Source organism: Jatropha curcas, chromosome 3, assembly GCF_041381405.1.
Source record: "Jatropha curcas cultivar XTBG-Jc1 chromosome 3, XTBG_Jcur_1.0, whole genome shotgun sequence".
NCBI lineage: Eukaryota > Viridiplantae > Streptophyta > Magnoliopsida > Malpighiales > Euphorbiaceae > Jatropha > Jatropha curcas.
This window is the reverse complement of record NC_143153.1, coordinates 7,496,986-7,562,053: the sequence shown is the minus strand read 5'-3', so window position 1 is coordinate 7,562,053 and position 65,068 is coordinate 7,496,986. Positions and strand designations below refer to the sequence as shown.

Here is a 65,068-nt window from a genome sequence, read left to right as displayed (position 1 = left end):
TTTGTAACCAACCAAGAAAACACCAAGCAAAAACCAAGTAAGTAATCCTCTCCTTAAGCTTTGTGAATGTTTCCTTCTTATTAATACAAATATATTTGTTGTTTTGTGTTAGTATTATTTTGGTTGCCTTTCCCGTGATTATTCTCGGTGTTATAAATTATTAATCAATCTTGGAGTTTATCACTACACTTATATCCAACAAGTGGTATCAGAGCATTAATCTCAACAGCTATCACTAATTAAACTGCCAGCAAAACCACAACCACTCAAAGTCGGAACGGAAGCAACAATTTCAATTTCAAACTGTCAAGGGGCCACCAGGACACCTACTAATTAGTCTTAGGAGCAACTGTAAGCTCAAGGCGATATTTCATAAAATTATAATCCTTAGCAAAATTTTTTGCAGCATGAAGTAACTCCATAATAAAAACTATGGTTTTGAAAAACCAGAGAATTCATATTCTTCTAAATGAACCAACAGACAGCGCCGAAAAGAGTAAGCTAATCCATGTCATCTATTCTGATCTTATTATATTTATAGTTCCAGCTGATCCACTCAACTGTAGACACAAAACCAAAGAAGGTAGGCCAATCATTCTTCGGAATAAGACAGCACCAGATGCTCTTAGCAAAAACACAGTCCCGAATCACATGAAAATTAGATTCATGAGGATTATAGCAAATTGGACAGGAATCATCTTCCAAGAGGTGCCATCGCTTTCTTTCAGCATTAGGGAGGAGTCTATTATGAGCGAAAAGGCGAACCCGTTAAGGAGAAGGCCATTTCCAGATGAGCTTCCAACTAGTTCCTGTATTAAGAGAAGCCTCAGATCCCAAAAAACCATAGGCTGATTTAATTGTGAAAGTACCAGAAGGAGAGAGTCCCCAATACACACTATCCTTTCCAAGCTCGTTAGAAGGCACTGAAATTGCAAGAATTCTATGAACTATTCTGCGAGGCAAATAAGGCGGAAAAGCCTCGGTATCCCACATCACATTGCTCGTAACATAACTGAACACCAGATTATTTCTCATAGTGTGAGGAATGTCCACAGAAAGGAAGTCAATTAAAATAGTATTCACATCCACCCAAGCATCAAGACAGAATCGAATCCTTCTGCCATTACCAACAGCCCAAAGTAAACCGTTATTCAATTTAGGCATAACCTTCCTAATACCCTTAGCTACGCTAGAAATAGCTGCTTCAGAAAAGTTAGAAGGCACAATATCATTGCCCAACCTGTATTTAGAGTGCATGACCTAAACCCATAACGCATTAGGATTATTCATAAGACCCCAACCTAACTTTTAGCATGAACGCATCATTCAACATGGCAAGACTTCGAATACCGAAGCCCCCTGCAGCCTTAGATAACTTATCCTCCTTCCAAGGTAACGACCCCATTTTGCGAGTCGAATCGGTGGAACCCCAGACAAACTGGCGATAGGATTTTTCAATCGAAAGACACACCTGGTTTGGTAATAAGGCATCTTGCATTGAATAAACCGGAAGAGCTGCTAAAACAGATTGAGTAAGCATGATTCTCCAACTAAAGACAACTGCATAGCATTCCAATTAGACAACCTTCTAGCCACCATATCCAGAAAATAATTATAGGTGCGTTTGGAAATCTTTTCATGAATCAAAGGCATGCTTAAAAATTTGCCAAAGTTTGTGGTCTCACGAAAACCTAAAGCTTGGCATAAAGACCGTTTCTGGGAGCTTAACACATTTTTGGAGAAGAAGACCGTAGTTTTCTCCACATTAACCTTTTGCCCTGAGTTATGGCAAAAATCATTCAGGACCTCTCTAATGATGCCAGCCTGATTCCCTGATGCTTCCGCAAAAGGAAATAGATCGTCCGCAAAAAAATAAATGTGTAAGCGGAGAACCATCCCGATTAAGCGTAACAGGCTTCCATGAACCATTACAAGCTGCCCTTGTGATACAATGAGCTAATCTTTCTATGTAGATCATAAAAAAGTAAGGAGACAGTGGGTCTCTTTGTCGGAGACCACCTGAAGGGTGAAAAACGTCAGAAAATTCTCCATTCCACAAAACCTGCATCGAAGTCGTAGTTACACAATTCATAATAACATTAATTAAAGAAATTGGTAGCCCCATTTCCCATAAGGATTCCTGCAGAAGATCCCAATGCACCCTATGGTAAGCTTGCTCAAGATGGACTTTAATGGCCATGAAACCTTTTTTTCCATATTTCCTACGCATATTGTGAATAACTTCTTGCGCAATAATAATATTATCAGTAATTTTCCTGCTTGGGATAAAGCTCATTTGCATAGGACCAACAACCAAAGGCATGATGGGCTTAATCCAATTCACAACAATTTTGGTAATAATCTTATAAATCACTGAACATAACCTAATAGGTCTGAATTGAGAGATTCGAATGGGATTATCAATCTTAGGAATTAAAACCAGTATAGTCAAATTAAGCCTGGGATCCATACCTTTTCCTTCAAACACTTCCCAAACTGTACGATAAATATCCATATGAACCACCGACCAGAATTTTTGGAAAAAGCTAGCACGTAGACCATCAGGGCCTGGAGCCTTCTATGGTTTCATGCTAAATAAAGCTTCTTTAATGTCTCCTATAGACACAGGAACCGGCAACGGCGCAGTATAATCAGCGAGAATAACAGGGAACATTCCATGAAAATGAGAGTTTAAAGGATCATAACTCTCCTCTGAATAAATCTTAGAAAAGAATCTTACAGCTATAGCTTTGAGGTCGGAAATATCATCCACCCAATCGCTAGAATTCTCATCCTGTAAGCTCTCGATACGATTCTGTTTCCGTCGTCTCAAAATTTTGAGATGAAAATAAGTGGTTTTGCGGTCACCCCATTGCATCTAATTAGCTCTGGATTTCTGAAACCAAATGAGTTCTTCTTGAGTAAGAACCTAATCAAGTTCAGCTTTTAAATCTGCTTACAACTCATACAGACGTTGAGAAAAGGCTTGATCAAGAGAACATTGAATGTCTCGTTCTTATATTTATTTACTAAAAGAGATTATATCGACGGTATAAACAAAACAAGTAAATTTATTATAAAATATATAATAAAAGTTATATGATGATTTTTATAAATCAATTTGATTTTTTCTTAAAAAGAAAATGAAAGCAAGTAACATATAATAACAAATGGTATGAAACAGTACGTTGAAGAAAATATAAATGATATATTTCATATTTAAATTACTATTTAAAAAGGGAAACAAATATATCATTTTTCTTTTCAGTGAAATATTACAATCCAAGATATGTAACAAAAAAAAAAAGTATTTACTATATATATAAAAGTGTAAGATAATTTAATCATTGTATTTATTGTAATCTAAATAAGAATTTATATTTTAATATTATATAAATAAAAAATATCAAAAGGGAGCATATAACGAGCATAGACAATAATGCACGTCATAAAAAAATAGTAATTAATTAAATAAATGTAGAGAATGAGTTCTGAAGTTTGACTCTTCTTGATTAAAGGGAGTATAAAGTTAGATAATCATAGTTAATTACATAGCATGTTTCAGAAAGGAATAAATCTCAATTTGCCCCCTGAATCTGAGAGCAATATTCAATTATGTTTTTAAATAATTTTTCTTTCCTAATTTTAAACTTGTTAAATAATTTTTGTTATTTAAAATATTCAAATTATTTTAAAGAAACCAAAAATTTAGTGAAAAACATATTTCTTTCTGAAATGCAAGGAGGAGCGTTAAATTCGCGCTCTATAGAAAAAGTTGCACACACGTTGTCTATTTCAAAAAAGTTAGTTCATAGAGTTTGGCATATTACAAAGATCGGTGCACTAATTACAAATGGGATGAATGGTCCTTGCGAAGATATTTACCATGGCATAAATGGTAATTGAAGTTGATGCAGAAATATTGAAGGAAGTAGCAACAATAATAACATCCTATTGTGAAAATATTTGCCATGTGATAATAGTTTCATATGCTTTAAAGGATTTAATGACATTTAGTAGTTCAAAAAAAAATGGTCTTTTTGTTTAAAAAGTGCACTAGTTGTCTTCGTAAAACGTTGCTTCAAATCATCTTTTGGATAATAAAAATATGTGCTCAAATATTGCAAATGTAGGTGTTTTTACGTCAAAGTAATGTACATATATTATTATGACACGCATTTTTTATTTCACTACAAAAAAAACGCGTTTTGACAAATCATTCTATTAACAAACTAATCTTCTAAAAATGAAAAAAAAAAAAACAACAAACTAATTCATTATTAGTTCAAAGTCAGAATTTTTACATACAAAAGTTAAACAACAAAACATGAAAAACACTATAAACAACTAACCAAAATAAACAAACAACAAACAAATTATAAACAAGAACAAAACCAAAATAATGAATGGTAGCTGCCGATTCATTAACAAAATAAAATAAACAAACAATCAACTAATCAAAAAAACAACAAACAAATTCGACATAAAAATAAAATGCAAACAAAAAACAAAACAGTTGCTGCTATTAATTAACGAAAATAAAAAAATAAAAAACAAATCACTTACCTGTGGTGTTGTTGGACGGCAGCGGCGACTCTATTGACTGGTGACAGAGTGAGACAAAGGGAGACTGACTATAGAGAGGGAGAGAGGCGTGAGATTGATTTTGAAATCAGTCTCGCGCGAGAGAGAAAGGAGACTAAAGCACCCTAAAATTTAACGGCGGACCAGATCGGTCGCTATTTTAATTAACATGGCAAATAACCTTCGTTGTTATGGTGTAAAATTAATTGCTAATAAATATAGAATTTTGGTCATTGGAACTGTCGCACTCTAATTGCTAATCGGTCAGTATTAATTCCCGTCAAATATAGCGACATAATATATATGGGTCGATATTCCATCGTTCGCCGGATCGGCCGCTGAGTAGTCACTAGTCTATAGCTCTGGTTGGCGTCGATACTAGGCGCAAAAAAGAGCGATGATGTCAAGTCGGTTGTTAATTCTGTCGGTAAGTCTATCACTAGTAGTAGTCAAATCGGTCATTAATATTGCAAAGGTTTCACAATAAGAGTCCGTCATGGGCGGTTGTCGAGCCGCATTGCGTCAATCGCTAAAAACCAATTTTTTTTTTTTAGTGTTTCTAACTGTATATATAAAAAAATAAGCAGTAGTTTTTGTTAAGTAAATGTGTGCAAAATTTCTAAATGCATGCAATTTTGCTTAAAACGAAGAGAGAAAGATAATACGGCTATGAATTGGTTAGTCAACCATATTTAATTTCAATATTTCAATTTTGTATGTCACTTTCTTGTTTTTCTAAAAATTGGTACTTTAGATAAAGCAAATCAAGGTAAATTATAGTTTTTACTTTGGTCATAGTTAAAATTAAGTAAATTTATCTATATAAATAGAAGGGAAAAATAAAAATTTTGTCTATATAAATAAACTGAAAAGGCATTACTTCTAAGTTTAAGTGACAAATTGAACTTTGTTCCCTTCAAAAAATTGCATAAATGCAAAGTAAGATTTATCAATACTCTTTAGTAATTTATTATTGCGATTTCACACCTACTAACTGCAAGCTTGACGGTCCTAAGCCATCCACGTGGGCAGGGGAGAGGACTTTTGAATTGGCAACATCAGCCGCTTTTATGATGCGGAATTTTTAATTTAATAGAAAAGGTTGTTCCGACTTCTCCGAGAAATAGAAAATTTTTTAAATGTACGTTTTAATTTTTACTAGCACAAAAGTTAAAAATTTTAAAAATACATCAAATTAATTAATTTTTACTGGTTCGGTTTGATTTGGATCCATCCATCGAATGCTCACCCTCCGACTCGGTACCCCAAAAGCCCCAAACCACAACTACGCGTCCACGCCCTTGAGGAAGGTATAGTAAGTCCATGTCTGTAACTACTCTGCACCCTGTTTTTCTGTATATCAAATTCAAAACTGCCATTCTCATTCATTTCATCTCTCTCTTGTAGAAAAAGAAGAATCATAGAAGATGATACAGCTTCTCTACACCGTAATCTTTGCCGAAATGGCTCTGATTTTGACGCTCTTATTCAAAACCCCTTTGAGAAAGCTTGTGATCTTGACTTTGGATCGGGTCAAGCAAGGCAGGGGACCTGTTATGGTTAAGACCGTTGGCGGGACTGTTTTCATTGTGCTGTTGTCTAGTCTATACAGTATGTTTGAGATCCAGAACCGTAGTATCGAAGCTGCTCCTAATCCCACCGACCAGGTTCTCATGGCTAGACACATGCTTGAAGCCTCTCTCATGGGTAATTCTTTTGACCTATATTTTGCTTTATAAAATTTTGCTATACCATATGTTGTGATATGTGTTTGATTTGTTATTTTTTGTTCGGTTTCTTGCAAATATATTGAGCTGGCTTTTTAAGGGTGTTAATTTTGTGGTTTCGAATGTTGTGAAAATTTGTCTGAACTGGGCTATGCACACAAATGTCTGACTTTTATTTTATTTTTCTTTAATTTGAAACCTGAGAAGAAGATAGATGCTTTTTCTTAAATATTTCATGTAATTTGGTTGAATATGAGTTTTTTTTTTTGTCAGTCTAGTTGGAGAATTGAGCTGTATGGGGCTTTGGCATGCCGTTTGGGAAACAGTGTTTTATCTCATTGCAAAAACTGTTTGATGGAGTCCTATCTTAATAATGGGCCTATGTTGTGTTTGTCACTGGTAGCTTAGCTTGTATTTGTCATGGCGTCATTGTTGAATCATATTTCCATCTGTTAGTGCCTGTGTTTGTAACAATGTACTTTGCTGGAATTTATCTTGAGGTGTTGGGTGTGTTAGGTTTGCAGATGTAATCCTGTCGTGATAATGTAGGTACTGCTTCAGTGTTTGATGTAAATAGGTCAGATTCATTTCATGGGTTGAAGTGTACATTACAGTAAGTGTGATAAAGCAACTACTCTTTTTAGATTCTTCTTAATTCATTTTTCATACTTAACTTTTTTTTTTTTTTTTTTTTGGCTGGTTGCTAAATTGAGGAGAAAAGGTGGATGATATTTTGATTGCAATTTTAGTGTTGGTAACTTATGCGTGGATATGCAATTGAAGTCATTGCCCACGCTAGAAATATACATGTACTATTTCTCAAATTACCTGTTGTGTAACCATAGAAAATAAAATTATTTCTTTTTTTTTTTCTTTTTGTTTTTGTTTTTAGGAGGGAGGTGTTGATTAGGTTGTGGGGAGGGCAGATTGGGCCACTAGGAAGTTCAAATCCTAATCATGCGGGAGGTCTAGGACTGGGCACAAAACCCTTGCAATGCTTAGATCTTTTATGGTTCAGGTTGGGAGGGTGCTTGACTTTTTGAGCATGTTTAACTTCAAACTACTTTTTTCAAGGTCAAATGTTAGATCCAATTACCATAACATCGCGGAAGATGCTGTTGCTAAGATGTTTAGTGCTTTTTCAGCATTTACCATGGGACCTATAATCTTTCAGAGTTGAGATTTATATCAAGAATTATGAAGAGCGCAACTTTGAGGCAGAGTTCACAGCAAAACATGTGAGGTTTCTGCCTTTAGTGTACCCGATTCATTTTCTTAGCTAGCTTAAGACTAGTAATATGACAATCTCTCTCTGAGACACCCTCACTCTCTTTGTAACAAAGGGCTTAGAGCTTTCCTTTAAAAAGGGAGGTCACGGGTAAATTTTTCAGATATTAGAAAAGTTGGTAAGATCTGATAGCTAGTAAAACTAACAAAAATTCACCTTCTATTTGTTATTGTACTGGAGAAGATTGCTTTCATGAGATCTATGCAGACTGTTATTACAGATTTATTTTGTTTTTCTTGGAGAAGCTTTGGATAGGGAGACAACAAAAGCAAAATATGATCTGAGCTTTCTGTATGTTAAGATGGATGAAGAATTCACCAGTCTGCATGGTTTTCTTTCTACGGTTGATCAAAGAATCCCCTGAAGTCGTGAAATCAGAGTAGAAAATCATCCAAGTGCTTCATGAAAAGATTAAAAAAAGAGTACATATAAGAAAGAACAGAATATCTAAAGGATAAGAACACTCCATCCGTATTCACAATGAATCCTGCAACCTATTCAGATTATGGACTAATACTTCCAAATAAATTTGGTGATTAGAAGAAAAGGATAGATTTCATAGATTGAATTTATGTTGTTCCTTGGTGCCTCTTGCTGCAGCAAGATCTGATTTACTACTACAATGTCATTGATCTGGTCATTAGTTCAACTGAATTTAACGCATGCCGATGGATTCAGCATCTTGTTAACGGTTTCAACTCACTAATTCATGCTGAAGTGTTGTTGTTACATTTTGATGCTGTTGTTTTTATACAAACAGGGAATCTGCAGTATGGCAACTCTTTAATGACTTTGTTTGAGAGAATTGGTATTCTTGGATATTCTTTGTTATGCATGCTTGTAACAACACTTGACATATTGATTTACTGAATTTTTATTCTGGGCACTTGCATTATTATTGGAATTTCATAAAAGAAATTTCTATAACAAATTTTCTGTTGTCCAGAGATGGTTGGCACTCAACATTTTCTAAACTGCTCAATTAATTGCGGAAGAGCACCTTACAAATTACTTGAAATACTTTTCTGCTAAAGTTTACCTTCTTCAAAAGATGGTTTCTCAGTCTAGTATAGTATTATATATTTTATTTTAATATGTACAAACTCTTGTTGCCAAAATGGAAAGAAAAAGAGTTGGAGTCTTGCATTTGTGCACCAGTTTCAGAAAGCGGCATTGTATGTAAAATTTTATATTTGGTTGGATTTTATATGTTGATACAGTATGGTCTTTTACAGTTTGAAGGTTTGATTGGAATTGGTAATTCTCATCATCATAAGGGATATATTGGTATATTGCTAAAAGCTCCGTATTGATTTAAACACAAATAATTTTTCTGCAGGATTCTTGCTATTCCTGTCATTGATGATAGATAGATTGCACCATTACATTAGGGAACTACGTTTACTGAGGAAGGCAATGGAGGCTGCTAAGAAACAAAGCCGGGGATTTGAGGATGTGAAAAATGGGAACTCAGAGTAGATGAAAGCCCTGGAGAAGAGACTGGTAACCTGAAAGTATAGTTAAACTTTTTACCTCCTTACAGCAAGTCTGAGGATTGGATATTGTTGTCTGGTTTACTTATTAGTGTGCTTCAGCTATCTAATGAGCTTTTGAAGTCTATGTTGTGTTTTTGTATGAGCTGTCTATAATTTTGTTTAGTAAATCAATTAGTGGGATGGTTGGACTAAATACTCATTCCAAATAAAAATAAAAATAGTCACACTTTCCATAATGGCTGTCCCAAAATAATAAGTCTCATATCTATTTCTAGAAATGGTCGTTTTGTTAACTTTTCTATGGTATATTGTGCCAATAATTAATATACATAGAATTACTAAAAATTTAGTCAAATATAAATATAATGTAATATAAAGTAATTGAAACATGTGTTGAGATTAATTTTTTATTGAAAAACTCTATAATCATTAATCAAAAAGTTAGTAATATAGGGATACATATGGAAAAGAAGGATGAATATTATGGTTGAATTAATTTAACTACTTATTTTTAATTTGTGTGAAAAAAAAAAATGGGACTATTTGTTTGAGACGGAGGTGGTATTTGTTTTAGGTTAATGATTTCAAATATTTTGAATTTTGCTTCTTTTATCAAATTTTACCCAATTTCATAAATCGTTCCAATTTATTTAATGGAAGGACATTATTTCTAACCCCTGAATTCTTCTTTAAAGCCGGAATAGAAGTTACAGCAGTGTGATTGAGTACCAATTTGGTTCAATGCTTGCAATTAGTCATTCAAGATTAATGATTAATGGTTCTTGTTGGTGGTTAAAAGGCTACTATTAAATGTGGAATTTTAAAAATGATGCTTAAAAATTGGTTTTACCCCAAACCTCAACGGTGATTTAGAGTTTTTTTTTTTTTTTTTTGGTAAATTGATTGCAAAATTAAGTTTTATTCCTAAATTGATGCAAAAATTATTTGGATCAAATTAGACATTATTGGGTTAGGTTGAGTTATCGATTTAAAGTATCTAAATCATGTGCAGATCAATGATTTTTTTTTTAATCTAATCCAACTCATTAAATGTGTGAACGCATTTTTATTAAGATAAATCTTATAAAAAAGGAACATTGTAGAATTAAAAACATAACATACAATTACATGTTCATAAAATTTGTTTTTCGTTTTAAAAACTGATTTTTCTAAAATCTAAAGAAAAAATAAATAATGTTAAACAAATAAGATGTATTTATTTTTTAAGGAAAAAAAATGAAAAGCACAAAATTTAAATGAAAAGAAGTGGCATCTTAATAAACGACAGTACCTTTAAGGTTGGTTATTGTTGTAATCTATCTATTTTAACTATAAGTGCAATTAATTTAAAATTTCATTTTCGGAGATAATTGTAAAATAAATAAAAAACTAAATTGGATATGTTTACCAGAAAAAATAAGACAAAAAAAATAAGAATAGCAAGTCAGTGACCCAATTAGTCATGGCTGGTTTATTGAACCACCGGATTAAAATTTTTAAAATATTAAATCTGAATTGATCCTTAAACTGTCGATTCTAGTGTAGTTTTGATGAACCTATGGTTCTGATCACGGTTTTCAACGATAGATATTTTTTTTAAAAAAAATCTGTTCTAATGTTAAGTCTTTTTTTTTGAAAATATTAATATGAGTTTAAATAATATTGTAAATTTTATTTAAAATAAAATTTAAAACGCTTATACTCGTATAAGAATAAAATTAATTAATTTCACAAAATAATTAAATAAATTATCATTTTATTTTGTCTAAATGTTATTAATTAAATAAATTATTAGAAAATTTTGAAAAATACTTCAAAGAATATAATTTTGAACTTAGTAAACAATTTAAAAGAAAAAAAAAAGTTAAAAACAATAAAAGATTAGACTAAATACTTCTTTTTTTGTTCACTGTTTTATTGTTTAGATTTTTAACTTTTAAAGTAAAGTGGATTGTCAAAAAAAAAAAATAAAATTAAAGTATACTATGTAGTAAAAAATTATTAAGACTTTTAAAGATATATAGAATAACCTACGTGATTATCATTTTAAAAATAAAAATAGAAAAATTTTTGGTTTGAAACAGACCAAAACCGCCTATTCCTATTTAAAACTTTAAACTCACAATTCTAGTGCAATTTAAATTCATCTACCGTACAATTTCAATTCACAATCAGCCGATGGCATGCGTAGACCCAATAAATATAGCATGTGAAGTAGTAAAGCCATAAAAATGCGATACTTGGGATCTGGCTTGGCTGGATTACTAAAGTTTCAATGCTATCTTATTATCATTGCCCGTGACCATATCTCCCTCTCTATATATACATACACATGTACATATATATAGATATATATTTAAATATATACAGAACAATCTCTCATCAAGAAAAATTAGAAGATGTCATTACTATATCTATATATTTATTGCCACGTGATTCATTCTTCTCAAGAAAATAAATCGGTTTCTCCTATTTCGTCTTGAACTTTTCAGTTTGGAAAACTACATCATAGGAATACATTTCCTGTGGTTTATGAAATATAATTATTTTGTCTTTATTTTTTAAAAAATATATTAATTTATTTTTATATTTTGCTTCTCTTATATTATTAGGTTATTCTGTTCATTTTTTATATTTTTCTGTTAAGTCAATAAGAAAACATAAAGGTCAAATGAGAGATACTAAAATATTATATCAAAAAAATTACAGTACGATCCCTATGGTTTGAAAAATATAACTAGTTTATCTTTATACTTTTAAAAATAAAAAGAGTATTTTTGTCATTTCATAAGGTACTTAACAGAAAAAATGTAAAAATTGGACGAAATACCTTATAGTCTGACGGAGGTAAACTATAAAGATATTTTAATTCATTTTAAAAAGACATGTATGACTAATTGGATTTCGCAATCCACGGGGATCCTACTGTACTTTTCCCAACATTCTCAATAATTAAATTCATATATATATTAATAGCTCAATAATATATATTAGTAAATTCATATATAAATTACTTCCTCAACTCTCTCTCTCTCTCTCTCTCTCTCTCTCTCTCTCTCTCTCTCTCTCTCTCTCTCTCTCTCTCTCTCTCTCTCTCTCTCTCTCTCTCTCTCTCTCTCTCTCCCCCATTATAAATAGAACTCAATATGGAAGGAAATTGTCTATAAACACCAACTAGCTAAAAGTAACGAATTTTACATAAAACCCTCTATTCTATAATTCACCATAACTCATATATGGCTACGAGAAAAAGACCTGTCAACTTTTCCTCCACAAAACTTATATTCATAACCATCTTACTGTTGGCAATTACTTTAGCTAATGCTGCAGGGTTAAGAGAAACAAAGATGACAATATATTTGCAAGGTTTCTCAACCGGTCCCAATGCTACAGTTGTTGCAGTTGCAGGCATACCAGGCAAGCATTTGTCATTTACGCAATTTGGAACAATCTTAGTCACCGATGATCCCATAACTGAAACTCCTGATATTAACTCTGCTCAAGTTGGGCGAGCTCAAGGCATGTACGCAACAGCAAGCTTGGATGGAATTAACTCACAAGTCTCCATATCAATTTTGTTCACTAATACAGCCTATTGTGGCAGCATTTTGCAGATTCAAGGCATTAGTAAGCAATTTGATAACGTTAGAGAGCTTTCTGTAGTTTCTGGGACTGGAAGGTTTAGGTATGCAAGGGGGTATGTTACGTTTGAAACATATTTTGTTGATAAGTCATCGGTTTACTCGGTCGTCCGGTGCAATATTTCTGTACTGCATTATTGACTTTTGATTTTTTTTTTCCTACTCCAGTCCAAGATGGATAATAGATTTGCAAAGCACTAGAAAAACGTTTTTTACAGGATCGTTAAACTTCTGGGCTGGCCCTCGAATAGCATAATTGCTCGACACTACCTTCCTCGATCTTCGGATTTCTTCTCTTTTAGCACATTTGATTGTTATCTTATGTTCAATTAAAGCTTGGCTATGGCAATAATTGTGTGTTTTTTTTAAAATATTAAATTATTGTGGTTAGCAATGTGAAAGTGTACTCTATTTATCTTGCGTTAATGAAAGCCATGGTTTAGCTTTTTTTTTTTTTTTTTTTTTCCTGGTTTTATGTCAAACCCTTTTTGTAGTTTGGTCAATATATCAAAAGACAAAAAGGTCACACTTTTAATATTGACAAAAATAAATAAATAAATAAAGGTAATGACTTTTTTTTTTTTGAAAGCAAATAAGAGTATATATTTATAATAAATCCTCAGGAATAAGAGTTGCAATACAATGGGGAGTCGAGTCCCATAGACGGAAACAAGGATGTAAACATGCCACACGAGCAAGAGCATGTGCAGGCTTGTTACCTTGCCTCCTAACCCAAACCAATTCACTAAATGGTATTTGAGACAGCAATTGTTTAATCTCTGCTAGCACTGGTGCCCAGTCGGAATAATAATCAAACCTGGTAGTTACAGCTTGAAACAGGCGCAAACAATCTGTTTCCACTAGAACCCTACTAATAGATCTCGTGAGCAACCAAGATAAAACCTCCCTAAGGCCGATGGCTTCAGCGATGTGAGGTTTTAATACTCCCGTAAAATGACCCGTGCAAGCTACCAAGAACTGTCCAGCTTCATTTCGGACAAGGCCAGCATACGATGAACGACCCTCAGTCATATGGACAGCTGCATCAACGTTACATTTGACAATCCCAGTCGGAGGAGGAGCCCATGTCGGAACTGAAGCCGACGATACAGAGGGATTGCTTCGTTCAATCTGCGCGTTCTGCCATTCTCTGAGAAAGCTGGTAGCAGCCGTGACAATGTTGTAAGGAGCAATATTAGTTTGTTGCCATACTCGCCGATTTCTATCAAACCAGAGAAAGTAGCACAAGACACCGAATAACAAGCATTGGTCGTTACTGCGCCGATCAATAAACCCCAGTAAAGTATCATTAAAACTAGTGGTTGATCCATCCAACGGAATCCCTGTTAACGGCCAACACAGTCGAGCTTTCTCACAGTGGAATAGCACGTGCATTGTTTTCTCGATTTCACCGCAAAAAGGGCAATGGTCATCCTCTGTAATCCGCTTGCCAAATAGTATAGATTTTGTTGGTAGAATATTTCGGCACGCTCGCCACAGCCAGTGCTTAACCTTCGGTGGGGAATCTAATTGCCATAATTTAGCCCAAATTGGCGAAGTTGCAGTTGCTTCAGGTTCCACAAAATTAGGCAGGACAAGCTTGTAGCCTGATTTAACAAGATATTCCCCTGAAGTAGAGAAGTTCCATATTAGTGTATCTGCCTGGGTAGCCCGAGTAAACGGGATAGATAGAACCTGTGACACCTCCTCTGGAAGGAACAGTCTGGCAATTAAATCCTCATTCCAACCATTAAGCATCCTTAGATTTCCAACTGACAGGTGCTCAGAGCCAGGGACAATAGGGCTACGTGGGTAGAAATCAGTATCATTTGGTAACCACGGGTCATGCCAAATGTTAACACTTGAACCGTTGCCAATTCTCCATCTATACCCTTGTTTGAGAAGTGACTTAGCCGAGACCATGCTCCTCCATATAAGGCTGGGATTATGCCCTAGGGGCGCATCCAAAACATTCCCCCCCGAAAAATATTTTGCTTTGAGAACAGAACATAGAAGAGTATTTGGTTCGGAGACAAGTTGCCAAATCTGTTTGCCAACTAGGGCAATGTTAAAGGAATAGAGATGTCGGAAGCCAAGGCCGCCCATAGTCTTTCCCACGCACATTCGGTCCCAACAGAGCCAATTAATTCCTTTACCGCTCGGATCTTGTGTACCCCACCAAAAAGAGTTCATAATTCTTTGTAGTTCGTCACAGAGGGAAGTAGGGAGAAGGAAGGTACTCATGCAGTAGGATGGAATCGCCTGAGCTACAGTTTTAATCATTACTTCCTTTCCCGCCTTAGAGAGGAATCTGTGGCTCCATCGAGAAATGGTCTTTCTCAATCTATCTCGAAGAAAGGAGAAGACTGCCTTCTTGTTTCGTCCAACTAGGGAAGGAAGTCCTAGGTATCTGCCATGGTTTAAGGGTTGAGAAACTTGCAAAATATTGATAATCTGCTCTCTAACCGAGACTTCCACATTAGAACTGAAAAAAACCCCTGATTTTTGTAAGTTCACACCCTGTCCTGATGCTGCTTCATACTGTTTTAAGATATGTGCAACCGCTGTAGCTTCTTCTGCCTTAGCTTTAAAGAAGAACAGACTATCGTTAGCAAATAAAAGATGAGACAACCTCGGAGCAGCTCGACAAATACGACCCCCATGGAGTGATCCTACTGCCTCTGCATGCATAAGTAAAGTTGAAAGCCCCTCAGAACAAAGTAGGAACAAGTACGGGGATAGAGGGCACCCTTGTCTCAACCCACGAGATGGAGTAATAGGACCAACACTTTCACCATTAACAAGAACGTGATACCTGACCGACGTAACACACATCATAATCAGCTGAACGAATTCAGAACAAAACCCAAGTCTTGTCATTATAGCTTTTAAATAAGACCAGTCAACTCGATCATATGCCTTACTAATATCAATCTTGAGGGCTGCTGTTTGTTCTTGACTCCTCCCACGGCTTTTCATAGAATGTATTGTTTCAAAGGCAAGAATTACATTGTCTGTAATTAGCCTCCCAGGTACAAAAGCAGACTGAGATGGGGAGACAATTTTCCGCAGGACATGCTTCATCCGATTAGCTAATACCTTTGCCACAATCTTGTACAAGACATTACATAAGGAAATTGGCCGCAGCTCTTTCACAAATTCAGGTTTATCAGTTTTAGGAATTAGCACTATGGTGGTCTCATTCACCAGATTAGGAAAAGAGCCGTTTGCAATCCACCGTTTACAGCTAGTAATAACATCTGAACCCACAACTGACCAAAATTTCTGAAAGAAACACAGATTGAACCCATCAGGGCCAGGACTTTTGTCCGGGTGCATTTGAAATACCGCCGATCGAAACTCCTCATCAAGGAAAGGGGCCACAAGATTATCATTATCAGTTTCAGTGACCCGAGAATTAACATGCTCAAGAACAGGACTACACTGGATAGGTGTGGCCGTAAATAGTGTAGTAAAGTAGTCTAGGAACACAGTATGCATATCCCTCGGTTCTTCCTTCCAGTCACCTCTCGAGTCTCGGATACCTGGAAGATAGTTTAATTTTTTACGGGAGGAAGCAGAGGAGTGGAAGTACCTGGTATTTTTATCCCCATGAGCAAGCTAGAATATTTTTGATCGCTGTTTCCAGTACTGCTCTTCTTTAAGAAGCAAATCACCAAGCTGCTTTTGTATTAGAAAGTACTCCTCTGAGTTGTCACTCTGTTGGTGGATTCGAAAGCCATTAAGTTGGGTTTTAAGCATTTTAATATCTTTAAGGAACTTACTGCGTACGTCACGTCCCCAAATTCGCAACCCAGCTCTGCAAGCTTGGAGTTTACCCATCACATCACCGTGGGCTCCTCGGGTCCAATTATGAATAACAGTCTCGTCAAGGTTAGGCTCCCCAATCCATGCATTTTCAAACCTGAAGCTAATTTTTCTTTTAGTCCTTAGGGCAGTGCCCAATAAAAGCAATAATGGAGAATGGTCCGATGTGCCACTAATCAAGTTGTGAACCGACGCATTTGGGAAAAAACAAGACCATGTATCTGAAGCCACCATACGGTCCAATCTTTCCTCAATTTTGTTACGTCCCCTACCAGACCGCCATGTAAACGGATACCCTATCATACCAAGATCGGAAACCCGACACACCTCCAGCGCTTCTCGAAATCCCTCAAGATTACGTAGCTCATAAGGGTGGCCCCCTATCTTCTCATCATCCGCAAGTAGATTATTAAAGTCACCCATAAGAAGCCAAGGAAGGTTGTGTTGGTTAGCTAGAGTTTTAAGGAGAGTCCAGGTGTCTGGCTTCCTATGATGTTCAGGGAACCCATATACACATGTCATTCGCCAAGTATGTGGTCCATAAGTTATTTGCATATCAATGTGATTTGGGGAGTAAGAATAAAAATCAACATTCAAATTATTATTCCAGAAGACAGCTAAACCACCACTTCGACCAAGACAATCAACTGAAAAAGAAGAGGAAAAACCACACTGCAAACTTAATTTTTTAACATAAGAGGAAGCTACTTTTGTCTCCATAAGGAAGCAGAACATGGGCTTATTTGCACGAACAAGATCCTTTAGAGCACTCACTGCCCGAGGGTTGCCCATCCCTCGGCAGTTCCAACATAGGAACGTCATGGCTCTCGGCGGCCCTGAGTACTAGGGCTCGCCGCTTTAACTGAGGTGCTAACTAAAGATGCTCCATCACTGCTGTGTATGTTTGGATCAATTTGCATGGCTGAAGTAGAAGGTGGTGAGGAATCAATACCGTTTTGGGTTTGAGTAGTTAGGGTTACCATGTGAAGAGTATTTGCATGTCTGGCCCGCTTGTTTCCTTCCACAGTATTTGAAATAGCATCTTCAAGAGCATTGGGATCCAACTCAGTTCTAATCGGATCCACCAATACAGCTTTGCCATGATCTTGTGTTCCTGTCATGTCTGAAGTCTTTGCTTGAGCCGTAGGTCTCGAATCCAGGAGATTTCCATGCTGGTCACGCAGCCACCGATTGTCATCAGAGCCCCATCCCAACTGTCTCATCGGAGCTCGTAGCCATGGCCCCCAGCCACGCTCAATCTCCTCCTCTGGTGTAGAAAAAAGGGACTCACACACCATTTCTGAATGCCCAAGATGGCCACAAATAAAGCATAGAGTTGTTAGCTTCTCATACATGAATTCAACCTGAAAGACATTCCCATCTTTATTCCTGAACTTCTTCCACCTCTTGAGGGGCTGACGAACATCCACTGTAGTCCTGATTCTCATATACCTCCGAGGCCCAACCGTATTGTTTGACTGGTCGTAGGATACATACCGGCCAATGAAGTTCCCAATCTGCATCCCAAAGTTCTCAGACACCATCCCAGTTGGGATCTTGTGAGCTTGCACCCAAAAGTCCACATGGTGCAATTCAACTGAACCTGGGTCCTGGCCTTGATCTACCTTTGCTATAAGTAGCAGGTTATTGTTGAACGTCCAGGGGCCCCCATTCAAAACTCTATTATAATCAATTTTATGAAAGAATTGGAATAGGAAGATCTTGGTATCAATCTCTGAGATGTTAACACCTCGGCCAGGCTGCCATATGCTAGCCAGAGTTGATTTCATGGCAGGAAAGTTGATCCGTCGGTCGGTAAGGAATCTCCCAACCAATGCCAATGGCGCATCAATCTGCGTAGCTTCAACTCGAGGAGCATCCTCGATGAAGTCTTCATCATCCACAAGAGAGAGATTTGCGAGACTGTGTGTGGTAGAAGAGAGAGTGTTGAGTGACATAATTGCGCTCATGCAAATGCAAGAAGATTAACATGCATAGCGCAAGAGTGTTTTAAAGGGGTATATTTATTTGAATTGAGTCAAAGGGACAAGTACAGTGCTCTCATCATTCAATTTTTCTTTATGTATTTTAATTGACCGACACAAAAGAAGACGATTCTCAAAATGGGTCCGCAAGAAAGACTAGTCATTACGGCCTGGACATAGTGCGTTGAAGCTTCTTCATCATTCCTTATTACACTTTTTTTTTTTTTTTAATGATTGACAAAAAAAGAAGAGAGGAAAATCTCAATCTGGTCCCACCATGAAACTAGTCGTTGGGGCTCTCCATCATTCATTGTATCCTTTTTTTTTTTTTTTTTTTTTTTTTTTTTTTGTTGAATGACAAAAACAAAAAAAGAAAAAAGAAGAGAGTAAAACCTCAGTCTGGTCCCACCATGAAACTAGTCGTTGGAGCGGAGCCCTATCCGGCGTTAATCGCGCTTCCTTGTCATCGACCCCGGCGGCCTTCCGTTCCGGTTGGAGCTTGTCAGGAGGCGGCGTGAATGTGCACTTTCATAGTTTTTACTGTCTACACTAATGCAACTGCTAGACTCGGGCATAAATAGAAGTTTGTCTTCTTGTTATTAGAAGCAAAGGAAAGGGGCGGTTGTTTAAAATCGCAGCAATTGAGTGACGGTATCCTTCCCTTCCTGTACTTTCTTGATAACAAAACGATGAAAGCCAGCCGCAGAGCACCTCTTAACATCAGGTCTTACAACTCTGGAAGTTATTTGTGCACCAGAGATAGAAAAAGAAGAAACTGTGGATGTAAAGAATCTCTGCTTCCAACCAAAGAAGAAACAGTGGTATCTTATTTGTCAAGCGTTTATGTTTCATTTCTAGCACCTGATTTGTTATATTTTGTAAGAAAATATATCAATACCAAATAAAATCTTCAACAAAGGTAATGACTTTGAGAGTTAGTAGTTGTATATTTTTAAAAATATAAACAAGTTTTAATTAAATTTCAGCCACTAAACTTTGAGTTTGGCTCTATTTGTCAAGATTCGATTGAAGTAGTGTTTAATATTTTCATTTAGTTAAAATAATATTTTAATTAATTATTGTGTTCGGTAATGTCATATCTATCCTAATTTTTAGAGTTTGAAACAATATTTCATTAAACTTGTCAAGCTTATGCCATCACTTATCTTTATCTTGTTCTCTGTGACCTTATCCTTTTTTGTTTTTTTTTATATTAAACAGTTAATCAAAAACTTATTATTATTGAACACTTTTATTTTAAACCGGTATATAAACAACTAATCATTAACAGCTAATATTTAACCATTAACAGCTGACAGCTACTACATTTATGTGGAAAAAAATTGTCGAACAAGCCCTTTGTCTATTGCATGCATTTATGTGGAAAAAAATTAAATTTTATTCAAGTTCATAACCCCTGAATTCTTTTTTTAGAACCGGATTAGAAATTGGTTCTGTTCGACAAAAATAGCTGTTTTGGTAGCTATTAGCTGTTCGAGTAGCTTTTCATGAAATGCGAAAGTTGTGTTTGGCAATAACATTTTAAGTAATTTTTAGCTTTTTGACCAGTCAAAATGCAAAACTCGATTTTTTATAATGTTTGGTAATATAATGTTTGAACAAGTTTTTAGAGGTTAAGGTAGTGTTTTATAAAAAGTTAACTCATATAACGTGTAGCTTTTAGCGTTTTATGAAAAACTACTCAAACAGCTAATAAGACACTACTAAAATAGTTAACAGCTATCAAAACAACTAATTTTGCCAAACAGACCCTAAAAGCCAAAAGTTACATGAAACAACCCGAATTTTTATTTTCAAAGATTTTTTCAATTAAATTTAATAAACCGACAGCCTGGAAATTTATTTCAATATTTTAATGCGAACACTGTGAGAAACTGAACCGAAAACCGATTGAAAAAGCTGAAAACCAATTGAAAATCAAAGATTTGGGTCGAATCGAACCGAATCAAACCGATTCGACCCAAACCATCTAGAAAATTCCCTTTCTTTTTTTTTTTATCTCCAGCACTACACCTCTACTCCTCACCCTCACCAGCGCCTCACCTCTACTCCACCGACACAGCCACCGCGCCTCCTCCTTCCTCTTCTTCTTCTTCTTCTTCTTCTTCTTCTTCTTTCTTTCTTTCTTTCCCTTTTCTTCTTCCTCTCTTCTTCTTTCTTGCTGTGACTGCGCCTGCGTCGACCTCAGCCAGCAACAGCAGGGAAGTGAACCACCGACACCTGCGCCACGCCGGTCGCAGCCGCACGCAGCTCCAGCGCCACGCCAGTCGCAGCCGCACGCAGCACCAGCTCGAGTGGATCTCCATCACAGCAGCGCCTCCTCCATCTTGTCGCGCCATCGCCGGCCTGCAGCAGCTCCAGCAAGCCTCTGACCACCGGATCACGCCTCTGCCGCCGCTCTAGCGTGCCTCCGACCACCAACAGCTACTGCTCTCCGATCCGGCACGCGTGGAAATTTTCGATCTAGCAGAAATTCGACAAAAAAAATTATATTGGGGTATAAATTAATTTAAATACATTTTAGTTAATTAATTTAATTTTATTAATGATAGTTAATTAAATTTAGTCATTTTAGTTAGTTTAATTTTAATAATTTTAGTTGATTAATTTAATTTTAGTAATATAAGTTAATGAACTTAATTGTATTATTTGTAGTTAATTAGTTTAATTAAGTTAATGTTAGTAATGTTAGTTAATTAAATATCGAGATTTATTTACGTAGAAAAAAATGTAGAATATAAAATAAAATTCTTAGAGTGGTAAAGAAATATTGTCTGATAGAATTATTTTCTTTTGTGTCGTTCTAATTTTGCGTAGATCGCCCGGGTCCATCTAGTACTCCTTCAGGACAGAATCAAAGCTAGAACTTCGCTCTCCATCACTGTGAGTAATAATAAATAATGCATGTCAACACTGCATTTGCATAACATTACATTTTTATATATTTACATATTGTATTTTCTCAAATATATTATGTTATGATCACTATAATTATACTTATGCATAATTGTGCATTTGGATGAAATTGGTGTATTATGATAAATGAATTGTTTGATTATTTGTGCTGTGTATATACTGTGCTCTGTTTGTGTGGAGTTGGGATGAAGTGGGTCACCCTGGGTTTGTGAGGACGGTCGATAAATATGGATCCTGATGAACTGATGAAATTGGACCGTTAGCCGGGTAAATGGGAGATCGGCGCCCCGGTGTGCACCTGATGAATTGATGAAATGATGTTGATGATATGGAAAAGAAAAGAGAGAATGTAAAATAAAATATTGAGAGGACTGGTCAAGTGAGGATTAGACTGGTCGGCCAGATATGGGGGATTGGCTCCCCGAGTGCACATGTTTGAGAGGATGGCCTGTTTGAGAGGACGGCTCGTCGGGGGTTTAGGTGACGCCACTGACTAATTTCCACGTGATGTGATTATTTGAAGGTGATATTGTTTGTGGGTGCTGATGTAATGTCATATGATTGACTGTTGTGTGTTCATTCAGTATATTATGGTGCATTTTGCTTGACTGTATGTGGTGTGTATTATTTATTATTATTCACTGAGTTGCAAAACTCACCCCTCCCCAACAAACCTTCCAGGTACTAGGAAGCAGCTGATTCGGCTGAAGCTCTGCAATCTTCTCTGCAGAGTTACAAATGTAAACTTTATATTCATGTTATTTAATTTTGGATGTATAAATTATTCTGTTATCAGATTATTTTTGGACTCCGCAGTTATAGGGTTGTGTATTAATATTGGAATTATTGTTAGCACTACACTATAAATTAAATATTATGTAATTAACTGCAGGTGAACCAGTAAGCCCATAACGTGATTATAATTTATTGTGAATAGGCCCTGGTTATACATTATGTGTTATTTGAGTTTGGGCCAGATGTTTATATATGGGTTTACTGTTTTGATGAAATTGGAAAAGATAGGTAGACATATTGGATAATTTAGGCTTACTACGGGCCTCGGGGGCCTTAAGCTTACCTGGGCCCTAGTACCGGTCCGGCCCATGGAAACGGGTCGTGACATTACATGAGTTAACTTTTTTATAAAATGCTATTTTAACCTCTAAAAGTTAGTTTAAAATGCTATGTTACAGAATACTATGGGTTTATTCGGTCATACTAGCTGTTCTAATAGCTATTAGCTATGCAGTAACTGTTAGCGGATAGCTATTAGCTGTTTAAATAGTTGTTAAAAGTGAAAGTGTTCAATAAAAATAGTTGTTTGATTGGCACTAAATATAAAAAAGAACATTGGAATATTCACCTAGAATTTTAAATTAAATTCACTATATATTATATATATATATATATATATATATATATAAAAAGATGATTTCACTAAACCTAAATTTTCAAAATTTAAGAAAGCAACACTTGAAAAGTTCACTATTTTATAAATAAAATTGAAAATTTTCAATATTTTACGAGATCAATATTTTTAAATTTTAATATTTATTTGAGTTTAAATATAAATATAAAAATAAGCATTTTTTTTTCTTTTATTATCAACTAGTTTTTTTATGACATGTGTTGCTTATTGACTACACTCGTTATACATACTTGTTCGATTGTTTATATCATTGTTCACTTGTCATTTATACTCTTTTTTTTAATATTCATTATAATTTTTATTTTATATTATTTAAATTTTTATAATGTTAAAAAAAATTCTTACGAGATTAATGTGAATATAACGGTTTATTAATAAAAACAGCAGTATGTATATACACACACTTCATTTCAATTTATATCATCATTTATCTAAAATTCTTTATAACTATATGCGTGTAATTCTATACATTACCTAATAAATATGTTTCAATATATATAGATATATAATATAACAATAAAATATTATATATATTTTTAAAATAAAAAATTTTCAACTATTTGCCATCCCACACTTATATATGTTCATTTTATTTAAAAATAAATTTCAAAAAGTAAAATTTAAAAATTTTGAAAGGCTGAATTATATATATTCTATTTGAAAATTTATTTTTTAAAAACTATATTCGATCAAATTATACAAACATAAAAAGTATTATAAAAAATATAATTTTTTTTTATCTCTATTCTAAATATAATATTTAAATTGTAATAAAAACAGAATCAAATATTTAAAAATAAATTTTAAAAATAAAATAAAAAAATTTCCAAACGTGCTCAAGCAGCGATTCGGAGCTTAGCACCAAATACCAATAACGGATAAATGCTCATTGTGTTCACTAGTGAGGCCTAGAGTGGTAAAGCTTTGCAAATTCAGGCTTCTAATAAGCAATTTATAAATTATAAATATGAATGTTGCTATAGGGGCTATTATGAAAGTTTTCCAACATAAATATTTTAGCATCTTTAATTAAATTTTATAAATTATTTTATTATAATTCAATAAATATTTTTAATATTCCAATAGTTAAGACTTGAAATTTTCATTCTCAGATTCTAATTTAGTAATTCTAAATAATAAGAAAAAAGTTTATGGAAAAAGGCAGAACTGCTCTGTTGGATTTATCATTTCAGATTCCAATTAAAAATAAATAAATAAATAAACCCGAATCGAAATTTGGGTTTGTATTAAGTTGCCTTCCTATTATTGATGTTGTGTTAATTGATCTTTAAAACCTATGAACAAGTCAGAGTCATTAGTCTAATTACAAAGGTCACAAGGGATACGCTTTCAAGCCATAAAATTAAGCTCATCTAATAAAAAGAAAAGCCCAATAACAATAAAATAATAACTAAAGTCACTGCCTCGGTCCATGAAAAATAAGGAAAAAAAAAAAAGAGAAAAAACCTTAATAAACAACAAAAATAAATAAATCAATTAATAAAAAATTATGATTTTATTTCTATATTTTCTCATAATAAATAACACTTCCTTTCTTTTTTAGAAATGCATAATTTTATCTCTAAATTTTACCTCTGTTATTCTATTATATAATTTTGTGAATCTTTATGTTTTTCCCCGTTGATAAATTACTAGTTTTTCATATTATGCCAAAACTTTATTAACTATTCCTGTAACGGAAAAAATGTAAAAAAATTGATTAATTCATATAACAGCCTGGTAGAGATAAAAAATAGATAAAATTATATATCTTTAAAAAGGTAAAGTCATGTTTTTATGACAAAATACATGAATAAAATAGTAATTTTTTTATAAATAAATAGGATACTGTTATCTAATGTTCTGAAACTCGGACCGGTCATTAACTGATAAAAATAGGATTCATTAAATTATAGGATTCGATCTGATTCACTACGGTTAACCGAATTTTTATATATAATATTTATTTATTGAGTTTTATTTCTTTTTTTCTACTCCAGTCCAAGATGGATTAACAGTATGAGGTTTGCACTAAGAGATTTGCGAAGCACTAGAAAAGCCCAATTTAGTTTCTTCTGTTTTGTTCAATTAAAGCTGGGAGTATTTGTGGTTTTTTTTTTTTTTCAAAAATAATATTATGTTTAACAATTGCTTTAATAAAAAAATGGTTTAGCTAGTCTTTGTTTCTGGTTTTATATCAAACACCATTTGTAGTTTGCTCAATATCTCAAAAAGACAAAAAGTTTATACTAAAACCCACTTCGGGCTTCGGCCCATAAATTTGAAAAGATTGGAAGCAGTATGGGTCCACGGCCCTCCAAACTTCAACCTACTTCGGCCTAGGATGATTTTTTTATTTTAAATTGAAAGGGCTAGGAATTTAATTTTTAATAATTATTCCCATAAATATGATTTCAAAAACAATCAAAGCATTATAGTTGCTCTGATATATTTCATTAGGATTTCTTATTACATCAACAAATAATAATTATTTTAATTATAATAATTTTTATTTTATGTCTAGTTTTCATTAGGATTTATCGTCTAAAATGGACAAGATAAGAAGAAAAAACAAAAAAGATTCAATCTTCTGTTGTTGAGGTTGTCTGACTGATTTTGTTTTGTCATGAAAGAGATATATACATCAGAATTAAAAAGTCAAAAATGTCTTCTAATTTCCAAGGCCTTTGATTTTATCATGAAACGTAGACAAATAAAATCTATGAAGTCAAAATTATCTGTACGAAGATGCATACTCTATTTATGTTTCGACATCTGAAAATTACGACTTGTAGTCTTCTTGGTGATGAAATTTGACCCGTAATTGGGAAGAAGACTATACTAGAAAAATAAAAAGAACATGCTGGAAACTGTAACTTACTATTCTTTTCCTACTTTTCAGCTCAAACTTGTTTTTAATTGGTTATTCTAGGAAATATGCAATTTTCTTTTTTTAAATGTAATATTCTTATTATAACTTTTTTTTAGATGAGACGATTTAAGCATTCTAATATGTTATTTTTTTTTTAAATATTGTCCTTTCGCTCATATTTTTTTTCTACGTTTATAACGTTATTTAGTGTCGGAACAAAATTCGATCTTTTTAGTGTTTTGGATTGATTTCATTCATTTTTTCTCCATATATAATTCTTTCATTTCTACATTGATCTTCTTTTCATTCCCTCATATGGATAATTTAATCCCAGAGCTATTAAATTTATTTTCATTGGGTGTTCTACATGTGAAAAGGGTTACAGACTTTATAATTTGATCTCTAAGGAAGTTTTCATAACTAGAGACATTCATTTCATTGGGTAAACCTTTATCATAAAATACTTTTGTTTGAGTCCAAAAAGAAACATAAACAAAAAGCTAGTGGTTGTACTTACCAATGTATTGACTCACCATTGCCAATAATGTACTTGGCTTGGCAAGTAGAAAGCTATGAGTGCCGTATCCACCTAGCAAAGAAGCAACCAAGAAAATTTCCCCTTAAAGATGCACTCACCGTCTAATCTCGTTGAAAAATGAGCTCACTTCCAGTTCATTGAATTTTTTTTTTTTTCTAAATTTATTATTATTATTATTCTTTAATAAATCATAAAAGTTAATATCTTTTTAACAAGTTTGATCAATTTTACTGTATTTAATAAAAGATATAATGAATTAAAGGAGACTTGAACTATGCAATTCATTAATGGGAGTGGTAATAATGTGATTGAATCAGGAAGGGGCTCAATCAATTTGTGGTTCTAAGTAAAATGGTAGATGAAAGTTTCATGCTCTCATCAAGTTTGCTATAAAGCAATTACTGTCTTTTGGTTTTATCTTTATTTTGTATCTTATGAAAGAACTTTTAAAAATTATTCGAATTCTTTGTCAAGTTTTACAATGCCAATCACAAAATATTTTGAATATTATGTGCTTTGTTTCTAGTATAAAAATATTAATCAAGAATTTAAAAGATTCATATTAGAAAACTTTTTTGGAAAGGTAAAAACATTTTATGAGAAACATTAAATTGATATTCTGGATTTCAATGCTTGATATATTGCTAGGCATGGTCGATCTCAAAACCCACGAGATGAGATTAACATTGGACATTATTATTGAGATGACGAGTTTTATTGCTGCGATTAATTATCAGCCCCAAGCATTGAATAATAGGTTCAATGATCGTACAATATAGTTAATTGTTTTCAGCTGCCCTTTAGAGCCTAGTGATGAATTTAAGGGTTTTAATGTTGATAATATTTATAAGCTTGCACAGAAATTCTATCCTAATGATTTCACAAAACAAGAATTGATATGTTTAAACTTTAAACTTAAACACTTTAAACTTAATGTTCTAAATCATATTGAAATGCAAAAGATTAGATAGTCATCAAGAATTATATTAGGGGCTTATGAAAACTAGAAAATCATTGTCCTCTCATTCATACATTGATTAGACTTGTTCTTATTCTTCCTTTATCAATAACAACTACAGAACAAGCATTTTCAATAATGAAGATATTGAAAATAAAACTTCACAATAAAATGAAAGATAATTTCTAAAATGATTATTTAACTATTTATATAAAAAATAATATAATAAAAAATTCGTCATATAAAATAATAAATATATTTTAGCTACTCTAAAAAAAGATTCAGGCTGTATCGCAGGAAAGAAATGACCTCCTCTTGAAAGATGAACTGGTTTTCATTTACCACTATCCACATCCTGTTGTTTTCTTTTAAATATAACCTGTAAAAATAATATTTTGGTATGACCTTTGCTGATCTAAATAAACTTAAGAGTTACTTTCTTTTTTGGTCTAAGAAAGTGGTATGTTTAATATGTAATATATAGTGTGGGAAAAGTGAATATTTTAAAACGTATTTTCTAACGCACGATATTAAAAATGTTTTCTTTTTACAAATTTTTCAAAAAAGAAAAAATAAAGGTAAAAGGAAAAAAAAAAAAGCGGATGCGAGGCAAATAAAATGGTCCCACTAGTATGATGCATGGGGTCTAGCTGTAAAGATCTGAAAACAACTCATAATATAATAAACAAATTTCAAAAGGGTTAGCCTACTCAGCCGCAGCCGCAGCCACTCTACCATTGTGTCTCCCTTTAGCACAAACACATTGCACTTTTTTTGAACATTCTTTCCAACTACCAATAACTCTACATTTTTGCAATAAACCTTCACTCTATTCTATATATACCCTGCCAATTCTTATGTTCTTGAACATCAAAATGGAGGTTAGTAATTCATTTGTGAAAAATCCCAAACCCCATATCCACATTGTCATTGAGCTATCCACACCACCACAAACACCACAACCGCCTCAGCCGCCGCCACATTATAGCTTTTTAAATGCCGTTAAAGAGTCACTTGTTTCACTTTTGGCAAGGTTTCATGCAGGATATTTTAGAATAAGCCTTTCTCTTTGTAGCCAGGCCTTACTCTTGAAAATTCTTAGAGATGAATCAATAACTAATCCACATTCGCTTAGAAGAGTTTTCCAAGGGATACCCTCTTTAGCTTTTGTTCTTCTTTGGTCAATAGCTTTCTTTATAACAGCATTTCTCTCCTTTGTTTATATATTTAGATGTTTCTTTCACTTTAAGTTAGTGAAAGATGAATTTCTCCATCATGTAGGAGTGAACTATCTTTTTGCTCCTTGGATTTCTTGGCTTCTTTTACTTCAATCATCACCTTTTTTCAATTCAAAATCTATTTACTATCTTTTTCTTTTTTGGGTTTTTGTTGTTCCAATGTTAGTGCTTGATGTTAAAATTTACGGTCAGTGGTTTACTAAAGGAAAGAGATCTTTATCTATAGCAGCAAATCCGACAAGCCAGTTATCAGTGATCGGAAACTTGGTCGGAGCTCAGGCGGCAGCCGAAATGGGGTGGAGAGAGATTTCTATTTGCATGTTTTCATTAGGGATGAGTCATTATCTTGTGCTTTTTGTAACATTATATCAAAGGTTAAGTGAGGGTAATTGCGTACCAACAATGTTAAGGCCAGTTTTCTTCTTATTTATTGCTGCTCCAAGCATGGCAAGCTTGGCTTGGAACTCTATTTCTGGAAGCTTTGATAACTTGGCAAAGATGCTCTTCTTTCTCTCTCTTTTCCTCTTCTTATCCCTGGTAATATATTTGCGAAAATTAGATTTTATTTTTATTATTATTTAGCTTAATTTTAGAAATTGTTATGTTTAAGAAGTAAAATTAAAATTGAATTGTTATAGATGTCATGATACATATATTTGTGGTCTTTAAATAAGAATTCAAGCAGGGACCATATAAAGATCGTGTGCTCCAGTTAAGCTGCTAAACAAGTGTCCCTTTCACATATATGTGCACATGTTGACATAGCTAAGCCGACCGGTCAAAGCATAGCAGTTTATCGGTAATAAAGCTTGTTGCTAGATCCTTGCATCGGGTCTGCTAAGACTTATCCATATGTCCTGTGTACAAGCGCACCTATGTACCAATTCAAATACAGGTGTTTTGGTTGAGAATATTTCTAATCATGATGAGAAAAAAAAAATAGTAATATTTTTTAAAAATACTTTTTTAATTAGTTTGGTGTATATAGTTATAGTTAAAAAAATTTATTTTTGGATCAATTGACACGTATCAAAACTATATATTTTTTTTCTAATGATTTTAAGAGTGTACTCCACGAATCAATCTGGTATATCTAAAAATATCTAGTGTGAAATACTCTTCACTACTCCCCACTCTCTCTATATATACACATACATACACCATATATAGTTACATTATGTAGGCTAGTTTAATACATATTTATTAGTTAGTCCATGAAGCCAAATTCCAACTAATTACTAATAAATATCAATTTATTCTTTTGACTATTTTAAAAAGTGACCTTTCTTTCTTATTCCTAATTAAACATCTTATTTGTGAAGTCCCATTGGCTAATATTTTTGTGGGTTTTTGATGTGAAAATAGGTTTCAAGGCCAATGCTATTCAAGAAATCCACAAGAAAGTTCAATGTAGCATGGTGGGCATACTCTTACCCTTCAACAATTTTGGCAGCAGCATCAGCAGATTATGCACAAGAGGTTAAGGGTACTATTGCCCATGCGATGATGATGGTGTTATCTTCACTTTCAGTTCTTGTATCTCTTAGCTTGGTGGTTTTCACTGCACTTAATACTAACAGCCTTTTCCCACCTAAAGGTCCTGTTAGTCCTAATAATCTTCAAGCCACATCATGATGATTAAAGACAACATCGTTATATATTCCAATTGTAAATCACATGTTGCAGACGGAAAAAATCATAACCATCTTTTTTTAAAAAATATATATGTGTGTGTGTGTGTGTGTGTATTATGTTCAAATTGTTATTTTTTGGTTTTATCCCCATGTCTCCTTTTGAATATGATACCAGTTCTGATATTTCAGAAATCATCCAATGAACTTATGTGTGTCTTACTACTTATGCTCCTTTTTACAGTATTCTAATTGTTATTTCTACAATTGTAATGTACATTATATCTACACATATTAAATTCAGCTGCAAATCGAAGATTCCCCTTCACCTCTCTAATTTTTTTAATTCTCACGTACCTATTCATCTGCTTTTCCTTGGCTGCCATTTCCTTGCAACTTATGATCCAACAATTAGGATCATGACTGGAATTTGCAAAGTCCTTGAGAAAACGATCAAAACGATGAAGATTCGCATATTTTGCTCAATCATGAGACCGATTTAGCCAGCCTTAGATGCTCAGCCTTGCAAGGCCAAGAAGGAACTATTACGTTCTTGTCAGATAAAGATTACCATAGAGATAGGAAGAGCTTAGACAAACCTGCGATCTCAAAAGCCAAAACTCCAATGATCGGTTTCTTTGATGCTTTTGGTATAGGCGCAGAGGCTACTTCAGAATCCATGCAAGTTCTCCGAATTCTTTGCAATTTTAACCTTTATAAGTCAACTAACCAAGTTTCAAGAGCCATATGTATTTGAATCTTTAAATTAAATTGTATGTTCTGGAAACAAGCCGCGATTAAATGATAGAATTTTGGGGTTTGATGAGAGGATTTATCTAGAAAAAACAAAAGCATATGGAAGAGATTGGAAATAATTGAAGTGGGTTAGATAAATTAAAGAGAGAAAGAGGATGTGAAAGGGGAATCTTTGATCTCTAAATGATTTTTTTTTTTTTTTTGAAATTTGCATATGAAATTTGTTCGAGTTTTTTCATGTTAGTTTGGATTAATTTACTGTGGATCCCATGAAATATTTTATTTTATTTTAAATCCTAACCCTAAAGTGCAATTACAATTAAATTTAAGTTTAGGGTAATATAGGTAATAAAGGTAGGTATTTTTGGAAGGGGATTCAGGTGTAACCTGATGAAAGGTCCTCTTACACTGCATGAGCTGACCGATGATCAATTCCACTCCCCATCTCCCCTCCCCTCTTCTCTGGACCTGAGAAAGAAAAAAAAAAGGTGGTTTTGGAAAGGTAAAAAAAAACGTTCATTAAGTTGAAATGTCATGGAGAGCCAAATCGAACTAGGGAATCTGAATGAGCCAAAAAAGAGAGTTCAAAATGCTGTTACAGCCGTCCATGCAGACAGGGGACGGTAGAGGTTTGTTGTTGAGGAATAAAGGTCCTCTTATTACCCTTTTCGTTTACATTTTCCTTTTTCTTCTCTGTCTCGAAAGCTACCTTTGCACTTTATTATACACATGGATGAAGGAAAAGAAAAGGACGTACAAAATTAATCTGTGGATGAGTATATAGATAATGAGTTTGGTTTTAGTCTCTGTCAAGTTCAAAGTCAAGTACTACTGTATATTGATTAATTGATGAACAGCTTAAACACCCTAATTAAACAGGATATAAGGTCCTAGTTAACTAAACTGGGAGTCTAACATTTTCCTAATTCAAGAACATATGCTTGTTGCTATAGGCAGATTCAGCATTGGGGGAGGGCACTGTCATCATCTACTGCCTCTATATCATATATATATATTAAGATTTCTTTTAACTTAATATTATTTATTTTTGCCCACTTAAATATTTTATTTACCTCCACATATTTTTTTTTTCTTTCACTATATAAACTAATTTTAGTTTGATATTATACTTAATTTATGTATAAAGATTAATTCATGTAAACTGAACGAAAAAAAAAAAATATTGTTTAGCTTTTTGTTCTATTAAATTTTCATCTTACGAATTTACTTGGAGTTGGTATAGTTTGTGATTAATTAATTCTTTTCAAATAAAACTATCCATTTTTTAACCCACTCATAAATTAATTTATTTTTGAACCGTATTATATATCTATTTAATTCATTTATTTTTAAATTTTTATTGCCATTTTTTCAGTCATGTTACGTACTTTGATATATTTTGATATATTCATATATGCATGCGCGTGTATACATGCATTTCAATTTTGCACCAATTAATATAAATCTAGAGGTCCACCTCCAATTCTAGCCGTCCATAACTTTAATTTTTGAAGCCGTACAACTAATACCCCTCCAACATATCATAAGAAAATAATAATAGTATTAAAGAAGATGAATAGCATTGGATATTGTCCGTCCAATTTACTCTCAAGTGGTGACCTATCCTTGACAATTATTTAGGTAGATGTTCACTTTCCGGTTTTCTTTCTCTTTTTATGGTTTAGGATGGATTTTGTAGAGAGCCTGTCGGTTTGGGTTTAATTAGCTAAAAGGATATTAAATTTTCTCTATCATTTAACTTGCTTATAGGTCGAGAAAAATGTTAATTAATATGTCAAATAGGTGTCGTCTGGTTAGCTTTTTTACTTGTGTACGGAGTGGAGTGAGAGGTTTCAAGTTCAAGAATTTTCGACTTCAAGTATTTTCACCAATTTAGTCTCTAAGGGAGGACTAATATACATATATATTGAACAAGGCGCAAATCTTTTCTAAGATCACAAATTTAATTAACTATTTGGCTTGGAAAATAATAGTAATGATTTATTTTTCATAAAATGTCATAACTGCCCTTAGTTGTTTTATAAAATATCGTATGTACCTTTATTTTGAATTTTTTTTTTTTTTTTTTTTTTTGAGGAAAAATGTGTTAATATCATTATTGGGATAAGACATCGATAATAAAAGGAGGTGGGACAGATTCCCAAACTCCTAGGCCTGACTCGGAATGAGCTCCCGTTGCTAGGCAATGGGCAATCACATTCGTAGACCGATACACAAATTTACACCTAATACTCTCTATTTCATATAAGAGAGATTTACATGCTTGAATTAAAATACCAAAAGAGGACCAATCTGAGTATGCTCCATTATTCAAAGCATTAATAACCACCTGAGCATCAGACTCCACCTAGACAGTAGACCTTATCCTTTATCCAGCTAAGCACCTCACGAATGGCAATAGCTTCTGCAGATTTCGCATCTAATAAATCTGGGATTCCCCAAGTCCTTGCTGCAAGAAAATGGGCATGAGAGTCGCGTACAACAGCTCCAATACCCACGAAGCCACCAGACCCTCCTAATGATGCGTCGACATTAATCTTAATCCAACCAGGTGGAGGACGCTGCCATGCATGTACAGGCACAACAACAACATTCACAACAAGTGGGTGCAGCCGTACCTCCCTCCAAGCTGCAAGAGAACGCGTAGCCATATAATGAACAGCCAAGGACAAACCATCAGAATAACAGGAGCATTCTCTATCGTTGCCGGTAAAAACACATTAGAGAACCGGTCCATAAAGTAGAGTAAAGGAATTGTTTTAAAATAACTTTGATCACACTGAATATGATACTTGTTTATCATTGAATCTTAAGCTAGGCTTGAAATAGCCTTTTACAAAGCAACATAATACAAGAAAATAGATCATGATAGCTACGGCTATCAACTAAAACAAGAATAAGTCAGAAATAGCTATCTCTCTTCGAGACTAGGACTTTATTGAAACAAAGAGCCAAATACTCTTATCTTCAAGCAACTAATTTCAGCAGAAAAAGACCATTTCAATCCCTCCCCTAAACTAGCTGCAAATTGCAGTTAGTTTACATCAGTGAGATCACACATTCCCATCTTCTCTTTGAGTTTCTGAAAAGCTTCGAGTTTTAGTGCCTCGGTCATCACATCTGCTACTAGCTATTGAGTTTCACAATGAACTAACTTAATTTTTTCATCTTTTACGAGATCTCTCAAGAAATGAAAACGCACCCTGATGTGCTTGCTTCTTCCATACATTACTGGATTTTTTGAGAGTTTCATTGTAGAGATATTATCACACATGATGGTGGTGCTTTCTTGTTGAACATGACCCAAATTTCTAAAAACCCTTCTCATCTATATAGCCTGACATGCACAAGTAGCAGTTGCCACAAACTTTGCTTCAGTGGTTGAAAGTGTAACAATCGGCTGTTTTTTCGACATCCAAGAAACATCACCTGAACTCAATAAGAAAACATAACCTGATGTGCTTTTGGAATCTTCTTCATCACCAACATAATTTGAGTCGGTGAAAACAATCAAATCTTCATCCCTCCTTTCTTTTCGAAAATACCATGACTAGTAGTTCCTTTCAAATAATGCAGAATTCTCTTAGCAGCTTGCAAATGTAATTCAGTCGGTTTTGACATATACCTGCTGATTAAGCTCACACTAAACATGATGTCTAGATGTGTAGCTATGAGATAAATTAAGCTTCTAACAATTTGCTTGCAGTAGGTGTCATCCACAGAAATTCCATTAGCATCCCTACTTATTTTGAAACCCGGAACAATTGGACTAGTTACAGGTTTGCTTTCTGACATTCCGAACCGCTTCAACAGATCATTAGCATATTTCTTTTGACAGATGAAAATCCTTTCTGATTTCTGCAACATCTCAATTCCAAGGAAGAACCTCATCTTCCCTAAGTTAGTCATATCAAAGGCTTTCATCATGGAATTCTTGAAGTCAACCATCATGCCTTTATCTTCGCCGGTATAAATTAAGTCATCCACGTATATGCTAACAATCAGCAGTTTACCTTTACTGTTTCTCTTAGTGAACAATGTTTGCTCATTTGGACACTTCTTGAAATATTCTTCAATGAAATGACACTCAATTTGACTAAACCAAGCTCTTAGAGCTTGTTTTGAGTGAAAAGGGCTTTGTGCAGCTTGTACAATCTGTGCTCACTTCCCTTCCTTAGATACCCCTTTGGTTGCTCAATGTACACATCCTCATTGAGTTCACCATGGAGAAATGCAAGTTTGACATCTAATTGAAAAATGTTCGACCCTCTGCATGCTGCAAGTGCAACAATCATTCTTATGGTGTCCATTCGAGCCACTGGAGCGAAAACTTCATTGAAATCAATCCCATGCTGTTAAGAATATTCCTTTACCACCAGTCGAGCTTTATACTTGTCAACTTCACCGTGCTCGTTAAGTTTTGTCTTGAAGATCCACTTAACACTAATGGTTTTAGATCTAGTTGGCAGGTCCATGAGTTTCCAAGTCTGATTTTTTTTCAATGGAGTTTATTTCACTATCCATAGCCTTTCTCCACTTTTCTTGGTTCATAGCATTTTTGAATACAATGGGGTCTTCAGCTCCAATATCTTGTATCATATAGGTTGCTTCCTCACCTTCACTTAATCCTTCTCCGCTGAAATAATCCCCCATCTGTGGCGGCTGCCTTCTTTCTCTCCCTTGAGCTACCATACCCTGAGAACTGCCCTCACCATTCCTAGCTTCACTATTTTCACCACCCTCATTATTTTCATCACTACTATGGAATTCCATATCACTACCTGACCCATCACCATTATCATTTTCATCACCTTTATTTTCTCTCTCATTTTCTTTATCACTAAGGTCATCATCTCCCTATACTAACTCTACCTCAGTTTGCTCCTAAAATTTTTTTTCCCATTCCCAGCTCCTTTTTCCTCAAATACACATCCTTGCTAACTACAATTCTTTTAGTCTTAGGATCAAATAACCTATATCCTTTCGACTCTTCACTAACTCCCAAAAGAATACAAGGAAAACTTTTATCATCTAATTTACCTCGCTTTGCTTTCAGAATGTGCACATGTGCTACACAACCCCATACTTAAATGTGATCAACTGATGGTTTCACTTCGCTCCATGCTTCTTGAGGAGTGATGTTTTTTACCGCAAGAGTAGGACACCGATTCAATAAGTAGAATGTCCAGTTTACAGCTTCAGTCCATAATATTTTAGGCACCTTCTAGGCAGCTAGCATGCAACGCTGTTTTGATGAGGTGTGTAGGCAGTAGTAAGTTCTTGTTTGATCCCTTGTTCTTCACAGAATGCTTTGAAATTGAATGAAGTGAACTCGCCACCTCTATCTGTCATTAAACATTTGATGGACTCATCTACTTCTTTTTCCACCATCTTCTTGAAGGTTTTGTTCCAAAGCTTCTGATTTCTCAAGCAACAAATACACCCATGCTCTACGACTATAATCATCAATGAAACTTAAAGTGTACCTCTTTCCACTACTAGATATAGGATCAATAGGATCGTAGATGTCTGCATGAACAAGCTCCAAGACCTTGCTTGCTCGCCATTTACTGTTTTTAGGAATTGCATTTCGGTGTTACTTGCTAGTAAAACAATCAGTGCATACCATCTTCTTAGATTACAAAGTCTTCAACCCCTTGTAACTTAAATTCCCATATCGTTGGTGCCAAAGAAATGTGAGGCCTAAGCAGCTGGTGAGTAAGCACTCTTCTAATTGTGGCTTAGTGATTGATGAGCTTTCATTTAGGAGCACAAACATTCGATTTGCACTCATTCTTATGTGTGCAATTAGTCCTTTGTCTGGATGATACATTTTACATGTCCCATTTTGTTATGAGAATTGCAAGACCTTCTCCTGTAGCTGTCCCACACAAGTTATTTCTAAGTTCAGGGACATAGTAAACATCTTTAATAACAAAGCTTATACTATTAAACACCAGCTTTACACTACCCGGCTACTGTCATTCTAGCGTTGTTGCCACACTTCATCAAATGTTTAATTTCATCTAGTAAACTTGAGAACATACCTTTATCGCCACACATATGATTCGAATAACTTGAGTCAATAAATCAGGTGTCACTCCTCTTTGCAACCTGGTTTTCGATGTATGTCATCAACAACAACTCTTCCTCTTCGTCTAGTTGAATATAATTGGCTTCCCTATTCCACTTGGGACACTCATACTGAAAGTATCCTGGATCATAACACTTAAAGCATTCCACCATTACTCTAGTGAAGGTTCCACATCGTCTTCCTCATGATGGTGCTCTTTCACGGCCTCTGCCTCCTGCTCGATCTTCCACCTTGAGAGCATGATTACTTTCACGGCTGATTACTCTCTTGAATTTTTGCTCGTGAACTACAGGAGAGCTTTGTAGCTCATCAACTAAGAGTGATTTAGTGTTCTTGGACTCTTCAATTGACACTACCATATAGGTAAACCTTTCCGTCAAAGTTCGAAGACTTTTTTGAACCACTTTAGAATCAGGCTTTTCTTCTCCATTATTTCTCATCTTATTTGCCACTGCCATGACCCTGGAAAAATACTCCGTGATCGTCTCTCCTTCTTTCATCTCTAATACCTCAAAATCTCTTCTCAAAGAATTTAGAAGAGATCTTTTTACTCGGTCATTCCCTCCAAATTTGATTTTCAACAAATCCCAAACAATTTTAGATGTGCGCCTATCCAAACTTGTTCGAAATTTGCTCGATCAATAGCTTTGAAGAGGTAGTGTTTCACCTTTTGATCTTTCATCCTCTCATTCTCCAGCTGCTCCTACTGTGCATTTATCATCACTGTTCCGGGCTGAGTCTCTTCAAATCCATTTTCAACCAAACTCCATAACCCTTTGGCTCTAAGCAAATTTTCCATTAATTCACTCCAATGGTCGTAGTGGAGACCATCAAAGTGTGAAATTTTTGTAGAATTCTTCTCTTCATTCATCTTACTATGTTTATCTCTCTCTTTATTTTATCATGCCCAATGGGGGGTTCCGATACCAATTTGTAGAGTAAAAGAATTGTTTTAAATAATTCTAATCAAACTGAATATGATACTTGCTTATTATTGAATATTAAACTAGGCTTTAAATAGCCTTTTACAAAGCAACAGAATGCAAGAAAATAGATCATGATAGCTACTGTTATTAACTAAAACAAGAATAAGTCAAAAACAACTATCTCTCTTAGAGACTAGGACTTTATTAAAATAGAAAGCCAAATACTTCTATCTTCAAGCAACTAATTTCAGCAGAAAAAGACCCTTTCACATAAGAGAGCCCATTTTATGACCTCGGCGGAAGGAGAGTCATATTCAAGGCCTAAATCTGGGGGCTCGAGCCATCTCCTTTGCTTTATTGGGTATCTCTTCAATAAGCTGAAAGATTAGCTAGTGCTTCTAGCCCCTAGGAATTGCCAACCAACTAGTGTAAGGCTCCAAACACTCCTAGTAAAAGGGCACTAAATAAGCGCATGGAGAATACTCTCTTCTGCTGAATGCCATAACGGACAAGCAGTATTCACGGTAACTCGATGTTGGTATAGGGTCAATAAACCTGGAACGACATTTAAAAGAGCCCTCCAACCAAAATTAAGGACCTTTGGTGGCACTTGACACTTCCAAAACTTGGCCTAAACACCCTGATTCTAAAGTTGGTGAGCATGGAGTAACGACACAGGCTGTCTATATGCACTCCGAACTGTGTATGACCCTTTAGTCTCATATTTTCAGCAAAGGCGATCCACCGTAGGATAGCGAGGCAAAGGAATGGCTAAGATACAGTCTCTATCTCTAGAGTTGAAGATTCTGGAGATTAAAGGCACGTTTCAAAAACCATGCAAGATCAAGTGAGAAACACAAAACACTTCAGGAGCCATAGGTAATGGAGTTGTAACATAGAAGTTAAATGGATCCAATAGCCATGGATCAGACCAAATCAATATATGTGTGCCATTGCCTACCCGCCAATACATACCTTTGTGAACCAAATCTCGAGCTTCCCAGATGCTTCTCCAAAGATAACTGGGATTGCTGGTCAACAAAACACTAGGAAAGGAAGTATGCAAAAAGTACGTTGCCATTAACCGTGAAACCAAAGCTTGGGGACGAGAAAGCGAATTCCAGCCTTGTTTGCCTAGCATGGCTGTAATATCCTCAATTTTGTAGTTCTTTCTATTTTAGCTTTTTCGATGAATTTGGTTATCCGAAAAAAAAAAGGAAAACTTAAAATAATGGGAAACACTATAGATTGAGGATATTAATATTAATTAAATGAAATTTTCCAGAACAGTACCCTAAGATGTTTGGAACATGCTGTCAAAATTTCAGGGCAATTGAATATGGGGAATTCAAGATATAGTCAACGCAATGCCAGCTACTCAAATGCTGAAATTCTGCATTTCATAAACCTTGAACGAATTTAGCATGCTATTCACTTCTATTGTTTTCATTGTTAGTATTTTGTGTCTAGGATGTGGTTAAGTGTTGGATATGAAGTATTTCATGCTTAAACTCAGATCATATAACACTTGGACAAGTATAGTGAAAATGAAAGAAAAAGCATGAGACTACATTCTAATGCTTAATTTACATTCTTATAGAAGTGCATGTGTGTACATTGTGTAGTATGATCTTAATGTGAGTATTAATATCATGCTACAGCTGCTGAGAGAAAGGGAGTTGAGGAGAGGGTGATTACTAGAGGAAAAGGGCTAGGGGAGCCATCTAGTTCAGGTTAGTGTATATTATTCCTTTCCTACTTTTATTTAAACAAAATGAAATTGATTTTGCAAAATATTTTCAATGGATTTGCTTTATGAATTATAATTATATTCATAAGTTTTTAAAGAGGAAAAAGATTATTTTGAAAGCATACGACCAATGATATTTGTAAATGAATTTTATGATTCTTATACTGTGAAAGAGGAGGACGTTGGCCAATTGATATCTGTAGTATGAGGGGTGGCCGTGATTGAATGTTTTTAGCAGTGGTTGTGAAATGAAATGTTGCCCACATTGATTTTAATATTATCACATGAATGAAATGGTTGAAAAGTCTTACACCTGATATAGACATGGTTATTACCCCGAATATCATTTCATTTGTTGAAGTTGATATTACGATCGATTGAACATGGATATCATCACTAGATGATATATGATTGATATGAAATTCTCCCTCCATGTTGAGGTTGTAGATTGCTCCCTCTTCTGTTGAAATCATATCACAGATTGAGGTTGTAGATAGCAGGTCTAGATGTGCACATTAGACACTGATGGCCCTCAGAATTGACTCTATAAAAGCTGTAAAGACTATATTATGAATTGATGATTTAAATGGTATTGATTTATTTTGTTTCTTATTTTCTTTACCATGGTGGATTTATGAATTGTCATTCCTTATTATTTTTATTAGTACACCACTAAGCCATATGCTTAGCGAAAGTTGCTTTTGTACTATCGCAGGTAAAGGAAAGGAAAAAGAACCAAGAGAAGATCATTTTTATTTGATGTAGATAAGAACTCTCCATAGAGGACAAACCCGTGAGAGGGAATGTAGTTATCAACTCCTCACAGCGGACAATACTTAAGTAAGGCAGGGCCTACCAAGTGGACCACTGAATTGCTTAGGCGCCTCTTGGAGGAATGTAGATAAGAACTCTCCATAGAGGACAAACCCGTGAGAGGGAATGTAGTTATCAACTCCTCACAGCGGACAATACTTAAGTAAGGCAGGGCCTACCAAGTGGACCACTGAATTGCTTAGGCGCCTTTTGGGTGGGTTGCAAAGCCTGCCTGAGGGGACAAAACCGTGAGGGGGACGGCGATACGTAACGCCCCAAAGCGGACAATACTTACCAAGGGGAGGGCGATGACAATGGCTAAGTTGAACTCACGTAACGTCTTGAAGCCAAGTCCCCCGCCGATTTATGAGAAGCCATGTGATGCCAAGCTAGCCAATGGATACCACTTTCATGATTCATACCTTTGTCCCACTAGAACTTATCCATAAGACCTTCAAGTCCAGAACACAATGACTTCGGTAATAAGAAGAGACTCATAATATAAGTAGGGAGATCCTGCAAAACTGTTTTATGCAAAACCTCTTTTCCAGCCTGAGAGAGAGGTCTCCGTTTCCACGAATTTAGCTTCTTCCACACTCTATCCTTCAAAAAGCTATTGATCTCTCGCATGTTCCTACCAAAATGAGATGGCAATCCCAAATATGTATTGAGAGAAACCTGCTCCTCAACTCCCAAAATAGAACATACTGCCTGTTGAGAAGATCTGACTGTGTTCGCACTAAAAGAGACGGAGGACTTGTTAAAATTAATCATCTGACTCGACACATGCTGATAAATAGCTAGGATATTTTTCATTACTCCAAAAAGAAGATTATTATCCGGAAAAAAAAAAAAAAAAAAAAAAGATGTGTGATCACCAAATCCCCACGAGAAATATTGCAACCATGCAATAAACCATTAACATGATAACTATTAATCATATGAGATAACCCTTCGGCACAAAGAATGAAAAGATGCGAAGAAAAAGGGTCCCTCTGGCGAAGACCCCTCGATGGAATCATAAGACCAAGTTCTTTGCCATTTTGCAAAATCCAGTATCTGAAAAGAACGAGAGAAAAGGCACTATGAAAGAGAAAAGTAAAACTGAATAATGTTGATATATTGATTAGTATGTCAGAGTTACAATTATATAAGGGTCAGCATTTACAACTTATACAATCACTAATGCTGAGCTAGAATTATTATTGAATAAATATCTTATAGCTAATATATTTTCAATATCTAACTGTAGAAAGACAATGCATGATTATAAACACCTAGATAGATGAAAAACCCATCCGTAACATAATATCCTGTATGAAAGACCATTCTATTTAGTCATAAGCTTTGCTTATGTCCATCTTTAAAACCACCGAGAAATCATTCCTCTAGTCTAACGATGAAAAGCATGCATGGCCTCAAAAGCCAAAATACAATTATCCTGAATATTCCTGCCAGCTACAAAAGCACTCTGGCTTTCCGAAATAATGCTGGGCAACAAAAACTTAAGACGGTTGGCCAACATCGTAGTCATGATCTCCATCGAAACATTGCATAAAGCAATCGGTTGGAGATCTCCCATAGTTTTTGGTTGTTGCTTCTTAGGAATGAGAACAATGGAGGTTTCATTAAGATGAGAGGACATGTGGCCAACCTATAGAAAATCAATACAGGCACGCAATACATCGCGCCCAACTATATCCCAATACTGCTGATAAAAGCTAGGGTTAAAGCCATCCATACCTGAAGATGTATCCGGATGCATGGAGAAAACTGCAGTTCGCACCTCCTCAGGAGTTTAAGGAGCCAAAAGCAAATCATTTTGATCACTAGAAGCCACAGTAGGAACATGTCCAAGAACTTGGGTAGAATCACAAGTCTGACTTGTAAAAAAAATACTAGATCATAACATCCTCCAAACCAGAAGACCAGTCCCTCCAAGTGCCTAAATCATCCATCAAGTTATCTATACGATTTTTCCATTGTTGAGAGGTGGCAACATTATGGAAAAAACGTGTGGTGCAATCCCCTCCCCGAAGCCAAAATTCTTTAGATCGCTATTTCAGTAGAGCTCCCTTTGGAAAAGGATTTCATGATATGTAGTTCTAGCGACTCCAAAAGCCTGAATATCATAAGCAACACGGGAGCCACACAACGAAATTCATAATATCCGGACAAGCATGAAGTTCTACCTTATGAAGCTGACGTAAATCATGCCCCCACATAAAGAGCACATCACTGCAGCATTAGAGTCTAGAGACAATATCAAGTTGAGCCCCCTCCACCCAGCATTGCATCATATCTCATGACAAGCCCGTTCCCAAATCCAGCCATTCTCAAAATGAAATTTGCAAATTTGATCTCTCGACACAAAACAATGCACTTTAAGAAAGATAGGCAGGTGATCGCAAGTAGAAATATCCATAACTAAACCTCTTGCAAGAGGAAACACGTGCCACCAGCTGTCATTAGTAAAGATTCTATCGAGCTTCTCCTCCACAAAACCATCACCACCCCTCCCACACTCCCATGTAAATTGATAGCCAGACATAGGAAAATCGAACAAGGTTGATTGTTGACTATTAAATGGAATGTTATAGAATATCATTTATGTTCTTAAACCGAATGTTATTTGTTGATTTTTTTTTTTTTATAAAATATTATATATCTTTAACTTAAAGTAACAAATTTGCCTCATTGATTTCCAGAATATACTCATATGAATATTACTTTTTCTTTTAAAAAATTTATTAGGAATAAAAAATATAAATTGAAAAATAATTTTCTTATTATTTGCAAATATTAAACCTAATCATTTAATAAGTCTTATTTAACAAAATTGTTAATTAGATAAATTAATTTATTTTAAATATATTGATACAAGTCATTTGACCTTTTTACTCGTTCTCTATTTTACTTCTTTCATTATTCCTATCAATCAAACACATGAATGCAATCCGAATTCTTATATCATGGTGCATATAAATTTTATTTCTTATTCCACATTAAATATAGTCTAAGAGGTTAAAAATAATTATTTTTTAATGGTCACTAATTCCAATTTTCAGATTTTTTTTCTTCAGTTAACATTTTGACCCAATGTGTATCGACGTGTACTTTCCAAAAAAAATAAAATCAGTAAATGAAAAAGGGTCCTTCCAAATAAGGATGACCACGGTTTGGTTTCAAATCGGAATCGAACTGAAATCAAACTGGTCAAAATTGCACTAAATAGTGGTCATCGGTTCTGATTTTAAAATTATAACTGAAACCATAAACTTAAGATTCAGTTTTGATTTTTCAAATTTTGAAATCGAAACCGTGAAAAACATGTTCTTGAAAAAACTCCAAACTTAATTTTTTGTTTTATTATAGTTTTTTAAAGCAATTTTTAAGAATTTTTATTAAATTTATTTAGTCTTTTCAATATCGAAAATATTTATTACTATTATTTATTCAAGCTACAAATCATAAAAAAATATTTAAAAAATTTTTAAATATATTATTTAATTTCGGTTCAAAATTGGAAAAAAATCGAAACCAACTGTTCCAAAACCGTCTTAAAAACCGTCGAAAAACATTTCGATTTCGATTCCATTTTTTTTTATAACCAAAATCGACAGTCATGAAACCGAAACCAGCTGTTCTGGAACTATTTTCATGCCTACTTCCAAATTCCAGTCTACAAGGAAACATAAACTAAGAGACAAAAGCTAATGGTTGTAAATTTGTTTCCGAGTATTGACCCACCATTGCCAATGTTCTTAGCCTTGCGAATAGCAACCGGTCGGTGCTATGTCCCCTCTTCAGAGAAGCATCCAAGAACCTCCATTTCCCTTTAAATTAGAGATGCACATGTTCTTTAAGCCAATTATATTTTTTATTCAACACGTACAAAATAAAATAAATCAAGCTATAAAATTTATTAAAGGACACACCGTCTAGTCTCCTTCACAAAATAAGTTGACTCCCATTTCGTTAAAGATTTTTTTTTTTTTTTTTATGATTCAAAGAATTATTATCATTATGATTATGAACTATAAATAAAAGATAATATCTTTTTATTTATATCAAAGAATTATTATCATTATTATTATGAACTATACAATAAAAGATGATATTTTTCTAATAATTTCCACTAATTTTGGAAAAAATATTCTCATAATTAATAAGCAGTAGGTAGATTTCAACTTGACATTTTTCATTTTTTATATGACTAGAGAAAATAAGGAACTAACCTTATTATTTTATGATTGATATAAGTTTTTTTAATTGTTGACGAATAATGAATTGAAGAAAAAAAATTAAAGATAAATTAATTTCCCTTTTCTTTCATACTTATGATAAGTGTATTTAAATTTTTTTACAATTTTTAGCATAAATGTTAGGATGATGCAATGTCAATTAACAACTTTTATTTCAATTTTTTTTTTATTCATTGGTGACTAAATTAGCTATAAATTGGCTGTAGTAGAGAACTCGAAACTAAAATCTTTTACTTTATATATTTTTAAAGAAAGTGAAAAGACTAATCAAATCATATTTGGTTCACTCTTATTTCAAGTTTATTAAACATGACCAAACCAAATTTTTTTTTTTTTAGAGCAATCAAATAAATAATAATACATCTAATGGATTGTTGCACTAAAATTTATAATCTTTAATACTATTTAACTTTAGTTGAATATTGGTTGAATATTTAAGTTTTAAATAAACTTTAAGATTTTTTTTTTTTTTTTTTTGAGTTCTTCTCAAAAGAACATTTTGGTCTAATATTTTTTTTTTATGTAAATTACTGGTATTCAGATCCTATTACTAGAGACTGTCTAATTCGGCTCGAGGGTTAATTATAGTTAAAACTCTTCACTCCTCCCTGCAGATGCGTTTAGTGAGAATCAAATTCGAAATCTCTTTCCACATATTTTTTCTGCATTGACAACCGAGCCATTTTGATCTAATATTTAACGTCTTTGGCGTGCGAAAAGTGAAAAATCAATTATTTGAAAATCCATGTTATAACGCAAGATAATAGAATTTCTTTTTACAAATTTTTCAGAAAAGTAAAAAGAAAGAAAAAAGAGCGGGGTGTAGCTGTAAAGATTTGAAAACAGCTCATAAACTAGTAGGATAATAGTAGCATATAATAAACTAAGTCCAAAAGGAATAGCCTCAGCCGCCTTCCCTCCACCATAGTCTTCCTTTGGTCACAAACACAACAAACTTCATTGGACATTCTTTTCAACTACCAATAACTTGTCATTATCTCTCCCTCTGCAGTGCACCTCTCTATATAAACCCTACCATTGTGTATCTTGAACATCAAAATGAAGGTTAACAATACATTTGAGAAAAATCCCAAACCCCATATCAATATTGTCATTGAGCCATCCATACAAACATCGTCACCACCACCACAAACACCACAACTGCGGCCGCCGCAACCGCATTATAGCTTTTTAAACGCCGTCAAAGAGTCATTTGTTTCAATCTTGGCTAGGTTTCATGCAGGATATTTTAGAATAAGCCTTTCTCTTTGTAGCCAGGCCTTCCTATTGAAAATTCTTGGAGATGAATCAATAACTAATGCACATTCAATTAGGAGAGTCTTTCAAGGGATACCCTCTTTAGCTTTTGTTCTTCTTTGGTCAATAGCTTTCTTTACAACAGCATTACTCTCTCTTTTTTATATATTTAGATGTTTCTTTCACTTTAAGCTAGTGAAAGGCGAATTTCTCCATTATGTAGGAGTTAACTATCTTTTTGCTCCTTGGATTTCTTGGCTTCTTTTACTTCAATCATTGCCTTTTTTCACTTCAAAATCTATTTGCTATGTTGCTCTTTTTTGGGTTTTTGTTGTTCCAATGTTAGTTCTCGATGTTAAAATTTATGGTCAATGGTTTACTAAAGGGAAGAGGTCTTTATCTATGGCTGCGAATCCGACAAGCCAGTTATCAGTGATCGGAAACTTGGTCGGAGCTCAGGCAGCAGCCAAAATGGGGTGGAGAGAGATTTCTATTTGCATGTTTTCACTGGGGATGAGTCATTATCTTGTGCTTTTTGTAACATTATATCAAAGATTAAGTGTGAGAAATTGCATACCAACAATGTTAAGCCCAGTTTTCTTCTTATTTATTGCTGCTCCAAGCATGGCAAGCTTGGCTTGGAACTCTGTTGCCGGAAGCTTTGATGACTTGGCAAAGATGCTCTTCTTTCTCTCTTTTTTCCTCTTCTTATCACTGGTAATATATTTGCTATAACTGGATTTGAATTTTCTTTCCAATTTAGTTAATTATAGAAATTTTATATTTAAGAATTAAGAAATAAAATTGAATTGTTATGATGTAGGTTTCAAGGCCAAGACTATTCAAGAAATCCACAAGAAACTTCAATGTAGCTTGGTGGGCATACTCTTTCCCTTTAACAATTTTGGCAGCAGCATCAACAGAATATGCACATGAGGTTAAGGGAACTATTGCCCATTCGATAATGATAGTGTTATCTTCACTTTCAGTTCTTGTATCTCTCAGTTTGGTGGTTTTCACTGCACTTAATACTAACAGGCTTTTCCCGCTTGATGATCCTGTTTTAACTCCTAATAATGTTCAAGCCACATCGTAAATGACTAAAGACAAGATTGTTAAATCCATTTCAATTGTAAATCGAATGTTCCAAATGTAAAAATCATAACTATTTAGTATTTATTGTTTAATATATATTTGACAAGTTGTAAATTTAATTCTTTCCTTCGTATCTTCTGATCCTGTTCTCATTATTGTTGTTTCTTAATACAATTGTAAGATATATAAAATATAGGAAACATTAAACACGTATATGATTGGACTTGCCAATCGATTCATAATTTTTCAAACACAAACAATTTGTGCAGAGCTCCCTTTACTTGCAGGAGTACGCTATTTCTTCATTCATTTCCAGCCATTGGTGATTAGTTAAAAAAGTTTCAAGAAAAGAAACTAATAACCTCTATTTTTTATGAGCTAGAAACGTATATTTCAATTATTTATGCATTTTATATTTATAAATTAATTTATATGTTTTAATTAAGTTGTCATATTTTAATAATTAAATTAAATTTAGCTTAAAAAAATATAAGGAAATTTATATATATATATATAATTAAATTTTTGTATTTAAATAAAAAATTTTAGAGACACTTTAGAAACGGACGTAAGACACTTTTATTATCAAACATATGTCTAAATTAGAGATGGATTGAAATTTGTTTCTAAATCGATTTAGAAACACACTAAATAGATAGACTTAATAAACTAAATAAATGTTTAAAGGGCATATCTGTAATTTACCAACATTATTATACCAAGCATTGCATAGTCATTCAAAATATATAACATTTCACATCTAAAGGTTCGAGATATTTACTTGGTCATTAATGTCTTGTCTCTTACTCGGATCAACAAAATGAATATGTTGCTTTCCTAAAAATACAATTCAGTTATCTATTGTCTCATCCAATTATCATTTCTACTATCATTTTTATTTTTACCGGAACTTTTTCTGTTTCTAACACCATGTAGCAACGGATTTTCTTCATTTAGAATCAAAATCCTTTGCTAATCCGAAATTTTCTTGTAGTGTCTTGTTGTAAACATCATAAACACATTAGAGTCTATTAGGGCTTTTTAGTACTCTGTTGTTTAGGGTTTAAACCCTATGTCACTTGTACAACCTTCAAATAGGCTTGTAAATAGTACAAGAGTATCATAATCAAAATACACAAACATCGGGATTATTTCGAATTATAAGAATCATGATTGAAGAGATGATGTTTTCTAAAATTATAAGAATCTCATTCCATGGCTGTTAGGATTCAGAATTATATGAATCTCGATTTGTTTTCAAAAATTATTTCGAATTCCTTATTCTGACAAATATCTAATATAAATTTAATAGTTTCATCTCAAATTACGTTTTACAAACCGATTTGAATTACTTCTGATTTTGAAAATTAAGTATTTCTGATCCATTTCTGAATACTTAGAGTTCTAATCTTGACATTTTGAGATGAGATTGAAAATTATATAATCTCCACTCTTATCTTGATCCGTACACACCTCTAGTGGTTGCTTCTTCCAATAATTCTTTCCATTGATTGAAAGTGTAGTTTTACAAAAGTCATCCACTAAATTCAAGCGCATTTTACTAATTAAGTAACCTCCTACGGAGACTCATTTTCATATGATCATAATAATGAAAAAAAAATTAAATCTGAAACCTCTTACTCTTAACTCTTTTAAAAGAAATGAATAAGTCCAACCACATTAATTTTGATTGGCACTAAGTATTTATTTTATGGTACAAGAAATAAAAATGTAAATTCGTTTTCTTTTTCAACTAGCATCTTAAAATGAACATAAACGTGAAAGTAAGGAGTGAATGTCAGCATTTGAATATCACGACACGAGCCTACAAATCTTCAAAGCCAATGCTAAAATCGAAAAAAGTTTCCTTTGCACATACGAAAAGTAAGCTCATTTCATTAAGTTGAAATGCCCAAACTCACGAGCAGAAGCAAACAGAAAAAAGTGAATGACTAAAAAGAAAAAGTAGGAAAAGCTGTTATAGCCGTCTGTGGAGATAGCAGGGGACGGTGTAGATTTGCTGTTGAAGGAAAAGAAAAGGACAAACAGAATTTTTATCTTGATCAGTGACTCAATTTGGTGATGAGGGTATAGATAAGTATAAGTTTGGTTTGGGTCACTGTAAAATACAAAGTCTAAATCTTAGGTCACCAAGATTGTTCTTTTTTGACCTAAGATTGTTTTTTTTTTTTTGTTTTTTCCATCAGTTACTATTTACAAGGATGGGAGGGTATTACCATCTGCACTATTTTTTTTTTTTTTTTTTTGTCATTAGTTACTATTTACAAGGTATTACCGTCTACAGTAATCAAAAAATGCTGTAATTTAAACAGATTTAATTTAATTACAATTTTTTAGATACAAATCAAAGCCCAATAAGGGCAATCCAACCCATAGGTGAGGACGAGAATCGAGACCTCCATCATAACTATTAGGATAAGGCTTCATTGGCCACTAAGATTGTTCTTTCAATAGTACTTTGAAATTTCATGTAATCCACTGTTGTTTTTTTTTTTTTTTGATAGAGTACAGAATGCTTCCCACCCAGGAATTAGTGGCACCTATATACCCAAATCCAATGGAGAGGAATTCCTTTGATATGCAAAACACAAAAATATAAAATTTAATTATCTATTTAAATGCAATTTGTAAGTTAGTTCAGTAATACTTCAGAAGAATAAGAAAAGACAAAAAGTTTAAGTTGCTCAAATAGGAATGGGAATAGATTCCCAAAAGATGTTAAACCCTCAATTTTATGCAGCACATCTCAGATAGTGCTCAACTCAAGTACCCAAAAAGAAAAGGACAAAAAAAAAAAAAAAAAAAGTACTCTCACAAGAGACATACCAACAGCCATCTATCTTGTTCATTATAAATTTTTGGATATTAATTTAATTATTAAATGTTTGTATTCTTTAAGTTATCCATCTTGTTCAAGTGATTCATTCCTTCTAGAATTTAAAATTGAGAGTAAAAAAATTTCAAAAGGTAAGAAAATTTAAATAAATAAAAAGAATTACACTAATTTATAACATCAAATTTAAAAATTATTTTGACTTAAAGACAGTATGCGCCACTTGCAACCCCTTTCGATAATTTTACTATCATCTGTTATTTAATAAGTTTTATTAAAAAAAAAAAAAGAAAAAGAAAAAAGAAGAAGAAGAAGAAGAAGAAGAAGGTTACCTAATATCCATATGCTATAACTTTTAGGTAGTTTTGATCTCTTTCAATGAACTAAATGTAATCCAACCCATATGAAAAAGACTAAAAGAGGGACTTGAGCCTTATTTTTTCTTTAAAGAGAGAATTAACCATTTGCCAATTCTTCAGGGTTGTTTAGTTGGTGTTGAAATTTGAATGGGAATGCAAATAAATTTCGAAAGATAAATCCTAGTTCAAGTATGCTTTTTCAGATAAATAAACTAATATTGTATTATTTAGATTAAGAATAATGCTAAAAAAATTATAACATTTCAATACAAATTAAAATTATTTAGAAACAAGTAGAATCTTGCTCAAAAAAATTGCATTTCATTAATAGTTTCACAGTAAACCAAACATATCCTTAAGATTTTGTCACCTGGAATGATATCAAGAGATCTCAAAATCGCACGCTAAGGCACAATCTAATGCTAAGTGCATTATGATTTGACAATAAATTCAGGTTCGAATCACTTTTCTCGATAAATCTTGGCTTTTTTTTTTTTTTCTGGTTTTCTTTCTTAACTCTTTTACATCTTTTTCGGAACTGTGTGGGGATGCAGGGTTGCTGGCAAGAATGGAGTGATTATATAATACAATGTAATTGCATGAGAAAAATGAAAATAAAAATTTATAGGAAAAAGTAAGAAGCAAGGGCAAAAAAAGGAAAATGCACAGAAAGTATTCACGTCCTGTAAGTGCCCTTCTTTTGAAAATCCTGATCTGGATTTTGGGAAAAAAAACAAAACTGGTCCTACCCAGTTCGGTTCCAGTAGGGTAGGGCCCACCCTTGTACTCTCTCCACCAACAATTAGGGGTCTTTTTATAGGCAAAAGATAGACCCAAAGATGCCAAAATCAACTACCTACTATTACTATTATTGTTCACAAACACTTTCTACATTATGCCAATAGGACCAACTTGGACTAGCCTGTGACCTGTTGTATTAGATCAAATCAATTCCAGTGCGCACAATCCCATCATAAAATTCATATGGCAATATTTATTTATTTATTAAAGATGCTCATAGACTCTTTCTTATTATTTTATACTATGTATATTAACTCTGCCGGTCCAACAAAAATCCAATTCAATATAATGCAGGGCGAGTCATCTAGGAAGATTAATTTTTGTTGGTGAATTTGATACGGATTTTACAAAATTTGGCCCAAACTCAATTCATGATTATCTATGCTTTCTTTACACCTTCAATCTATAAATCAAATTCTCAAAGCATCACTCTTATTACAATATATATTCACCTAACAATCACCAATTAGGGTGTTTGGACAATTTGGAAATAAAAAATAAAAAAGATTACTGGGCATTCACGCAATTTGGAAAGAATAATTTCAGGTTTGGTCTAACCTCACTACTAGATAGCTGATTTATAATACACTTCATATCTATCTATCAATGTGCATAATTAAAGAAACTCAGAGCATTTGTGTTCATGGACACTCAAAATCCCAGGCTTACATTTCTTTTATTAATAATCGTTCTTGTAGTTGGTCAACTTTCAAGTTCTCGCCATGTCCACAGACTGCCAATCGAAGAACCTGGGAAACAAAAAAATGACTTTTGTTCCCACTTTCCATGGCATTTCTCTGCTTAAGTTTGCAAAGGATCGAGCAAAGCTCAGACTCACACAATTTATAGGGCTCATCGAACAATTCCTGAAGGACCAAATCCACTTCATAACTGATAATCCTTCTGCAATATCTCAGTGGAAATAAAGACATATAGAAGCTACCAGCATAAATTGCTACCCTATTTTCTTCTCATAAAAAAAATGTATCATTAAGAAAGAGAATTCTTGATTTGTGCTCTATTGAATGTTATAAAGGAACCAAGCATGTTAAAAAATTGCAGTTCAATCCACAATGAACAATTTCAGGCGGTATTAAATGGCTTTTGAGCTGAAAAAGAAGCGTTAACTCCAAAAGCAGGATTTCAGTTTCTGAACTGTGTCAAACATGCTTTGATGAAGCTGAGACGCAACATCGATGATCTGTGATCAATTGAAGGAAATCACACATGTGCATGCATATATGCCAATGTGCAAGTCTATTTATTCAAAAGCTTAATACAAGTAGTAAAATTATCAACTACTGTCGGAGTTCGAGACTGCAAGTCGGTCTGTAAAATTTACATGCAGAGACACCAAACTAATTAGCTTATTCAAATAGGACAGTGAAATTTTAAAAAATAATAAATAAGTAAAGGATGTACTTTCTCCATTAAATATGTTTCAGTCAGATTGACGAACCCATTTGAATTGCCTCAGTCATCTTGCTTTCTTAGAATAACTTTTTAAGAGATAGAACAAGTACTAGTTCTTTAAGTAGATTCATATTTCAACATTTTGACTTGGACAAGAGTGACAACCTTTTGGCCCAAGAACCTCATTTCTACCTAAACTTGCATAGTCAGGACCAGGGAAAAGATTATAGATTGTTTAACTAAAGATTTTTCAAGCTTGCCTCATGCTCAATTTTGTTTCTCAATTACTTATGAAGAAACCACCATATCAGTTTTGGCTGGAATAAGCCTATCCTCCTTAAAGATTAAGATGAGCTAATGTCTATCAATGGTGTGAAAAAGATAATTCGTATCAGATACATTCCCATCCATCGTTGAGAAAAGATGAAAGAGGAAATGGGAAATTTATATTTCACTTGTAGAAGAGGACACAGAATTTAGAATACATAGCGAACAAATAATCAAAATTAAAAAAAAAAAAATACATCACAATAGTTAAAATATTTAAAAAAAAGAAAGTGGAAGCTCAATGCCAAGAAAGCTCACCTGTGTGCTTGTTCTAGAAATCAAAACAAATACGACTGCAATTTCAGAATTCCGCCAGAATTCCTTGTCAAATGTAGGTTGTGTTTCGCATCCTTAAATTTTTGCCTCAGCTTCTTTGACAAAGTCACAGGATCACAAACCCATAAAAGCATAGGACTATCACTACATAATTTCCTTGCCCACTGGATCAACAGAGAAATGAACAGGAAGTGTTTTCTTGACAATCAGCTCGAATTTTGTCTTCCATGTCTGTTTTTTAGATAATTCAGACTATTTAAAGTTAACACCTCAATAAAACACATCTACAACAGGAAGCAAAGAATTACAAGAAGAATTTTAGTGATGAAAAAGGAAAATTTTGTTATTAACTATTTCAAGCTTTTCTTACATTTGGAAGTTCTAGACTTTTATCTCAATCCTTAAATCTAAAGTATCAAACAAATATCAACTCTCTTGTCAAATTTGAGGAAAGTAACAAACCACAAAACTAAACTGGAACTACAAAGTCAAAATAGAACAGAATTGAAATAGAAAATATAAATACGTAGAACAATATCAGTTGAAAATTCAAAGCTGGTCTAATATTCAAGTTAAGGACACACGCATCCTTAAGATATTTCAATGAGGAAAAAAAACATATTTCTAACTAATATTTCTCAAACATGTTCAAAAGTACAGATGATCTTTTCCAATCTGTCGGATACTCGATCCGATTATAAATGGATCGGATATGGATATGTGCCAATAAGATCCGAGCCGAGCATATCCGAACCTGATCTGAATTTCTTTCCCCTTTCTTTTGAAAATTAAGCTTTTTAGTTATTACATTCATTTTAACCCAATCCAACCCAATATAAATTCGATTAATTGCAAAGCTCATATGGATATAGATATTAATTTTTCTTGGCGAATTGGATTCGGATATTACAAAATCCGATCCAATACCAACACTATCCAAAAGTGGTAGATGACCTAAGTATGGTGTTAGCAGTCAACTGAAGGTCTACACACGCAGGCCTAAGCCCCCACATATTGAGCTGTTGAATTAGTCATTCAAATTCTGTTTTGCATTTCTGTTTATTTCCTGTTATGTAGGAGGTAGTTCCTCCACTTTCTTTATTCATGCAGTAGTGGGAGGGTGATCCTCCACTTAGGATTCTGCTCCTTGATTGTAGGAAAAGTTAGTCTGCTATTTGTGTATATATTCAGCAGAACTCATGAAATAAAGGATATGATTAAACCCAATTAAGTTCTTTGTAAGGTCACAGTCTCCCTTTGACGAGTCTGTAGATTTCTGAACTTCCACCATAGGTCGTTCAAGGAAAACCCCTAGCCTAAACACCCAAACACCAACTTCCAACCGACCCATAACTCGATCCATAAGTAGGGACTCTACCATTTTGGTATCAGAGCCTACCGTTATGGGCGACTCCATTCAGGATCAACTTTCCAAACTATTTGAATTGCTTTTGGCAGAGCAACGTGCTAATCAGGAACTTCGCGACCTGGTTAAAAACCTCACTAAAGAATGGGAATCCAACAAACAGCAATTCCAATCCAGCAATCCTGGGACCCCCCTCAGGTCCAGCAAAGACAAGGGCGTTTCAGGACCCCATGTTTCGGAAAGATCCGGCAGCAGCTTCATCGTTCCAAAACTTACAAAATTGGATTTTCCCCGTTATGATGGCAAGGAAGATCCCCTCGGCTGGCTTAATAGATGCAAACATTTTTTCCGCCATCAACAAACACCGGAAGAAGAGATGGTGAGCTTAGCATCTTATCATCTGGATGGAATTGCACAGCTGTGGTACTCGCAACTGCTGGATGATTTTCCAAATCCATCCTGGGAAGAGTTTTCGCACCAGTGCAATCTCAGATTTGGCCCCCCAATTCGCAGCAACAAGTTGGGCGAACTGGCTAAATTAAAACAAACAGGTTCTGTTGCCGATTACCAGAACCAATTTGAAGCTCTTATTTCACGTGCTGGTACACTCACCCAATTTCAGAAAGTGCAGCTCTATTTAAGCGGGTTGCAGGACTCAATCTCTGTGGAAGTCGAGCTCCATCACCCCGCTGATTTGGTAACGGCGATGAGTATGTCAAAACTCTATGAACGGAAACTATTCCCTCGTTCTTCCTCTGCTCGAGATTCTCGCCGCACCGCCTTTTCACAGGATTCTCGACCTAATCGAGTCGTGAAAAGACTCTCGCCAGAAGAAATGGATGACCGACGGCGTAAAGGGCTTTGCTTCAACTGTGATGAACAGTTCGTGAGGGGTCATCAATGCAAAAAATTATTTTGGATTGAGATGGAGTTATCGGAGGTGGCGGATGATTCCTCGTCTGAACCAGAGATTTCCTTAAATGCAATCACTGGAGTTCGAAGCCCCCAGTCTATGAGATTGTTGGGTTCCTGGTTAAACAGTACGGTTCTGATCCTGATTGATTCGGGCAGCACCCACAGCTTCGTTTCTACAGCAAAGGTCGCAGAATTGAATGCCAATTTCGATTGCCAAAATGGGCTTCGGGTTCATGTGGCCAACGGGGAGGAACTGTCGAGCCCAGGTATCTGTTCAGGCACACCAATTACACTGGACTCTAACTCCTTTTTGGTTGATTTTTTTGTATTACCCTTAACCTCTTTTGATATGGTTTTGGGGGTTAATTGGCTCCGCACTTTGGGCCCTATACTATGGGATTTTGCGACTATGTGTATGAGTTTTTTTCAGCAGGGGCACTTGATCGAATTAAAGGGCATCTCCTCATATGGTTCTTCATACAGTTCTAACCTCCACAGTGTACAGCTCTACTCTGATCCAGAGATTCAACTGCAGAAATTATTAGCAGAATTTGGCTCCCTTTTCAACGCCCCAACTGAGTTGCCTCCATCCAGATGTTGCGACCACAGAATTCCTCTTCTTCCGGGAACGGGGCCAGTTGTTGTTCGCCCATATCGTTACCCACATGGCCAGAAGGACGAGATTGAAAAATAGTGTGCAGCTATGCTTCAGCAGGGCATAATCCGGCCGAGCCACTCTCCTTTCTCTTCACCTGTGATTTTGGTTCCCAAGGCTGATGGTTCTTGGCGGCTATGTGTTGACTATAGAGAACTTAACGCCAAAACCATTAAAGATAAGTTCCCCATACCAGTGGTTGATGAATTGTTGGAAGAGTTGGGTGGTGCTAAGATCTTCACAAAACTAGACCTGCTATCTGGTTACTTTCAAGTGCGCATGCAACATTCTGATGTGGAAAAGACAGCTTTCCGGACTCATCATGGGCACTTTGAATTCCTCGTCATGCCATTTGGCTTGTCAAACGCCCCCTCCACATTTCAGGCTTTGATGAATGAGGTATTCTGTGCTTACTTGCGAAAGTTTGTACTTGTTTTTTTTGACGATATTCTGGTCTACAGTCAATCATGGACGGAGCACCTCCACCATCTACGCCTGGTTTTTCAATTGCTGCTGAAGAACAGTTTATGCCTCAAAAAATCCAAGTGTTTCTTTGGCCGATCTCAAATATCTTACTTGGGGCACATAATTTCTTCCCACGGCGTCCAGGTGGATCATTCAAAGATTTCTGCTGTATTGGAGTGGCCAAAACCAAATTCTCTTCGCGGTTTGCGCGGTTTCTTAGGGCTGTCGGGGTACTACAGAAAATTTGTACAGGATTATGGCATTATTGCAGCCCCTCTCACTTCAATGCTGAAAAAGAACAATTTCAAATGGACTGACCAGGCCGTCCAAGCATTTGAGAAATTAAAACAGGCGTTAACATCCACGCCAATTTTGGCTTTGCCTAATTTTGATCTCACTTTTGTTGTCGAGTGTGATGCTTCAGGAACAGGGGTTGGAGCGGTTCTCTCATAGTCCAACAAACCAGTAGCTTTTTTCAGTCGCTCCTTAGCAGGCCGCCATCAAAACCTTCCGGCTTACGAAAGGGAGCTGATTGGACTGGTTAAAGCCATCAAACACTGGCACTCCTACTTGTGGGGACGCGACTTTGTCGTCCGTACTGATCACTTTACACTCAAATATTTATTGGAGCAGCGTCATCTTTCAGCTGCGCAACAACATTAGATAAGCAAACTACTGGGATTTTCTTTTTCAGTCGAATACAGAACAGGAAAGACCAACATTGTGGCCGATGCCCTTTCACGCCGAGATGCGGATCAGTCAACTCTCTTGGCTATTTCTATGCCTCATTTAAGCTTGTTTGATGAAATCAGGCAGGAACACAAACAGTCCAAAGAAATTCAGCAGCGGATATCTGCAGTCGTCAACAAGTCCATTTCAGAAAAATGGGTCTTTAAGGATGGGTTACTCTTCTACAACAACAGGGTTTACCTCCCTCAAAATTTCCCTTCCATTCAACTGGTCCTTGCTGCCCTCCACAACCAAGGCCATGAAGGTTATCAGAAAACCCTATATCGCATCACCAGAGATTTTCACTAGAGCGGAATGAAACAAATGGTGCGGGACTTTGTGCGTTCTTGTGATACATGTCAAAGGCATAAAACAGAAACCTTACAACCAGCCGGGCTCCTTCTTCCCTTGCCGGTTCCCACTCAAATATGGGCAGACATATCACTTGATTTCATCGAAGGGATTCCAACTTCGCGGGGAAAAAACGTGCTATTGGTTGTAGTTGACCGCTTCTCCAAATACGGTCATTTTCTGGCTTTATCACATCCATACTCTGCTGTGAGAGTCGCACGCACTTTCTTTGACAATATTTTCAAGTTACATGGGTTGCCGGAAACCATTGTTAGTGACAGGGATGAGACTTTCACCAGCACCTTTTGGAGGGAACTATTCCGACTGAGTGGTACTAAACTGTGCTTCAGTTCTTCTTACCATCCCCAGTCCGATGGTCAAACGGAGGTCGTCAATCGTACTATTGAGATGTACCTTCGGTGCTTCACTAGTTCAGCTCCAAACAAGTGGATAGACTGGTTATCTTGGGCCGAATACTGTTACAACACCAGCTACCATTCCTCTTTGAAATCTACTCCGTTTGAAACGGTTTATGGACGTCCTCCTCCACGTTTGCTGTCTTACTTGCCTGGAAGTTCAACCATTCAAGCTGTGGATGTTGTTCTTCTTCACAGGGATGAGATACTACAGCAACTTCAGGACAACTTGATCCATGCTCAACAGAAAATGAAATCCACCTACGATCAGTCCCATCGCCCCTTGGAGTTTCAGGTGGGAGATATGGTTCTGCTGCGTCTGAAACCTTACAAACAGCAGTCCATTGCTAAACAGAGCAATCAAAAACTTTCGGCCAGGTTCTATGGCCCCTTTAAAATTCTGGAGCGCATTGGCCCTATGGCATACAGACTTGATCTTCCGGCTGATTCTAAACTGCACCCTGTCTTCCATGTCTCACATCTCAAGGCCTATCAAGCTGGGCAGTCTTCTCCAGTCCCGGTTCTGCCATTCATTCCACAAGAGGACCCAATCACTCCGTTGGCTGTACTGGACTATCGTTTCAAAGGCGGAATTCCAGAAGTTTTGATCCATTGGCGCAATTCCTCACCTGCCGATGCTTCTTGGGTGACAGTTCAAGACATCCACACCCGCTTTCCAGATTTTAAGCTTGCGGACAAGCTTCCTCAGGGGGAGGGAAGTAATGTTAGCAGTCAATTGAAGGTCTACACACGCAGGCCTAAGCCCCCACATATAGAGCTGTTGAATTAGTCATTCAAATTCTGTTTTGCATTTCTGTTTATTTCCTGTTATGTAGGAGGTAGTTCCTCCACTTTCTTTATTCATGCAGTAGTGGGAGGGTGATCCTCCACTTAGGATTCTGCTCCTTGATTGTAGGAAAAGTTAGTCTGCTATTTGTGTATATATTCAGCAGAACTCATGAAATAAAGGATATGATTAAACCCAATTAAGTTCTTTGTAAGGTCACAGTCTACCTTTGACGAGTCTGTAGATTTCTGAACTTCCACCATAGGTCGTTCAAGGAAAACCCCTAGCCTAAACACCCAAACACCAACTTCCAACCGACCCATAACTCGATCCATAAGTAGGGACTCTACCATATGGGAACAGGTAAGATCAAGCATATATTCAAGCCAGATGAAATGAAAATAGATATTTCCAGAAAGGTTAACAAAAGAAAAAGTCACATCCATTGATATGATTGAGCTTCTTACATCTTTGTACTCCTTGCTGCCTACAAACATCTCATATGCCTCCACTGCAAAATAACCCAACAAATTAGCAGTGAAAAAAGAGAGCACAAATAACCAGACATTACAGAATTTAAAGGGAAACCTACATGATCGAAATCTCGTCACTACCCCATGTGTATATTCCTGACTGCTGCTATTAAAATTGGAACCTGATAATCACATGCAAACAAGAGATAATATTTGTGTCACATAATGAGAAATGTTGACTTGCTTGGTTCCCAGCAAAACGTGTTAATTGCAGATAAGCAATAAAAATATCTTCGATAATTAGATCACATGTCAGATAGATTCCCTAACTGGCCAATGAAATGAATAGTCTGATAGAACTACAAGACAACATGCTACAGAGTGACTAGGAAAAAAAATAGCAAGCACGTGTTTCAAAGTTCAAACTTACCATGAGTAGATTGGACAATTAAGGATGGAAACTCCTCTGTCAACTTTTCAAGCGATACCAATGCATCTTCTATGGGTGCACCAAATGCACTATCATTGAATGCCATGAGATGAACAAACTCCACACCATAATTGAACTCCTGCCACCAGGAAGCATTTCAACTCCATATCAGATATTGCCAGAATAAACCATAAACCAGCCAAATGATATTGCAAGGTCAGGAGTAAGTAACAGGGTAAAATAATAAATATAAATGTCTCCCACATTGGACGAAAATTCAATTTCAACAAGTTAAAGAACATAAATACATACAGAAGATTTTTTTTATTTTCATTCAAAAATGTCTTCCAACAATTCATAAGAACCTAAAAGATATTTTAAGCATATAACTTCAGACCTCTCCTTTACGAAATATAGAAAGAATATCATCTTCCACTTCAGATTCATAATCTACATTAATTAATCCCTGAAAATATGAAGCAAACTTGAGTCAAATAAGCAGCACCTGAGCAAAAATAAACAAATACAAGGTTATATGATTGGAAATGAGAGGAAATAAAAATTTTTGAGTAATATAGTTTTGGTGTTTACATGTCAGGGCATACATGACAGTAAGGCATTACGTGCTCCTTGAGAACTCTCAAATAGAAAGGATTCTCATAAAACTTCTCAACATCTTCCTTTCTTTGGAAACGCATGACAACAGCATGAGTATAAGTTTCTACAGTGTTATTGGAGATGCGTCCTACAGAAGAAAATAAGACATCAACATGAGAATTTGATTTGACAATAAAACGATTTATTAAATATATATGCATACCTAGCCCAGGCCACAAAATCAATTCCTGAATGCTGGGCTCATATAACAGAGGCATATGAAATCGGTAACTGGGGGATTGATCTAAAGGCCTTCTTAAGAAAAGGGAGGCAAATGAACAATCATATTCAACTTCTACTAGTTCAAACATAGATTGCTAACAAGCATCATCAACTTACTATGTGAAATCAATGATATAAAGGAAACAATTGTAGTTAAATGATACACAGGGTCAAGTAATAGGAGTCCAAATTACAGGAAACAATTGTAGTTAAATGAAAAAGTAATTGGGTAGTCCAAATGAAACTCACCCAAAGATATTGCTACAATTCCACGCATTTGATATTGGGAAGTGTACAAATAATCTAGCATGTCATTCTCATCCTCTTCAGACAAATTTTGCTTTGCTTTGAGCAGACATACATGTTCCACAACTTTTCTATGAGCAGAGAACAATAAATTTCACATTCCCGAATAAAATGAATGAGCATCTGATTGCAAAGCCAAACTCATACAAGAGCTATTATTACTTACATATGCACAAAAGTCTAGTTCAGAGAAACGAATAGACAAAAATAAACTCTTCCATGGTCTAAGATTAAGGAGGAGTGCAATGATAAGAAAAGAAGATGGTTTTTTGGACATCACGTTGCCAGAAATTGATAGGAACTAAGATCTGTCAGTCTCACATAATGTCCTAGACAATTTTTTGTGGACAATTCTAGACACATATATGCCATAATGAATTAGCATGTTAAAGAAAATATAATGCCTGTAAATAAGGGAAGCTAAGAAAAATTAATGTAGATGATATGGATATAAAAATGCCACATTATGGACAAAAGCATGAGTTATCTATTCTGAAGTAAACTACGCCTATATGCAACATGTGAAATAGAAGCAGATAAATTTCACGTTTTCTTTTTTTCATTTTCTAGAAATCATTCATAGCCCCAATGAATTACTTCTGCAAAAGAAGGCATAAAATAAATCAACATGATGAAAAATGTTGTAAGTTCTGGTTATCTTAGTTCCATCATAGAATGAATTTTTATTCTTATTCATCTTTTGAATGATAATAATTGGCAACTAGGTAGGTTAAAATGCAACCTTTCAATAATAATATGCAAATTCAAATCATGAAGAGCTTGGCAATAATAAAGCTTTATGGTAATGAATCAAGGCTTCACATGGCAAACTTGCTGATTTTGCTTTTGCTAATATATTTCTTTAAAAAAAAAGGAAAAAAAGAAAGAAAGAAAGAAAGAAAAGTAGTTCTCCAAATGAATCCTAAATTTCTATCCGATAAATACCTCAAAAAACTAAAAACTCTCACTTTTTACATGGCATGAAAACGAGTCATCTATCCTTAAGCACCCTGCAGATATGACTAACCAAAAAGGGTGAAACTCCTTGACTTCCTACCTATATATAAATAGCCATTTACGGCAGCAACTTCAAGTGTTGCTTAATCTTGCACACACCCTAGCCAAGTTAATCACCAACTACTCAACTAGAAATATAGTAATACAAAAAGAATAAATTCAGTTCCCAAACTACAAGTTTTCCTTCTAACAATTATTCAAACATTACTCATCCAATCAATGCACATATATATTAGGTATTTAAATTAATAATTTACATTAGAATTCCCCTGTTTCTCAAATCATCCATCAACAATCAACTAGAATTTGAACCTTTTTTTCTCCACACTGATATTTGATCTTTCAACATTGGAAGCTGAAATCGCCATTCCTCCATTCCTTCTCTCCGAAAGAGACGTTCTCATTACTCCATTCAATCTTGAAACTGTAACAAAAAGAATTTCAGCCAGACAACCAAAACGAGTTAGAATTGTATAATTCTCAAAACAATTCAATCCAATTCAGAATCTTTAACCCAAACGGGAAACTCACCGATGAGAGCAACACGCAGGCGCAGAGAGTTCTGCCGACGATAATGAGTATGAAAATGGGGAAAGGAAGGGGTCGATGTAAGGGCTTGAAGGAGCATTGTTTCTGCGGCCACTGCCTACTGATGGTTGTGTTAATTCTTTTACTCCCATAAAGAGAAGATTTGAAATTTGAGGTTTTGAGATTTTGAGAAAGGAATTTTGGTGGTTAGTTGATTTCCACATTGAGAAATTAAAAGAAAATGAATGGACGAGGAAAAATAACGTCACTCTACTTAAAATTGGCGCTCCTTCCGTCTGTAATTACAAAGTCACCCTCCAATTTTTCTTCTTTTCTTTTTTCTGGATATTACTATTTTTTTTTTAACTCGTTGATTTAATTTTGTTATTATAATTTTTTACTAATATTTTGCCCATAATATAATAATATAGCTGCCGTTATTAAAAGCATTTAGGAAAAACTAATTAGAATTTATAATAAATAATTTTTATCAATTGTGGATTAATTGATTCCTTATCTTTATTAGAAAAATTGTCTATGCTAAAAATAGGTTATTTTTATTTACCTTTCTTGGAAGATTGAACCTCTTCAAACTCGTCCATTTATGGCAAGAGCGTTTGGAGTAGTGTTTAGTATTTTGATTGAGTTAAAACACTGTTTTAATTAATTATTATGTTCGGTAATGTCATATTTATCATAAAATTTAGAGTTTGAGGGCAGTGTTTCATGAAATGTTATCATCATTAACATTTAGTATTTTATAAATTTTTTATCAAGTTTATGTCCATCACTTGCCTTTATCTTGTTCTCTATAACCTTATCTTTTTTTTATCTTTTTATATTATACAGTTAAACAAATACTTATTCTTACCAAACACTTTTATTTTAAAACCGTTACATAAACAATTAACCACTAACAGCTAATATCTAACTGTTAATAGCTACTACAACAACGAATATCTACTAGAACCACTGAAATTGCGGAACTACAACCGCTAATAACTATAACAAGGCTGTAGTGGGCTATTTCAAGAATCTATTATTAATAAGGTTTCCTACAAACATTGCCAATTAATATTTACATAGGTGTTTATAGGTTTGACTTGTTTGGTGATCGCCAGTATAGAATATCAACTATGAATGTTGGAGGGCTATCCTGCAGACACTGATCTTTAAGTCAATAGAGAGAAAAAAAGAAAAAAAGAAAAAAAAAGAGAGAGAGATTTCTTTAAAATTATTAAATCCTGATCGTGTCTACTTGAATTGAAGGTTTAAGCCCCTTTATAAAAGAAAATCTCATACTCTAATTTGTGGTTGAAATCCAGTACTTCTCTTTAAATAAGGTTTTGAAATCAAAAGTCCTTTTTCATGCAAGAAGATAGTAAACATAGTTTAGACTATAATTTAGGGATAGTCAAATTATGGCACATATGTAATATTTGTCGAATGAGTGATAATTTGGGAATAACTAATTAATTAGTTGTAGGTTTTTTATTAATTGGAATGTAATTTTATTATCCTTATTCCTTTTTTTATATGCCTAATTATTTGTTGTGGATGTTTAAATTTATTTTTATGCTTGTGATTATGTCATATTAATATAAAAACAATCTACTTTTATTTTTAAAATTAGAATATTTTCAGAAGGATGTTTTATAAATCATGCTTAAAATTAAAATCAACTCTTACTTAGATAAATCAACAAAGCAGAGGCCGGCACCATGGCCGGGTGGGTTTGGGTGCTTAACACCTTCCAAAATTCATACCCAACTTTGTTATCCAGACTCTCATTAAGCGGTTGGGCTCTTTACGAAAAATTAATCACTATGTGACAATTGTTCCAGATTTCATGTGGGTAGCAACTCCTGTTCTTCGGGTGAGCCTTGACCATTCCATCGTCCCTTGAGTTTTTGGGCTTTGACACAATGTGGAGCCATTTTTTTTAAGCAGAGTCCACAATATTACAAATAAAATCACCATAATGGTAATAACTATAACTCAGAAATTGTCAAAATGACTACATCTGAAGAAAAAAAAAAAAAACTCAAAATATGGCAACAATAACTCAAATTTATACTAAAAAATACAAATTTGAGGATTATTTAAATAAATAAAAAAAAAAACATAAAGAAGGAAAAGCAGCGACCACTGATGGACGCATATAGGGGTGTAATTGAGTCGAGCCAGCTCATGAGTTGTTTGAATTTGACTTGAAAAAGTTCGAAAAGGTTCAGCTCAAATCGAGCTCGAGCTCGAGCCTGCAAGTTTAGCAATCGAGTCGAGCTCAAGCCTAATGATGTTCAGTTCGAAAGCTCGTCGAGTGTTGTCATGCGTTATTAAGCTTTTATATATACATATATATAATATTATTTTAGGTTACTCGAGCTTAAAATTTTTCAAGTTGAAGTCGAGCTTGAACCGAGCTTGGGTCGAACTCGACCCGAGCTCGAGCTTAGAGCCCGAGCCTTCAACGAGCCGAGCCCGAGCCTAAATTTTTAGGCTCGTTAAGTTTAGAACCGAGCTAAATTCTATCAGTCCGAGTTTCAAGACTGAGAGATTCGAGTTCAGCTCGACTCATTAATACCCCTAGCC

At 34.6% G+C, this 65,068-nt stretch overlaps 6 protein-coding genes, 1 long non-coding RNA gene and 2 pseudogenes across 11 annotated transcripts; 5 read left to right on the top strand and 4 right to left on the bottom strand.

Moving 5' to 3' along the window:
- Window positions 1-768: 768 nt before the first annotated feature.
- Window positions 769-2,515, bottom strand: LOC105648182 (uncharacterized). Its single transcript, XM_089718912.1, has 4 exons — window positions 1,894-2,515; window positions 1,586-1,778; window positions 1,351-1,471; window positions 769-1,260 (listed from the first exon to the last, which is right to left on the bottom strand). Exons 1-4 carry the CDS (start codon window positions 2,513-2,515, stop codon window positions 769-771), a joined length of 1,428 nt encoding a protein of 475 aa, XP_089575038.1.
- A 3,400-nt stretch (window positions 2,516-5,915) lies between these two features.
- On the top strand, window positions 5,916-9,331 carry LOC105648175 (uncharacterized). Its single transcript, XM_012234486.2, has 2 exons — window positions 5,916-6,291; window positions 8,939-9,331. Exons 1-2 carry the CDS (start codon window positions 6,012-6,014, stop codon window positions 9,076-9,078), a joined length of 420 nt encoding a protein of 139 aa, XP_012089876.1. The 5' UTR covers window positions 5,916-6,011; the 3' UTR covers window positions 9,079-9,331.
- A 2,978-nt stretch (window positions 9,332-12,309) lies between these two features.
- Window positions 12,310-13,157, top strand: LOC105648184 (dirigent protein 22 pseudogene; annotated as a pseudogene).
- A 3,200-nt stretch (window positions 13,158-16,357) lies between these two features.
- On the bottom strand, window positions 16,358-17,386 carry LOC149497454 (uncharacterized). The gene has a single exon (XM_089718911.1). It carries the CDS (start codon window positions 17,384-17,386, stop codon window positions 16,358-16,360), a length of 1,029 nt encoding a protein of 342 aa, XP_089575037.1.
- Window positions 17,387-20,609: 3,223 nt separating this feature from the next.
- Window positions 20,610-22,329, top strand: LOC149497453 (uncharacterized). Its single transcript, XR_016320160.1, has 3 exons — window positions 20,610-21,067; window positions 21,388-21,453; window positions 22,168-22,329. It is a non-coding gene; the product is annotated as an uncharacterized LOC149497453 (long non-coding RNA).
- Window positions 22,330-27,999: 5,670 nt separating this feature from the next.
- LOC105646367 (S-type anion channel SLAH4) lies at window positions 28,000-30,350 on the top strand. Of its 2 annotated transcripts, none has more exons than XM_020684225.3 (2): window positions 28,000-29,058; window positions 29,196-29,333. In XM_020684225.3, the coding sequence occupies exons 1-2, from the start codon at window positions 28,141-28,143 to the stop codon at window positions 29,235-29,237; spliced, it is 960 nt and encodes a 319-aa protein (XP_020539884.1). In that variant the 5' UTR covers window positions 28,000-28,140; the 3' UTR covers window positions 29,238-29,333. The 2 variants fall into 2 exon arrangements, with proteins under 2 accessions (XP_020539884.1, XP_012087605.2); XM_012232215.4 differs by lacking the exon at window positions 29,196-29,333 and adding an exon at window positions 29,887-30,350 and having other exon boundaries at window positions 28,003-29,058.
- A 6,855-nt stretch (window positions 30,351-37,205) lies between these two features.
- Window positions 37,206-37,894, bottom strand: LOC149497452 (uncharacterized; annotated as a pseudogene).
- Window positions 37,895-45,686: 7,792 nt separating this feature from the next.
- Window positions 45,687-47,248, top strand: LOC149497451 (S-type anion channel SLAH4-like). Its single transcript, XM_089718766.1, has 2 exons — window positions 45,687-46,751; window positions 46,858-47,248. The coding sequence occupies exons 1-2, from the start codon at window positions 45,837-45,839 to the stop codon at window positions 47,128-47,130; spliced, it is 1,188 nt and encodes a 395-aa protein (XP_089574892.1). The 5' UTR covers window positions 45,687-45,836; the 3' UTR covers window positions 47,131-47,248.
- Window positions 47,249-51,634: 4,386 nt separating this feature from the next.
- On the bottom strand, window positions 51,635-62,699 carry LOC105646366 (Stress responsive alpha-beta barrel domain protein). 4 transcript variants are annotated; one of them, XR_016320087.1, is made up of 10 exons: window positions 62,480-62,699; window positions 62,261-62,372; window positions 60,875-61,002; window positions 60,352-60,491; window positions 60,144-60,212; window positions 59,747-59,885; window positions 59,436-59,498; window positions 59,311-59,354; window positions 53,142-53,411; window positions 51,635-52,344 (listed from the first exon to the last, which is right to left on the bottom strand). XR_016320087.1 is itself a non-coding variant. In XM_089719169.1 (9 exons), the coding sequence occupies exons 1-9, from the start codon at window positions 62,574-62,576 to the stop codon at window positions 53,304-53,306; spliced, it is 900 nt and encodes a 299-aa protein (XP_089575295.1). In that variant the 5' UTR covers window positions 62,577-62,699; the 3' UTR covers window positions 52,981-53,303. The 4 variants fall into 4 exon arrangements, 2 of the variants coding, with proteins under 2 accessions (XP_089575295.1, XP_089575296.1); XR_016320088.1 differs by having other exon boundaries at window positions 51,635-52,009; XM_089719169.1 differs by lacking the exon at window positions 51,635-52,344 and having other exon boundaries at window positions 52,981-53,411.
- Window positions 62,700-65,068: the final 2,369 nt, after the last annotated feature.

Coding starts and splice junctions, on each gene's coding strand:
- LOC149497451 (XM_089718766.1), top strand. CDS start 45,837: ATGAAGGTTAACAATACATTTGAGAAAAATCCCAAACCCCATATCAAT. Junction 46,752..46,857: donor TTTTCCTCTTCTTATCACTG/GTAATATATTTG, acceptor GTTATGATGTAG/GTTTCAAGGCCAAGACTATT.
- LOC105648175 (XM_012234486.2), top strand. CDS start 6,012: ATGATACAGCTTCTCTACACCGTAATCTTTGCCGAAATGGCTCTGATT. Junction 6,292..8,938: donor GCTTGAAGCCTCTCTCATGG/GTAATTCTTTTG, acceptor ATTTTTCTGCAG/GATTCTTGCTATTCCTGTCA.
- LOC105646367 (XM_012232215.4), top strand. CDS start 28,141: ATGTTCTTGAACATCAAAATGGAGGTTAGTAATTCATTTGTGAAAAAT. Junction 29,059..29,886: donor TTTTCCTCTTCTTATCCCTG/GTAATATATTTG, acceptor ATGTGAAAATAG/GTTTCAAGGCCAATGCTATT.
- LOC105646366 (XM_089719169.1), bottom strand. CDS start 62,576: ATGCTCCTTCAAGCCCTTACATCGACCCCTTCCTTTCCCCATTTTCAT. Junction 60,213..60,351: donor ACGTAATGCCTTACTGTCAT/GTATGCCCTGAC, acceptor TCATATTTTCAG/GGATTAATTAATGTAGATTA. Junction 59,499..59,746: donor AATTGTCCAATCTACTCATG/GTAAGTTTGAAC, acceptor TGTGATTATCAG/GTTCCAATTTTAATAGCAGC.
- LOC105648182 (XM_089718912.1), bottom strand. CDS start 2,515: ATGGATATTTATCGTACAGTTTGGGAAGTGTTTGAAGGAAAAGGTATG. Junction 1,779..1,893: donor TGTTACGCTTAATCGGGATG/GTTCTCCGCTTA, acceptor GCCATAACTCAG/GGCAAAAGGTTAATGTGGAG. Junction 1,472..1,585: donor CTGGATATGGTGGCTAGAAG/GTTGTCTAATTG, acceptor TTACCAAACCAG/GTGTGTCTTTCGATTGAAAA.
- LOC149497454 (XM_089718911.1), bottom strand. CDS start 17,386: ATGACGTTCCTATGTTGGAACTGCCGAGGGATGGGCAACCCTCGGGCA.